Here is a 72,089-nt window from a genome sequence, read left to right as displayed (position 1 = left end):
GCAGGTAACCTTTCAAATACTGGATTATGCCCTTTATTGTGTAGGTAAGGTTCTCAAAAAGTACCTCTCTCAGCATATCCTATTCCATCATGATGCAAGGAGGAGCCTCAGAAGCTCACACCTTCACAGTCAATGAAAATGTAGTTCTTGTTAATGCAAATTGGAAACACTTCTGGCAAGTGGCCAATACAGTCCATCAATCAAAGTGAGGTTGGGTGCTTATTTATTAAACAATTCAAGTGTCAGTTCCAAACCACAGTCCTCTCAGAAATCAGTAATCCACACTTTCCCCTTCGTGTTCAATATTTGGAGCTTCTGTTGTACCGCTATTGCCACTCTGCACCTCTCCAGCTGATTTGAAACAGAAGCAGCCGCCCTGTGTGATGTAAGGCCACTTAATGATTAATTAGTGCCTCTCTCATGCAGCACATTAGGAGGATGCGCTTGCCAGAGTCATATTAACTTAGCTGCAGATGTTGAAACAGTTACTCCGTAGCAATGCTGTGTTGTCAAACGGTATGTTTAGGTATCATCATGTTTGGTGATTTAATTGCATTGCCAGAAAGTGTTTGCTTCCTATTATCCTTAAAACAATATCATTATGGAAATCCTATAGATGCTTATGAAAAAATAGGTGTAAACGCAGGCAACACAAATGTGCCAGTGTTCCAGTGTTATTTATATTCATGTATATGTATATATTCATGCAATTTTCTAGCTTTTGCTAGAAATCCATTTGTTAAATGTATATGAAGAAATGCAAGGCATATGCATATATATTGTATCTCAATTTTTTGTGAAAAGTATATTCCAAAAGTATAGATAAATTAAAAAATCAGAGACAAGGTTAAAATTTTACAACCAAAGTAGCTGAGAACAGCTAAAAAGGAGACTCGTTGCAATATAAATGGTAAAGACCTCTCTTCACTCTTCTTAAATTACTTCCTTCAATGTGCTCTCAAATGTTTGGGTTGTGGCTAACACAAATTCTAATAACTCATATGTTATTGAAAATCTGACATTGTGAAAATATATTACAATGCATATGGCTTCAGGGAGTAGGTTAGTCAGAGGTTCGTTCATATGTATAGACATTAAGAAACATTGTTCTCTATTTTCCACTTAGCTTTAGTCATGGCATTATTTCCCAAGTTTTAACACTTGCTTAGGACAGAATTACTAAATTTGGTGCTTTATGTGTGTAACTTTCTGTTTAAATCAAAGTGCAAAAGATAACTCTTGCTTTTTTAACTTATTGGTGTTTTTCCCTTAGTTGTTGTGCTGTCAGAGAATAAGAGATATTCATAACATTAGTTACATCCTTATTGCTGATATTAATATGTCATGGCTGATGATATGAGATTCTACTAGGTGAAAGACTGCAATGAAAATGAAGCAATGGAGGCAACTTGTTGACTTAGAGTGGAATTTTTTTAAAGCGTAGATGATTCAGATACACAAACAAATCCCCAGAGGTGAGAAGAGTAAATGGGAAAATAAAAATAAAATGACTTCCATAATCATTAAACATTACACAGTTCTACGGTGTGATTATTATTATCATTATTATTATTGTTTGCATTGTTATTATTTTGATTTTACTTTTTAAAATCATGTCTCTAGAACTATAGTTAATATACAGAAATTTCCATTTACCTTTTCCTGTGTGTGACATAAAAGAAATCACAGGGGAAGGGAAGGGATGTATAGGCAAATCACAAAGGATTTTTAGGGCAATGAAAAAACTCTGATACCATAATGATAAATACAAGTAATTAAACGTTTTCAAAACCCATAGAATGTACAACACCAAAAATGAATCCAAATGTAAACTGTGGACTTTGGATGATTATGAGGTGTCGATTAACTGTTACAAATGTGCCACCTTAGTGGGGGATGTGATAGTGCACAGGCTATCCATGTGTGAGGGCAGAGAGGTATATGAGAAATCTCTGCACCTGCCTCTCAATTTTATGTGAACATTAAACTGTTCTAAAAAAATAAATTCTTAATTTAAGAAAATACAGTGAAAGGGATCATAGAATATATATCTTTCTGAGTCTGGCTTCTTTCACTCAGAATGATGCATTTAAGATTCATCCATATTGTTGGTGTGTGAATCACTTTTTCATTTTTAACTGCTGAATAGTATTCCATTGAATACACCACAGTTTATTCATTTGCCAGTTGAAGGATATTTGGATTGTTTTCAGCTCTGGTGTACAAATAAAGCCACTAGATATATTTACATACAGGCCTTTGAGTGTATGTAAGGTTTCATTTTACTTGGAAGATGCCTGAGTCAAATTGTTGAGTTGTATGTTAAATACATGTTTAATTTTATAAAAAAAGAAGACAAAATATTTTCCTAAGTGATAACCATCTTTCATTCCCACTAACAATGTCTGAGATTTCCAGTTACTCCTTATCCTACTCAGCATTTATTTTGGATAGTTTCTTTTATTTTACTTTCTTTGATTCTAATAGCTATGTGGTGATATCTAGTTATGACTTAATTTGCATTAGTCTAATGAAATAAAGATATTAAGGAATTTTCATGTATATATTTGCTATTTTATGTATCTATCTTCTTTGGTGAAGTGTATGTTTAAATATGCCTATTTACTAATTGGATTGATTTTTATCATTGAGTTTCCAGTGTTTTTATATATAGTTTTTGGATATAGGACCTTTACCAGTCTCATTTACAAATATTCTCCAAGTTTGTGGCTTGTATGTTAATTCTCTCACATATCAATGTCTTTCAAAGAACAGAAGTCCTAAATTTTTATGAAGATCCACTAACCTATTTATTCTTGTGTAGACCAGACTTTTGGGGTTGTATCTCAAGATTACCTAAATCATGGTCATGAAGTTTCTTTTTGTTTTCTTCTACAATTTTATAAGCTAGATTTTACACTTAAGTCCAATGTCAATTTTGAGTAAATTTTTGCAAATGGTGTGACAAATGAAGATGGTCCATTTATTTGTACATAAGTTTTCAATTGTTCCATCATCACTGGATGAAGCATCTATGGTTTCTCCATTGAAATATCTTTGTAGCTTTTCAAAAATCAACTGCCTTTATTTATGTATCCACTTCTAGAATCTATGTCCTGTTTTATTGTCTATCTTTTCCCTGGTACCTGACTGTCTTACTACTATAGATTATAATAATTTATATAATAACTATATAAATTATATAATTTTATAATGACATAATAATTACATAATCAGGATGTATATACTAAAACTTTTTCTCACAATTGTTTTAGCTATACCATCTTATCTTTCAATATAACTTTTAGAATGGGCTTATTAATTTCTACAAATAAAGCTGGATTTTTATTGGAATTATATTGAATATAATATATACATATATATCAAAATACAATATATAAATCATTTTTGAGAATTGACATCCTAACAATGTTGAGTATTCTAATTCATGTTTATGATAGACTTTGCTATAGTTTTCTTTATATTTTTTTGTGCTCTGACTTTGATGTGCTTCCTGTATCCATGGAATTATGATTTTTAAAATCTGTTTTGGGCTTTTAAAACATTATTTATTTAAATATTTTAAAATGCCCCCTTTTTTCATACTTCTTCAATAATTCCAGTTACATACATGTTAGTTTGCTGGAACAGTTCACTACTTTTGGGTTCCTTTCTCTTTTTATCTATTTCCTTCTAAAACTCCTTTTGGGTAATTTCTGCTCTATCTTCAAGTTCACTAATCTGTTCTTCTGCAGTGTCTATTCCACTATGAATCTCATCCATGTTTTTTATTTTAAATACTGTATTTTCATATATAGAGATTTTATTTAACTTTTTAAAATATCTTCTATACCTTTTCTCAAATGTGATCATTTCTTTCTCCTTCCTTCTTGAATATATTGAATATAATCATAATAATGATCATTGTTATAATTTTATATGACTTCCTATTTGGTGGAACTAGTATCACTTTTTTACCCTTTATTATGATTTCACTGGTTATTCTTATTTGTTCTATTTTTTAATATATGAAATTTAGTATCAGGTTTTCTATTTCTCAAAAACCTTGTCATTATTTTTATCAAAATCACATGAAGTTATACAAAGTTAGGTATGGTCAATAATTTATGCTGTTGAATTTTCCTATCTAACTATTGGTATCTTTTTTCAGTTGTTCTAGTTTTTTGTGTCTCCAATTGTTTGAAGGCTTTCTTTGTATAGCTCTTTTACATTTGCTTACAAATTTATTCTTATTTTACTCTTTTTGCTACCATTTGTTTAAATTGTTTTCATTTTTGTATGATTCCTGTTTCTTGGCAGTTCTGTTTCTGGGCTTACTGGAAAGTAGGAAAATCTACCTGAGGTAGGAATTTGAGGAGGTGTGAATCACCTGTGTTTACTAGCTAACCTTTATTCAATACCTGATGTGTACTAATAACAATGCTAAATTTTTAGTTTGTAGTATCTCATTTAATCCTCCAAGCAGTCCTTTGAGGGTAAAATTTAGTTTAAAACAGGTTTAGTATCTAGTTTATGGAACCGCACCTGAAAGAAGGTAGAGACAGGGCTTAAGCCCCAGTCACTTTCATTGAGTAGTAATCTATTGAGGGCCTTCTCTATGCTGGAAGTTGATCAATGATATGGGATATAGTCCTATACACCTTTGGATCTTACATTATCGTAGACCTTGGAGCCTGTTTTCTCAACTTACACACAATATTACCCCTACCTTTGAATATCTTTTGTATCACTAGGAGATAAATATAAATTCTTTCATGGTTCTTTTTTGAGTACTACTAGAAAATGTCTCCTTAGCACTAAAAAATGTTTCTTTAGTTATTTCCTATTTCTGCTACCATTGCTCCTTCTAGTGCAATTAAAATATGACTCTGTAAAATAAAATAAATCCTATCTCACCAGAATTTCAGTTTAGTTCTTTAACAGTCCCTGGGTATTACACCCATTTCGACACCAACTGGCGCACTGCAGTTCAATCTGGCACTAACCACCCGTAGTTAGTGCAGACACCTCAAGTTAAAGGGCATGGTCCCCAACACACTTCTCTCACTTTAGATGCCAGACACAACTGGTGTCCTCACCTACACTTTTGACCAACTGTTTACAAACCCTATGTGTTCTTAAGATCCACCTCAGGCTTGAGAGTTTGCTAGGTTGATTCACAGAAATCTGGAAGGCACTATATTCATGATTGCATTTCTTTTATAAAGGATACAGATCAGGAAAAACCAATTGAGAGGACACATTGAGCAAGGTTGGGAGGGTCCTCAATCAGGACATGTCACTCTCCTGGGACATCAGTGTGTTCACCAACTGAGAAGTCCCTTGAGATTTGCTCTCCAGAGTTGTAATTAGGATTTCATCATCTAGGTATGCTTGACTAAATCATTAACTATGTGATTGAACTAAAGCTCCTTTCCTCTCCCTGTAAGTTGGGCTGGCTCAAAATCCCAAAACTCTAATCATGTAGTTGATCTTTCTGGTGATCAGCTCCATCCTAAAGCCATCCAGAGAACCACCACGAGTCACCACATTAACATAAATTTAGGTGTGATCCGAGGGGCTTATGAATATCAAAAACTCCTATCACTCTGAAAATGTCTAGAGGTTTAGAAGTCCCCAAGAAACAGAAACAAAGACCAAATTCTGTACTATATGGTAACAGCCTATAACCAGCATTTATAAAAGGGTTTCTCTGTATAAATATTTACATTATTAGAGAGTTAACAGAATCAATTCCTGAAAGTTTTTCAGGGACATTTATATACACAATGAGATGTAAAGCATTAAAATATTTGTTGTCTCCTTGAACTTTGAAACCACCAGCAATCTCAAAGGAAGGAAGTTGCATAACTATGAAGGAAGTACAGACTTAATTTAGTAGTTTTATTAATTCCATCAAAGTATGATCCAAAGTTACTGGGAAGAATGCTGCAAAGAGATAAGAACAAGTCAAGTTCAGAAACTAGAAACACACTTAGCTTAATATTAATCTTATAGAGGTGTCCTTATTTAAAATGATAATATGTGGAGGCCTTGAGTGTCTTAATTATTTTTTAATGTCTAAAACAAAGAGTAATATTTGGTTTACTTCTTATCTAAGATGTTAACTCCTTTTATTTCCAAATATGTTATTGCAGTCCTTGATAGATTAAATGGCCTATAAGAGTATATGTTGATATATAGTAAGACTTTAATTTCTATGTGTATAAGATAGTTACAGTTCTTCAGAACTTCATATAATTTGCTAGAGCAACAGTCCTACAAATGCCTTTTTGAAGTATCATATATTATAATCAAGAAGAGTGATAATTGAAGAGATATTTTCTAATGTAGTTAAATTGAAATCTAGTCTTTCAGAATTATCATTCCTTATTTAGAAATTCCATCTCTGCAAATTCTATTTTAGGGTTTTTTACAAATAAATTACGATAGCTTAATATGTCTCTTGCTGATATATGCTCATGGGAAATGTTGAAAATAAATGCATCTAACAGTACTGACTCTAAGACTCATCTTAGCATTTCTAAGGTGGTCTCTAAGTACCTGACATGCAAATGCTTATTGAGCATATGTCTTGTTTTCCAAATGCTGTATTAATGGTTTTGCTGTTAGCTTGCACCATATTTTGATTTCCTCTAAATTCACAGGAAAAGCTGCAGTATTCTGAGCATCTATTCCTCCCAGAAAACAAAATCTTCCCAAGACATTCCTGCCTGAATGGTGTTTGATATAGTTACAATGATATGATTTCCCAGGACTTACACTGTCAGAAACAAAAATGTGTGGCTCTAATTCCCAACAAGTCACAGTGAACATGCACTTGAGTGAATCAAATTAATTATGAAAATCAACACACATGGGAAACTGAACAGTGAAAAATGGTTAACTGATTTTTTTAATTAAATGGATTTGTCTGTGAATTATGTGATATCTACTACCATTATTCAGAAGAATCTTCTTTCCTGTTTTTAATGGACACATAATATCTAATGATCAAAAGTCCTACCAGAACTATATTTCATTATTTTTAAAGTGAATTAGTCTTACTCTATTTCTACACATAAAATGGTTTCCATCAATCTATCTGAAAATAAGTTCATGCTAACTTGTCTAATTGTTAATGTACTGCAATACCGCAAATGTTACAGTAAAACACCATGTTCAAAAATAGGAGTATTTTCAGATGCTTCATCATAGGGGCCATGGATATTTCAGTCATTTGCAAAGAGTTCTGCTGCAGTCAACTGGATAAAAAGGATGGTCTTTGCTCTTCAATGTAATTTTGCAGCTCTCATAAAAGAAAATATCTCTATTAAAACTACAAGTAACTATTCATCTTGGATAAGTACAAACTGAAGTAAAATCTACAATATAAAAACATACAAACTTGCATGCATGTGTGTACACATACTCAAACAATTTTGTGAGGGGTATATATAAATATAAAAGTGCATAGATTTTTCCACCCTCAACACTATGCTCATAAACAAATGCTTTGGGAATAGTTTGTCTCTCTTGAACCAAATTTCTATTTTTAAAATCTTCCTTCACATAGATCATATGATGCTTGTGAACTCTAAGAGTGTTCTGACTTATTGCCTCACTGATAATTTAATTGGAGGCACTTCTATTTTTAGGAAATATCTTAGTCACGTATTTGGGATTTTACTATGTTTCAAGAAAGTTTTTGTTTCACAGTAAAGTGATCTGAGCAAAGTAAATCATTTTGATTTTATGTGGGTTTGTTTTCTTTCATACAATCAATATTACCATAGTGAAATTACAGGATTTTCTAAGATTGTTTTTAATGTTGTTTAGAAGTATTTCTGTTTTATCTTAATAATTCCTTGTTATCTAACATATATTACAGTAAATAAAGCAATAGTTAAGGCTAAGTGTTAGAATATAAAATACACATTTTAGCAAATGAATAAGAAAAATTTTTCATTGTTGCAAAGGTTGCAGTGACTATGACTTTTAAAATAGACTAGAAGATATCATTTATGTCATATGTTTACCCCTTTTAACGTTGGTTGTTCTTATGAAGGGAACTAAAGCTATTTCTAACAAATCATGTATTTGGAAAATTTAGCTTTATCTATCTGACATGATCTTTTAAACCCCTGAAAATCAAGTACATTTTGTTTGTCATAGGTAAGAAGCTGATGACTATTGACACTGGTGTTTGGCTAGAGATGGAGGAAGTGCTCAAACTGAGAAACAAAATAATAGCATTCATTGCACCAAGTTACTTCTTGTTCTGAGTTTTCAGTCTATGACATGGGCATATACACTTCCAATTGCAGTGATAACTATCACATGAAACTTTGTAGTAAGCAGATAATAGCACAAAAATTTTTATGGTAGAAGACAGAACCAGAGGTTCTGTCACCCATCTATCCCTATAAATGTGCACATGATGAGTTCAATTTGTATTTAACATGTAACACCCACTGGCCCAATAAGCACACCAGGAAGCAGTGGATGCCAGTATTATCATGCATCTCCTACCTGTATCCTTAGCCCTATACATGCACTTGTTTGCAGAAACAGTTATTTTAATGTTTTATGAGGAAAACATCAGACATTTTAAGATTCATGGATCTTCAGTGTCTATCAGACATCACTATTCTAGAGGAAATGAAGTGATAGCTTTTTGCAGTTTGCCATGGTTTTCATAGATTGACTGTATAGCATAAAACAAGACTGAAAGGGAAGAAACAAATAGAAAGCAATTATTATGATACACATTATTCTTTTCATTCTGAACACTAATCATTGACTTAAATGGTGTAATAAACCTTTTGGTTACTTTGTTTTCCTATATTAAGACTCCTACAAACATTTTGATGTAGTAAACAAATTAACTGAGTGCTATTCAACTTGACTATATATCTGTGACTTCATGTATATCTAAAGACTTTAAAGTTCTTTTGTGTGGGGTCCTCTACTAATTTATTTTATGACTAGAGGTCTTTCAGTCTAATGCTTTCATTCCCTTTAATCAAAATAATATCTTTTAAAATACATGACTATAATTTAATCAATATATTTGAGATGCAATAGGATACATTTTTTTGGAGTTTGAAAATCTCATGAAGAGAATTTTATTTTCATTGCTAGACCATTTGACTCCTTACAATATATCCACATTCTCCAGGTCAAATTTTGTTTCTACCTTGTGAAAACAGAGTAGAAAAGTCTTCCATTTATATTATGTGCAGACTCTGCAGATTACATTTCTAAGGAGCCTGCTCTTATAACTGAATTATAGAATAAGTACATAAATGTGCAGATTGAATAGTAAGGAAGAAAATATGGCCTGATTCAGCACAGCATAGCCTTTGAGTTTCAAAAAGTAAAAGGGTGGGTGTTAGCTTGAGCAGCTATACCAAATTACCGTAACACTAGGTAGTTTATAAACGATGGAAATTTATTTATTTCTCACAGTTCTGTAGGTTAAGAAATCCATGATGCAGGCAGTAGTAGATTCAATGTCTGTTGAGAGCCTGCCTTCTGATTCATAGACAGCCGTCAGCTCTCATGTCTACCTATGGCAGAAGGGGCTAGAGAGGTCTCTTATATAAGGGCACGGGTCCCATTCATGAGGTCTCTACACCCATGAGCTAATCGCCTCCAAAATACCTCATTTTCAAATTCCATCACATTGGAGATCAGGTTTCAGCATATAAATTTGGGGGGACACATCTATAATTTTAGTCTTTTTTATTTGTATATTACTTATAGTTATAATTACGTAAAATGAAAGTACGGGCAAAATTAAAACTCATAACATTTTAATCATTGATAATCTGAGTGGCTAATACAGTGGGCTGTGGCCTATGCTGAAATTTTTTTCTTTTGTTAAGGTTCCATCCCATTTTTTTTTACTCAGGGAAATATATAAAATACGAATAAGGGTGATATTATCTATTATTCTGGAGGTAAGTTCTAATTCATTTTAATTTATATATTTTAAAGTATATATTGCTGTTTTTAATTATATATGTATTTCTTAATCATGACCCATTTCTTCAATAAGGGCTTTTTAAATCTACTCTTCCCAAGTTCTTATGGATCACTTTTAAGGCATAAAAGTAAAACTAAAAATATGAAAGTAATACTACTGTATCCTTTCAAGTTAGAACTTATGGCACAAACTCTAACCTCCCCACATCCAAAAACAATAAAACGAAACATTTTCAAATTCCAAATTCTTTGTTTAACTTTAAAAATTTACGGATATATCATTGACATACAATCTTATATTTGCTTCAAATATATAACACAGTGGGTTCAACAGTTACTCATATTAAATCATCACCCTCTCTAGTGTGGTTACTATCTGTCAGCACAGAAAAATGTTATAAAATTATTGACTATATTCTCAGGCTGTACTACTATCCCTTTGGCCAACTTTTATGATTGAGAATTTTTTGTGCCCCTTTTCCCCCTTGCCCTCCCCACCTTCTCACCCCAACACATCCCACATGGTAACCATTAGTCACTTCTCAGTGTCTGTAAGTTTACTCCTCTTTTGTTCATTTGGTTTGCTTTGTATTTGTATTCCACAAATAAGTGAAATCATATGATATTTGTCTTTCTCCACCTTGCTTATTTCACTGAGCATAATACCCTCTAGATCTATCCATGTTGTTGAAAATAGCAGGAATTTTTTTCTTCTTATGGTTGAATAATATTCCGCTGTGTATATGTACCACATCTTTATCCATTCCTCTATTGATGGGCATTTAGGTTGCTTCCATATCTTGACTATTGTAAATAATGTGGTGACAAACATAGGGGTTCATGTATTTTTTTGAATCAGGGATTTTGTTTTCTTTGAGTTAATTCCCAGGAGTGGAATTAATGGGTCAAAAGGTATTTCTGTTTTTAGCTTTTTTAAGGAGCCTCCATACTGCTTTCCACAGTGGTTGTACCGATTTACATCCCCACTAGCAATGTACGAGTGTTCCCATTTCTCCACATTCTCTCCAACACCTGTCATTTCTTATCTTTTGGTTAGTGGCCATTCTAACTAGTGTGAGGTGATATCTCATTGTGGTTTTGATTTTGTATTTCCCTGATGATTAATGATGCGGAGCATCTTTTCATGTGCCTATTGACCATCTGTATTTCTTCTTTGAAAGAAACCAAACATTTTAATTTCCAAAATTCTTTAAGTCCTTTGAGGAAACATATCAGACTGCATGGGAAAAATAAAATAAAAAAGAACACTGATGATTTCACTCATATGTGGAGTGTAAGAACAAAGAAAAACTGAAGGAACAAAACAGGAGCACAATCAAAGAACCCAAGAATGGATTAACAGTTACCAAAGGGAAAGGGACTGAGGAGAATGGGAGGATAGGGAGGGATAAAGGCGGGGAAAAAGAAAGGAAGCATTACGATTAGCGTGTGTAATGTGGGGGGGGCAAGGGGAGGGCTGTGCAACACAGAGAAGACGAGTAGGGTAGGGATTCTGCAGCATCTTACTATGCTGATGGACAGTGACTGTAATGGGGTTTCTTGGGGAGACTTGGTGAAGGGGGAGTCTAGTAAACATAATGTTCTTCATGTAATTGTGGATTGATGATACCAAAATAAAAAAGTAAAATAAAAAAAAGAATACTGACACAGGTAAGTTACCTCATCAGAATATTTGTATATAAAAAGTAGGGAAATTTTATTGAAGATCAAAATCAAAAGATGGAAGATGTCTTCAGGAAAAGTATCTGGGAGTCAGGAGGAGAGATGAAAATTAGCACAATGGCTGAAGAAAATAATTTTAAAACCTAGGGATCTGACCAAAAAGACTGTCCACAAAGAAGCATAAAGGTGAAACTAAGTGTGTGCTCAGAAGAAATATTCTCTATTTCCATAAGGCAAAGACAGAGACAAAATCCAGTTAAGTGAAGAAAATGTAAAAGGAGGTAAATCTTAATTTGTGATACATTTGTAAACTAGAGTATCTTATTAAAGCAAATATAAAGAGAGCAAAATTGCATAAAAACAAGATAAAAGAAATTATTTGTAGAATATACTTAGGTACACAGGAAGTGATGTTAATTTTGTAATAAGTAAAATAGGATACCCTAACATTTGATTGAAATAATAAACTGACAAAACTGATGGCAAATGACAGAGGTATTATGTAATTTTTAAACTGTATTTTCACATCTTTTTCATATTTTTCTGCTGTCCTTATTATGAAGTTCAACTAAACACTGATGTTAAAGCTTTAGTCTGAGCAAAATAGGATTTGCTCATCATATTACACATTTAAATATTAGATGCTAAATTATTGTTAAAAACAATAGCAATAGCAATGATTATCACAGTATTAATTTTTGTTCATACTTTCATATATAAAAAATACTCTTTTTATTTGAAGCAAACTTTTATATTTCCCTATCCACTTGGACATTTCCATCTTCTCTTTCTATCCAAGCCACTCCCTCCATCCCCATTACCTACATCACTATCCTCATCAGTATGTGTTCATATGTTCTTCTATTTTCATATGGAAACATACAGATATACATAAATATACTTTCATATATATCAAAACATTTTTTCTTCTTTTCTAAAAATAAGATAATTGACGTACTTTTCATCTTGGTTTTCTTACTGAACAAAAATATGTGGAATCACTGAGTCATCTGATATATAAAGCTCCAAATATATTTTAATGGCCACATAATATTCTATTTTACTCATGTTCCACTATTTATTTAGTTTTTGCAGCAAACCTCTAATTTTAAGAGAAAGCTGCATGATTCCCCACTGTCATTTTGTCTTTTCCCTTCCCCCCATGAATAATATTAAGACAGGCATCTTTGAATGCACATTTCTACATATTATGGTTTTATTATGATTGGATGAATCCAGAATTGTACAATTGCTGGGTTGAAGGCATATGGATTAGTTATTTGTAATGGACTCTAAAGGCTTAAATATATCCCATCCCAATACATCATCATGTCCCAACCAGAAACAGGTATTACTGTTCTTTTTTTAAAATATTGCCACTTTAATGGGTATAATTAAAGTAGGTGTTAAACTTTTCAGTTTATATTTATATTGCAAATATAAATCCTTGACCTGTCATCTGTATCATAAATCTTTTTTTTGAATTCCAATTTTATCTATTGATATTAGTTAAGGTAACTTTCGGTATAAAATTTTTAAAAATTGTTTCCCATAATCTTCTAGATTTCCTGGGTTAATTAGAAATACGTAACCTTTGTTTAGTTTGTACATTCTTCTCAAAATGTCTTGTAATCTTTTCTTTTAATTGAAAATTAGATTTTAAGGTTGTTTCCCAAGTTCTTACTTATTATAACAAACATAAATCTGAGTAAATAATTAACATGTTTAATCTTAGTTTTATCATTTGTAAAACAGAAATGATTTTATCTCAGTGTTATTGTAAAAATCAGTTTTATTATTAAGGTCACATCTCACATGAAAGCAAATTACACCACTATATAAATGCCAGTTATTTTAATAAAGTAATAGGAAGATAATCAGGAATCATAAATAAGTAACTCACAAGATGTTTTTTCCATATTTTTTATCAAAAGCTACTGCATTATAGTAAATTTCAGAAGATAATTTAGTATCTGATATATTTGCTGATCAACTTGGATATTGCAGCCTAAGGATTTATGTATTTTTGAGTATTGTTAAAAAGTTATGACTTTAAAACCTAGTTTACTTGATATGAATTTATAACCTCATTCAAAAATATTCTAAGCCACTTCAGTGTACTCGGGTAGTGGTGAATTTCATGAGTTAATGGTACATTGGCTTAAGAAGAATTTCCTGTTTTCTGTTTTGGGTGCTTTGCTGTTTTTGCAGCAAACCTCTAATTTTAAGAGAAAGTTGCAAGAAAAAAAAAAAGACAGTCTGAGGTTATGCACCAAATTACTTTTGGGATAAACTATCTAGCTTGTGAATAATTAATTTTTCTTCAGGAAGCAAATATTTAAGAGGGGAGGCAAGCAAAGACTTGTTTGAATGAATAAATAAAGATCAATGTTTTTAGTCATAAAAAGAGCAACACTCCTCTGCTTTGCCTTCACTTTATTCACGTTTTCTTACTGACTGATCAACATAAGAAGAGGAAATCTATGACAATTATCCTTGTTGTGAAGTTTCAGTCTCCTTAGAATGGTAGTTATAATTTGGCCTCAACCTACTCAATCTTCAACTACTTGACTTCCTGCATGGAGTTCCCAGAGATCAAATTCCAACAAGGACTCTTAAAACCCCTGTATCCAGACACACACCATTCCATGGGCCTGGATTCCCTTTCCTGCCTTTCTTAGCCAGACAATTCCTTTTCTTTTTTCTTCTGACCCCTCATGCAATGTTGGACATCTTCAGAACTTTCCTACTCTTAACTGTGACTCATCCTCTCTTGTCCATGTTTCTTTACCTTTTATATTTAGCTGAGGTATAGCCTTTAGGTATGTCTGGTGAATAATAATATTTTTGTTTAATTATTTTAGAAGCAAAATTTGTGCAGGTTATTTTTCTTCTCAGTGAGTGAACTTTATATGGATGCAGAAACTCATATAAAATGAAATAAAAATGGGAAAATCTTAATACTCTTTTGTTTTCCCTCTGCAAACCAGTGCAATAAAAATGGGAAATTTTTAAGACAGAGAGGTGAGTTAGGATTTCAAGTCCTGACCACTCTGTGCACAGGAGGGAAACAAGAACATCCGAGAAGGGGCAGAAAGTGCTCTTCTGACAGTGACGGTTTTGGAGAAAGAGGGAATCTATTCGTTAAGTGAAAGAAGTGAAGGAACTTCTATCTGTAGGACTCAGAATGCACAATAGCAGCAACATGGCCAAGGATGAGACCTGTTTTTACAGGCTGCCCTGGAAAGAGGCCTTAACTAACCTCTCCCCTTCATAGAGTCTCTTATTGAAAGTGATCAGACTGGCAGAGGCCAGGCTGCCTGCTTGCTTCAAGGGTGGCCCAAGGGGTGCTGAGAAATTTACATGTTGAGACTGTCCAAGTAAAAATGCCAATTCTTTTAAAAGTCAAAACTAAAGCCAAAGCATATTTAAGTTTTAAACCATCAGTGAAGAAATATATATCCATACTCTAATATTAGGAGGAAATTCCATGAGCTATTCAGACTTCATGTACATTAGAAGACATTCCTAGTGATTAAAGAAAATTATTCTATTAAGTGATATTTCTCAGATTTATAATGGTCTCAGGGAGGAGAATATTCCGAGGGACTTAATAGCAAAACACCTTGTGCTGTATTTTAAATTATTTATTTGGTTGTACATTTCCTCCATCCTTGAGGTCAGTGGAATGGAATGAAAAACACATGTACTCTGGAATGACTTGACCATGTGTTTAACTACTGGCTATGTGACCTTGGGCAAGTTACTTAACTTTTCAAGCTTGTTTTTGTTTAATCTGTAAAACCTCCTGGAAATTATTCTGCATAAGTTTGCCTCATATAAGACATATGGTACATATTTGTGGAGTGAATTAATAGAATAATTAATTCATTAATGGTTCTAACATATGAAAGGATTTTCAATGATATTTCTTCGTATTGGTGTGTTGGTGAGTACAAATAGGCTAAATTAAAATGTAAGATGTACTTTAGAATCCTATGATGATAGAACTGAAGATTGTTTAGAAATAAGTCCAGACCAGTAAACCTCAGTGGTGAAGGAGAGGAAATTTCAGAAACACCTAGTTCTGTTCATACTAGGTTTTCTGTGGAGGGGCTCCTTTTAGGATGGAAATTTCTTTACAAGCCCTAGAAATACCATAAGTAATGGTACTTACTGTCTGTTATTATACTGTGCTGAACTATTGTTAATTATTTATTTCAGAGTGTCTATATCCAAGTTAAGAAACAATTTTAAAGCCAAATAACCCCATCTGTAAGCAGAAAACACTAATCCATCATTCTGTGAATTTTTTAGGGTCTGCAGAATCTTACACCACACCTGTAATACACCAACTGTGCTTTACCATTTTATGCTGGAAAATGCCAAAGTTAAAAAGATAGGACATGGTCACAGAAGGAATTAAAGTGGAATTGAGAAACAAAATGAAGAGAATTCATGACCTTTAGAAGTGAATTTTGTCTCATTTGAAATTAATGTCTGTGATTATTCAACGTTTAGTGAGTTAAGGAGACACAAGACAGAGGAATCATGATACACAAGGGTAACTTCAGACCTTCAGTATTGTAGAGTTGCTGGTGTCTGTACAGTGGTTGATTTTTTTTAAAAAAGGAGGACTAACTTCAAGACAGGAAGATATGTTTGCTGACAGAAGCTGTGGAAAGAGACTGTCTTAAAAAGAGCCACTTGTTTGAAGCAAGGAGAAGTAGCTCTGAAGACAAATATTGTCAGAGTTCAAGGGGCCTGTGGTTAAATTCAGATGAATGAAAACATCAATTTGTAATCACAGGAAGAGTAAGCATAGGAAGAGTAAGCAGTGTTGTCTGAGAAGTAGAAAAAGGAATTGTTTGTGGAAGTTTTATGAAATAGAGTGAGCACTTTCAATGAACTTTTCATTGCAAAGATGGGTTTAACATTTAAATTTAAGATATAGAAAATGTCTCCTTCTACCAGTTCCATTCTGCTCTATCAGCAGACCCAGTGAAGCATTTTTTAAAAATTTTGTTATCATTAACCTATAATTACATGCAAAACATTATGTTTACTAGGCTCCCCCCCTCACCAAGTCCCACACACACACTGCACCACAGTCACTGTCCATCAGTGCAGTAAGATGCTGTAGAATCACTACTTGTCTTCACCGTGCTGCACAGCCATCCTGATGCCCACCCACATGCTAATTATACATGCTAATCGTAATACTCCCTTTCTTTTTCCCCGCCCTTATCCCTCCCTTCCCACCCATCCTCCCCAGTCCCTTTCCCTTTGGTAACTGTTAGTCCATTCTTAGGTTCTGTGATTCTGCTGCTGTTTAATTCCTTCAGTTTTTCTTTATTCCTATACTCCACGTATGAGTGAAATCATTTGGCACTTGTCTTTCTCTGCCTGGCTTATTTCACTGAGCATAATACCCTCTAGCTCCTCCATGCTGTTGCAAATGGTAGGATTTGTTTTCTGTTTATGGCTGAATAATATTCCATTGTGTATATGTAACACATCTTCTTTATCCATTCATCTACTGATGGACATTTAGGTTGCATCCATTTCTTAGCTATTGTAAATAGTGCTGCGATAAACATAGGGGTGCATCTGTCTTTTTCAAACTGGAGTGCTGCATCCTTAGGGTAAATTTCTAGAAGTGGAATTCCTGGGTCAAATGGTACATCTATTTTGAGCTTTTTGAGGAACCTCCATATTGCTTTCCACAACGGTTGAACTAATTTACATTCCCACCAGCAGTGTAGGAGGGTTCACTTTCTCTACAACCTCACCAACATGTGTTGTTGTTTGTCTTTTGGACGATGGTGATCCTTACTGGTGTGAGGTGATATCTCATTGTGGTTTTAATTTGCATTTCTCTGATGACTAGCGATGTGGAGCATCTTTTCATGTGTCTGTTGGCCATCTGAATTTCTTCTTTGGAGAACTGTCTGTTCAGCTCCTCTGCCCATTTTTTAATTGGATTATTTGCTTTTTGTTTGTTGAGGTGTGTGAGCTCTTTATATATTTTGGATGTCAACCCTTTATCGGATCTGTCATTTACGAATATATTCTCCCATACTGTGGGATACCTTTTTGTTCTATTGATGGTGTCCTTTGTTGTACAGAAGCTTTTCAGCTTGATATAGTCCCACTTGTTCATTTTTGCTTTTGTTTCCCTTGCCCAGGGAGATATGTTGCTCATGTTTATGTCCAAGAGATTTTTGCCTAGGTTTTTTTCTAGGAGTCTTATGGTTTCATGACTTACATTCAGGTTTTTGATCCATTTCAAATTTATTTTTGTGTATAGGGTTAGACAGTGATCCAGTTTCATTCTCTTGCATGTAGCTGTCCAGTTTTGCCAACACTATCTGTTGAAGAGACTGTCATTTTCCCCATTGAATGTCCATGGCTCCTTTATCATATATTAATTGACCATATATATTTGGGTTAATGTCTGGAGTCTCTATTCTGTTCCACTGGTCTGTGGCTCTGTTCTTGTGCCAGTACAAAATTGTCTTGATTACTATGGATTTATAGTAGAGCTTGAAGTTGGGGAGCAAGATCCCCCCAACCTTATTCTTCTTTTTCAGGATTGCTTTGGCTATTCAGGGTCTTTGGTGTTTCCATATGAATTTTTTAACTATTTGTTCCAGTTCATTGAAGAATGTTGCTGGTAATTTGATAGGGATTGCATCAAATCTGTATATTGCTTTGGGCAGGATGGCCATTTTGATGATATTAATTCTTCCCAGCCAGGAGCATGGGATGAGTTTCCATTTGTTTGTGACCTCTTTAATTTCTCTTAAGAGTGTCTCGTAGTTTTCAGGGTTGAGGTCTTTCACTTCCTTGGTTGGTTTTATTCCTAGGTATTTTATTCTTTTTGATGCAATTGTGAATGGAATTGTTTTCCTGATTTCTCTTTCTATTAGTTAATTGTTAGTGTATAGGAAAGCCACAGATTTCTGTGTGTTAATTTTGTATCATGCAACTTTGCTGTATTCCAATATCAGTTCTAGTAGTTTTGGAGTGGAGTCTTTAGGGTATTTTATGTACAGTATCATGTCATCTGTAAAGAGTGACAGTTTAACTTCTTCTTTACCAATTTGGATTGGTTGTATTTCTTTGTTTTGTCTAATTGCCATTGCTAGGACTTCCAGTACTATGTTGAATAACAGTGGGGAGAGTAGACATCCCTGTCTTGTTCCTGATCTCAGAGGAAAAGCTTTCAGCTTCTTGCTGTTCAGTATGATGTTGGCTGTGGGCTTATCATATATGGCCTTTATTATGTTGAGGTAGTTGCTCTGTATACCCATTTTGCTGAGAGTTTTTATCATGAATGGATGTTGAATTTTGTCGAATGCTTTTTCAGCATCTATGGAGATGATCATGTGGTTTTTGTCTTTTTTTTTGTTTATGTGGTGGATGATGTTGATGGATTTTCGAATGTTGTACCATCCTTTCATCCCTAGGATGAATCCCACTTGGTCATGGTGTACGATCCTTTTGATGTATTTTTTATTTTGGTTTGCTAATATTTTGTTGAGTATTTTTGCATCTACGTTCATCAGGGATATTGGTCTGTAGTTTTCTTTTTTGGTGGGGTCTTTGCCTGGTTTTGGTATTAGGGTAATATTGGCTTCACAGAATGTGTTCGGGAGTATTCCCTCCTCTTCTATTTTTTTGGAAAACTTTAAGGAGAATGGGTATTATGTCTTCTCTGCATGTCTGATAAAATTCCGAGGTAAATCCATCTGGCCCGGAGGTTTTGTTCCTGGGTAGTTTTTTGATTACCACTTCAATTTTGTTGCTGGTAATTGTTTTGTTTAGATTTTGTGTTTCTTCCTTGGTCAGTCTTGGAAAGTTGTAATTTTCTAAGAAGTTGTCCATTTCTTCTAGGTTTTCCAGCTTCTTAGCATATAGGTTTTCATAGTATTCTCTAATAATTCTTTGTATTTCTGTGGGGTCTTTTGTAATTTTTCCTTTCTCGTTTCTGAATCTATTGATGTGTGTTGATTCTCTTTTTCTCTTAATAAGTCTGGCTTGAGGCTTATCTATTTTGTTTATTTTCTCAAAGAACCAGCTCTTGGTTTCATTGATTTTTTCTATTGTTTTATTCTTCTCAATTTTATTTATTTCTTCTCTGATCTTTGTTATGTCCCTCCTTCTGCTGACTTTAGGCCTCATTTGTTCTTCTTTTCCAATTTCGATAATTGTGACATTAGACTATTCATTTGGGATTGTTCCTCCTTGTTTAAATATGCCTGGATTGCTATATACTTTCCTCTTAAGACTGCTTTTGCTGCGTCCCACAGAAGTTGGGGCTTTGTGTTGTTATTGTCATTTCTTTCCATATATTGCTGGATCTCCATTTATTTTGGTCATTGATCCATTGATTATGTAGGAGCATGTTGTTAAGCCTCCATGTGTTTGTGAGCCTTTTTTGCTTTCTTTGTACAATGTATTTCTAGTTTTATATGTTTGTGGTCTGAAAAGTTGGTTGGTAGGATTTCAATCTTTTTGAATTTACTGAGGCTCTTTTTGTGGCCTAGTATGTGGTCTATTCTGGAGAATGTTCCATGTGCATTTGAGAAGAATGTGTATCCTGTTGCTTTTGCATGTAGAGTTTATAGTTGTCTATTAGGTCCATCTGTTCTAGTGTGTTGTTCAGTGCCTCTGTGTCCTTTCTTATTGTCTGTCTGGTGGATCTATCCTTTGGAGTGAGTGGTGTGTTGAAGTCTCCTAAAATGAATGCATTGTATTCTGTTTCCTCCTTTAGTTCTGTATTTGTTTCACATATGTTGGTGCTCCTGTGTTGGGTGCATATATATTTATAAAGGTTACATCCTCTTGTTGGACTGAGCTGTTTATCATTATGTAATGACCTTCCTCATCTCTTGTCACTTTCTTTGTTTTGAAGTCTATTTTGTCTGATACTAGTACTGAAATACCTGCTTTTTTTCTCCTTGTTGTTTGCCTGACATATCTTTTTCTATCCCTTGACTTTTAGTCTGTGCATGTCTTTGGGTTTGAAGTGAGTCTCTTGTAAGCAGCATATAGATGGGTCTTGCTTTTTTATCCATTCTATTACTCTGTGTCTTTTGTTTGGTGCATCCAGTCCATTAACATTTAGGGTGATTATTGAAAGATATGTACTTATTGTCATTGCAGGCTTTAGGTTCATGGTTACCAAAGGTTCAAGGTTAGCTTCTTTACTATCTTACTGTCTAACTTAATTCACTTATTGAACTATTATAAAAACTGTCTGGTGACTCTTTATTTCTCTCCCTTCTTATTCCTCCTTCTCCATTCTTTATATGTTGGTTGTTTTATTCTATACTCTTTTGTGTTTCCTTTAACTGCTTTTGTGGGTAGTTGATTTTAGTTTTTGCCTTTAGTTAGCATTTGGTTGGTCTGCTTTCTTTGCTGTCATTTTATTTTCTCTGGTGACATCTGTTTCGCATTAGGAGTGCTCCCATCTAGGGCAGTCCCTCTAAAATACCCCGTAGAGGTGGTTTGTGGGTGGCAAATTCCCTCAACTTTTTCTTGTCTGGGAATTTTTAAATCCCTCCTTCATATTTAAATGATTATCATGCTGTATACAGTATTCTTTGTTCAAGACTCTTCTGTTTCATTGCATTAAGTATATCTGCCATTCTCTTCTGGCCTGTAAGGTTTTTGTTGAAAAATCTGATGATAACCTGATCGGTTTTCCTTTGTAGGTGACTTTTTCTCTCTCTCTAGCTGCCTTTAAAACTCTGTCCTTGTCCTTGAACTTTGCCATTTTAATTATTGTGTGTCTTGGTTTTGTCCTACTTGGGTCCCTTCTGTTGGGAGTTCTGTGTACTTCCAAGGTCTGAATGATTATTTCCTCCCCCAGTTTGGGGAAGTTTTCAGCAATTATTTCTTCAAATACACTTTCTACCCCTTTTTCTCTCTCTTCTTCTTCTGCTACCCCTATAATGCGGATATTGTTCCGTTTGGATTGGTCACACAGTTTTCTTAATATTTATTCATTCCTGGAGATCCTTTTATCTCTCTCTGCGTCAGCTTCTATGCATTCCTGTTCTTTGGTTTCTATTCCATCAATGGCTTCTTACATCTTATCCATTCTGCTTATAAATCCTTCCAGAGATTGTTTCATTTCTGTAATCTCTTTCTGGATGTCATCCCTTAGCTCTTGCATATTTCTCTGCAGCTCCATCAGCATGGTTATGACCTTTATTTTGAATTCTTTTTCAGGGATATTGGATAGGTCTGTCTCTCCAGATTCCTTCTCAGGGGAGGATGTCTGGGTTAGGCTGGTCTGTATCAAATCCTTCTGCCTTTTCATGGCGATTGAGGTAGTTGTGGGGAGCTGGCGCATGTATTGGCTGGGAGAACGTGCCTTCTTGCTAGTTGTGGCCCTCCTCTCCTGGGAGAACAACGACCCCTGGTGGCTTGTGCTGGGCAGGTGTGCACAGACAGGGTTTCTAATTCTTGCCTGGCAGCTGTGAAAGAAGCTTTGCCCTGCTGCCTCAGGCTGTTGCTCCACTATGGCAGAGCGGTTTTGGAGGGGAAACGGGTGGGAGGCTGCTTATCTCTGTGAGGGGCCTCCAAGCTGCGCTGCCGCCCTGGGGGTTAGGGCGCCCAGAGTTCCCCAGGATTCCCAGCTGTTGGATTAAGTGTCCCGGGATGCTTCCATCCAGCTGTGGGGTCTCTGTCCCTGTAAGTCTTTCAAAAAGCACTTGCTTTTCTTTGTCCCAGGGGTGCCGGCTGTGGGGACTCACTCACGGGTTTTACTGTCCCGTTTCCCTAGTATCCAGGACCCCCTGCACACAGTGTGTGTCTGCGCTCTGGTGCGGATGGCTAGGGCTGGGTGTTTAGCAGTCCTGGGCTCCCTCCCCCTCCTGGCTCCGGCTCCTCTCCTCCCACCAGGTGCTGGGGTGTGGAGCGCTCAGGTCCCGCTGGGCTGCGGCTTGTATCTTACCCCCTTTGTGAGGCACTGGGTTCTCACAGGTGTAGGTGTAGCCTGGCTGTTGTCCTGTATCTTTTGGTCTCTCTTTTAGGGATAGTTGTATTTGTTGAATTTTCAAAAATATATATGGTTTTGGGAGGAGATTTCCGCTGCTCTACTCACACTGCCAACTTGGTTCCGCCCCCAGTGAAGCATTTTAACTGTCAGGAAGTTGTTGTTTATCCCCAAACTCCATGAAGTAGGATGGCTGCAGAGAGAAACCAATACTTAACACAGATTGTGTTATTTTAATGCAAAGTATCATAGTTTGTTACCGGTTCTAATACATACATAAATTTTCCTTTTTTGTTGAAGTACAGTTGAAACACAATAATATATTGGTGTTAGGTGTTCAACACAGTGATTTAACAATTAAATTCAGTATAAAATGCTCACTGTGATAAATGTAGCTACCATCTATCACCATACAAAAATTCTGCAATATTGACAATACTCTGTTTGTTGAATATTTCATCCTAATAATTTAGTAATTTTATAGTTGGAATTTTGCATCTCTTTATTCCCTTTACCTATTTTGTCCAACTCCTCTTATGTTGGGGTATTTTACTAACAACCCCCCACCTTAATGGCCTCTACCAGTTAGTTTGTTTTCTATATTTATGAGACTCTGTTTTATTTTTTTAGATTCCACATGTAAATGAAATCATATGATACTTGTCCTTCTCTGTCTGACATAGCATAATACCCTCTAGGTCCATCCATATTGCTGGAAATGGCAAGATTTCATTATTTTTTATGGCTGAATAATTCAATTGTATTTTTGTACCACATCTTTATTAATTGATCTATTTGGTAGACACTTAGGTTGCTTCCCTATCTTCATATTGTCAACAATGCTGCAATAAACATTGGGAAGCATATATATATTTTTGAATTAGTGATTTTTTTTTTCATTTGGGTAGATACCCAGAAGTGAAATTACTGGGTTGTATGGTGTTTCTATTTTAAATGTTTTTGAGGAACCTCCATACTGTTTTCCACAATCACTATACCAATTTACATTCCCATCAACAATGTACAAGTGCTCCCTTTCTCCAGTTCCTGGCTGATATTTGCTATTTCTTGTCTTGCTTATACTAGCCAATCTGACTGGTATGAGGTAATAGCTCACTGTAGTTTTGATTTGCATTTTCTTGGTGATATTGATACTGAGCATCTTTTCATATATCTGCTGGCCATCTGTATGTCTACTTTAGAAAAGTGTCAATTCATTTTTAGGAATGTCAAACATTTACAAATGTCTGCCCATTTTTTAATGGGATTATTTGGGGGCTTTTTTGGTGTTGAATTGTATGAGTTCTTTATATATTTTGGATATTAACCTCTTATTGGATATACCATTTGTAAATATATTCTCCTACTTGGTAGGTTGCCTTTTTGTTTCATTAATAGTTTCTTTTGTTGTGCAAAAGTTTCTTAGTTTAATGAAGTCCCACTTTCTTATTTTTGCTTTTGTTTCCCCTGCCTGGGGAGACATATCCCTAAAAAAACTTATTAAAGCTGATGTTCAGGAGTTTGTTGTCTATGTTTTCTTTTAGTAGTTTTAAGGTTTCAGATATTATAGCTAGGTCTTTAATTCATTTTGAGTTTATTTTTATGTGTGGTGTAAGGCAGTGGTCCAGTTTCATTCTTTTAAATGTAGCTGTCAAGTTTCCCAGCACCATTTATTGAAGAGACTGCTTTTTTCCTGATTTTATATAGCTTTGTGGTACAACTTTAAATCAGGGAGTGTTACACCTTTGGTTTTGTTCTTCTTTATCAAGATAGTTTTGGCTATTTGGGGTGTTTTGTGGTTCCATACAAATCTTAGGATTATTTGTTATAGTTCTTTGAAAAATGACATTGGTATTTTGATAGGGATTCCATTGAATCTCTAGATTGCTTTGGGTAGTTTGGTCATTTTAACAGTGTTAATGCTTCTTGTCAATGAACATGAAATATCTTCCCATTTATTTGTGCTGTCTTCAGTTTCTTTCATTAACATCTTATAGTTTTAAGAGTACAAGTCTTTCATCTCCTTGGTTAAATTTATTCCTAGGTATTTTATTCTTTTAGGTGCAATTATAAATTGGATTGTTTCCCTAATTTCTATTTCTGGTAGTTCATTATTAGTATAGGAAACACAATAGATTTCTGTATATTGATTTTGTATCCTGCAACTTTACTGAATTCTTTATTTCTAATAATTTTTTGGAGGAATCTTTAGGGTTTTCTGTATATAGTATAATGTCATCTGCAAATTTTCTTGTGTTTAGTTTTGTGGTCTGTAAAATTCTCTTGGGGCAGAAAAAAATGAAACACACACACAGTTGGATATCTATCTGGCTGTTCTCCAAAATTCCTACATTGAACCCTCTTGCTCTTTTAAAACTTGACCCATAGTCATTTTGGTATATGCAAAGTTATGAAGGCAATTAACTGAAACCAATTTGATTTTTATCTGACATTATACAAGAAGAGCTGCCTTATTATTAAACATAAAACTTCACTATTTCTTTACATCTTATGATAGAGGATATATCACTGAGGGAATGTGTCATGATATTTTTTACATTACAAAATTGGATAAAATTTGAAGTTTTATTCCTAAAAATAAAATGATTAGATTATAATAATTGTCTCATAAATTTTAGATAACATCCTCAAATGACAAAACTGTCACTGTCTGATACATAGACCCCAAATCCTTTTATGGAACAATTAGGAAGCTGGAAATTCATCTATTTTTTTTCCATTATGTCATCTTGCCTGGCATGAAAATTGAAAGATCACTAACTAACTGAATATAGTGTTCTATGTTGGAAAGAGTGATGAAATGAAAATTAGGAGAGTCATGTTCTAGTCCTTCCAGGGCTAAACAAAGAGATGCAAGAACCTGGGCAAATCACCTAACATCTATGTATGTACTTTTATCACTTATAAAAGAAAGATGCTTTCCTAAGTGATCCATTTTAGATCTAAAACCAAGTCATCCTTTATCACTTAGGCCACATCCTGAGGTATCAAACTCAAGAACCTGCAAGTCATTCCAGATGCCACATCTAATGTATCATTATGATCTACTGATGCTTTTCCCTTTAGTGATTTCCTACATGTAATCATCTCTCTGTTTCCAGTTAAAATTGATGCAATACTGGAACATTTCTTGCCTGCACTACTGGAACAATCCTCCACCTGCTTTTCCTCTGCTTCCTTTGTGTTGCCGACCTCCAGTATCTCTTTGGCCTTGCAGCTGGGGAGAACTACCTAAAACAGAAAGTGAATGATGACACGACTCTATTTAAAGTAAATTTAGCAGTTCCACTTAAATCTTTAGCATTCCATTCAAGACTCTTCATAATTAATCTTCCCTCTGCCTCTGCCTCTGTTTCAAGCCTCAGTTCTCATTGCAGTATTAACCTACCACTCAATCATCTTGACCTCCTTTTCCCTGAATGCACATTTTACACTCTTCTCAAGGTACCACGGAGGGCAAACATTGGCATTGTCCGTGTTGCTCTCACTCTGACTCCTCTGCTTCCTGTGGTAAACCCTAATAAACAATTACCCTTCAGAGTTCCACTTAAGGGATGTCCTTGTTCCTTCCCTCTGCATCACCTCATCAAAGTGGAAGTGATTACTCTGTGGTGCCCCCTGCCTTGTCCCGATATCACAGCACTGATGTCATTGTATTGCTGTGTGGTTATGTATACCTATAAATGGATTTATCCCAGTTTTACTTGCATTCTCAATTCTGATTATTGCAACTTATATGTTTGACATTTACATCAAAATTCATGAGAACTTCCTTTGTAAAGGTAAACCACTGTTGAAGTCATAGTCTCTGAAGGCACCATGAATTTATTGAAATTTTATTGACTGCACTTTATTGTGCATTTAAAGAAAATAGTTATGTGATTTTAATATCAGATTATGAAAGTGTTGGTTAACATGTGCATGGAGATATGTACCCAATGATTTGAAAATTACTGTACTTGATTTATCTCAATAATCTTGTATTGTAAAACTTGGAAAAAAGTTGGAGTTGTATTAGCACAGGTTAAGAAAAGGGCTTATTTTTCATGTGAAACTTTTTGAAATTCTTTTATTAGATTTTAATATAGTAAGATATCTAATGTCTCCTTGACTCTACAATGTGCTTGCAAGAACCAATTTTGTATGTACTAATTTACAATAAAATTAATTTCTCACATGTTCTTTTTATTATCATAGACTCAAACTATCTTCCTGCATTCTTTCTTTCATTTTTTTTCTTTAAATATTTTGTAAGCAACATCTAAGCCACTTAGTATTTAGGAACCTGATAATCAAGCATAAACATACACACACACACACACACACACACACACACACACACACACACACATGACCTTAACTTCTGAGTTTTGCAGGATTTTTAAGACTAATGTAATTCACCAAAGATGAAAAGAAGGCGGCATTTCTGATAAAGGGTGGAGTAGCTACAAAGACTCCCTTCAGCTTGTCGAAAGTGCAGAGCTGGTGTTGGGGAGTGGTACGACATGAAGTGTGAAACCTGGTTACAAGTGAGTTTATGAAGACATGGCTGCCATGTTAAGAAGGATTAGAGCCTTATGCAGTTTACAGAAAAGGGAGTCATTGAAAGCACATTAACAGGGAAGGGACCTATCAACATGCATTTTACAACAGTTACTTTGTCTATAGCATGGAATGGAAACTGAAGAATTGAAGGACAGTTAAAGGACTCTTGCAGTAATTCAAGTGAAGTTTGATGAAGATTTACATTAAAACAGTAGTGATGGGAGATAAGGGGACCCCAGAGATATTTTTTAGAAGGAAAAAAGATTTAATAAGTCATTAGATGTAAGAGATGGACAAGTATAAGACAATATATTCAGTTTGGGTTAGGGAGGCTCTGGGGATGTTGAATACTTCAAGGAAGCAATAGTGAAAAAAAAAAAACAATTGAAGGGAGAAGTGTTTGGGTTCTTTCATGCCAAGTTTGGAAAGGCTTTAACAGATGTAAGTTATAAAGAAAATCAGAAACAAGGATTTTATATAAGTTATTATCCTATTTGTCTTACTTTTGCAGAAAACCCACAGTGTATGGTTTACGCAGACAGTGGTTTATTTTTCTTACACAACAGTGAATCCTAAGATGAGACGTGGCTGGTATTACTCTGTCTAATAGTGTTAGGACCTGTATTTCTTTCATTATCTTGTTTATTTTTGTTCATTCCAATCACCCAATGATTGCAAGATGGCTGCTCCACCTCTGTTCTGCACTCTCACATTGTAAGCAAGATGAAGAGGGAAAATCATAAAATCAGAAACAAAATTATTTTCAAAAGCTCCCTGGAAAGGGAACAATTTTTGTACTAGTAGCCTAGAGAGCTCTTCAGGGGCCCTCTCCAGCAAAATGACCAAATCTGATGGTATTTTTTAGCTTCAACCATTTAAAGTCTTTGGAAATGTCTTAAAGGTAGGCTGCAAATGAATTTTCTTGAATTGTTTATTCAATAATATTAAATAAACCTGTAAGAAGAGCAAGAGTCTGTGGCACTTGAGCCACTGTCTGCTCCCCCCTTCCTAAACACCCCCCCTACCTGATATCCAGTGTTCATGATGGCTGTGTGTGACTCTGAGTGCATGTGACCAAAAACAGTGGGCTCCCTCTCCCTCAGTTCCAGTCAAGGGCAACAGTATCTCCCCTGGAGAGGCAGGTCATGAACATTTCTCATCCTTCCCAGTACTGTGTTGCAGGAGCTAAATTCTGGGCAAATATATTGGGCCCTTTCCTCCATTCAACCCTGAGACTTTACCCCAGGGTAAATAGACTGAGAATTGTGAGGCCCTAGTCACCTTTGCCTCTGTTTATATTAGGTTCTGTGTTGGGAAATGCAAGCTAAAGTTAATAGAAAAATCAGGTTTACGTGAAATAGGAATCAATAACGGAAATAAATTTGGGAAATTCACCAAAATGTAAAAAATGAAACACACTTCTAAATGACCAATGAGTCAAAGATGAGATCAAAAGAGAAATCAGAAAAATACATTGAGATGAATAAAAATGAAAGCAACATACATGTTTTGGATGTAGCTAAAGCAATTGTTAGAGGGAAATATGAACTATACATGCCTAAATTGATAGAAATAATTTCAAATCAATAATCTAATCTCTACCTTTAGACATTAGAAAAAGAAATGGAAACACTAAATCTAAAGGAAGCACATCATGTAAATTACAGTGGAAATAATTGGATTGTAGAATAGAAAATTAAAAGAGAATATCAGCAAAAAACAGTTGGTCCAACAAAACCGATAAATCTATCATACTTTTATATCCTGGTATTTGTTAACAGGGATATTATTCTATTTATTTAAAGCATACTGTTATTTTAGACAGCATGGACAATCCATGCATATGCATTCATGAATAATATTATATAATATATAACATATAATATATATATTACAATGCATATATATAATATGTACATATAAAAGTTTTCAGTTTCATTTATATAGGGGGCAGTGTAGAAAATATATCTTTTGAAAAAGTCTAGAAACTTGTCATGAATATTACTAGTTTTTGTACCGAGTTGATAATGATTGACATGTTGCCTCTTTATCACCATCATGCAACTGGTTAACAATGTAATCTAACATTGGAAAAACTGTCATTATTCTTTAGATTAAAGTGGTTTTTAAAACTCAGTTGTCTGACGAGAGAAACACTTGCTGACCTTTTATGTCAGATTATACTTCTTAAAGTCCATATGGAATCATATTCATCCCCACCTTAAAATCTTCATTCAAACTTGATTGGTTACTTAAATAATTCTAAATAATAAGTAACTCTGTTGCCTGCCTTTCTTCTACCTTAGTGTTGTTCTAACATTCCTTCCCAAATTTATCTCCTGCTGCTTGCTGTTGTCTCACCCATGTTTCAAAATTATATTGCTTTTTCTGCCTCCGTGGTACTGATGATACTGATGACTCCTGTGCCTTTTGTTCTCTCTGCCTGGAATTCCCTCTCTGATTCCCAATTTGCCATATCAAAATCAGCTCACACTTCAAGGCACACTATTGATTATATTTCTGTCACGCTGAGTTTTCTTAACTTGTCAACGTTCCTCCTTTCAATCTTGTTTTATTTGCATTTTTACATGGAATTTATGTTAATTTGCCTCAGTAATGAATATTTGAGTAACTTCTCTATGTAACTAAAGATTACAAGTCTTTTAATTGAAATAATGGTGTCCTTGTTTATATCTCCACAACCTAAAATTGTACAAGGAAGGGGCTTAAGACATCAAATTAAGAGTCTCAGCGAGCTAGGCTTGAGAGAGAGTATACACAGTTCTCTTAGGCATTAATACCTTGAGCTATATCAAAATCCAGCAATAAAACATGTTTAAATACAAAAGAGAACAAAACATTTAGAAAGAGAAGGCTGGGAATATAAGGATACCAGGGGGGGCCAGATAGGCACCAAGAAAATAAATGTCATTCAGTGAACTGGTACAATATGTAAAAGTGATCTCTTGAGAAAAAGATTCAAAGTCTGATTACCCTATTTGAACTCATGAGGGTTTTTAAAGCTCTGTTCATTTTCAAAATGAAAGAGTTCCAAACATAGACTGCTGCCACCTTTAGGGATTAAAATATTCATCCTAGTGAGAGGATAGAGCGGCTTTGAACAAAATCAACCACTTGTGGTTAGCAGAGAGGATACTGAGGTCTCACCTTGTTTGCTTCGAGTACCATGTTCATTCAGCCTTCCAAATATGAAAAACAGGAAAATTGTCACCTATATGTACATTTCAAAAATTGATTGCTATTTGCCTCCTAAGACAAAATATTACTTCCAGTATTTTTCCAGTTATTCAGTGTTTGAAAAGTTATCTGCAATGGACTATTTCTTAAGTTCTTTTAAGCCTAGCAGTTTTCCTTGCTCACAACAGTGCTAGAAATCACATCTGGAGAACTATAGGGTGATGGAAATCTTCAAAAATGAGTCGTTCTTAAAAAAATCAAACCATACAGCTGTGATACTTATAGCATTATATTGTTCTTTTGAGACATGGGAAAAAGAAACTGTTCAAAGTTATATGACAGGTTATTATTTGGTTAATGTGAAATGTTCATCTGACAAGCCTATTGAGCTTGATTTGTGTGCATAACCCCACAGCAAATCTACACTCTATCTGATCTACTTTCTCCCTCCCAAACTGACAAAAGAGAATGTGCCATCTGAAAAACAAAAAACAAAACAAAAAAAACAAAAATAAGAAACACCTGGAGTATAAAATGTTTTAACCAGTATGATTTATGTTAATAGCACAGAAGAGAATATTTTTTGGTTCTCAAAAACATAACAGGCAATTGATGTACCATATTGCAGTATGGTCGTAGCTATCAACATGTCAAGATTTAGTTTTGCTGCTAACATTTTACGATTTAGAAGGCTATAAGAATATGTGCAGTGTAGCAATAACATTCATTCCCTCAGCTATATTTATTGGGTTCTCCCTTTTATAGAAGAAATTGAAAAAGAAAGAGATCAGGAGAGACAGACAGGCATCCACTCAATATATTTCATTTTCTTTATTACGTCAAGTAGTGAGAAATAAAGAGACAGAAAACTGAGTTCTTAATAGCTTGTGCTCCGACCAAAGACTATTCCAGACAGAGGAATCACAGTATATTTTTATTGGTTTATTATCTCCAACAGATAACTTAACCATGTCAAAGAATGTACCACTTGATCCCAGACCTTCATCAATTACAAGAGCCCCGAGGTTAAGGATGTATTGGACTTGCTACTGGACTGGGAGTTTCCGGGGATCTTACCATATATACAAGTAACGGTGAATGAGAGGCGAATTCCTTCTGGGAACATTACCAGAAGCTTCTAAAATTGTTCTTCAAATTTAATTCTACCAGACAAAAGCTTCAAATGAAAGGACAAGGACGCAAGTCTGTAGCAATAAGGCCTGATTTTATGTATAAAGAATAAATTAGTGCAAAATATTAAATTATTATATTATCTGGACTTAATCAAAGACAAGGCAACCTTTGTTCATTATTTTCCAGCTCTACAATGATGATGTATATCCAATAGTGGTGCTCCTGAGAGCACTGGCAATATCAATATTTATGTACTCATCAAATTTCAAACTCAGTACCAGACAGAAAGGCTTAAATTAATGAGATATGTAGTATATGTACTTGTATTTGTTTCATGACCAAGGAAAAAACTTTAGACTCAGCATACATTTTTAAATGATAATCCTGATGGAGTTATTTTTTAAATAATTCTATTTTACAGCTTTTTGAAAGGAAGGATTTTCTTTTTAAAATGGAATCAGCTATTCATCAACAAGACAGAACATTTTGTTCTTGGCTTAGTTTTCCCATAAAGAACATAAACAGAAGAAAAAATTCTCAAATGTGTGTTCTATTTCCCATTTATACTATATTGGAATCACATAGACTTCAGAAAGAATACTTCTAGAAAAATGAATATGTGTGTATGTATGTGTCTGTACATGTATATATGCCATTACATTCTATTAAGTCAATTCTCACATATAAAATTAATACCTTTCTTATCAGCATAAAAAACATGTTTTTGGTTTTTTACATTTTACTCTTTTTCAACAGATGCAAAAATAGATTATAGAGCATTTATATTATGGTAATTTAATGGTGGCTACATCAGTAATCATCATGTTAGTCTCAAAAATGACCTAACAATAAATAGGAAATGTGGGTTTGTGCTTTTCAGATGGAGGGTAGGCAAATAATATGAAAAGAAGGAAGGGAGACAGTGAGGGGATGAGAGGAGAAGGGAGAAGAAAGTGAATATTTAGGATCAGGGACAAATATTTTTAAATATGTTAACAGCATAGATCTCATGTTAAATATTCTTAACAAAAACAAACCAAAACAAAAATGCCCACGCCCCCCCCAAAACCACAAAATAACACAAGGAAATGTTTGGAAGTGATGGATACGTTGTATCTTGGATATGATAATGGTACCACAGGTGTGTGCATATGTCCAAACTCATCAAGATGTTAACATTAAGTATGTGTAACATTTTGTATATCAATTATACTTCAGTAAAGCCAGAAAAAAAAAATGAATGAAATTTTTTCTCCCACTCAGGGAGTAGAATAAACAAGAGAAAGGGTCAGCCTTCTCTTGGCAAGCCATTCAGCTGAGAATGCCACTGAATTGGGGCATATTTGCTCCAAAATAAATTTAAAATTTCCATAGTTCATTAAGCAATTCCAAGCATTGGCATGTTAAATATTCTTCACTCAGTCATCTCTCTTATTGAGTGAAAAATTCAAAATAGTTTTTTAAGAAAGTGAAGAGCATCATCATTATGTTTTCAATTGTCGGTACCTGGCTGACAATGTCTGTCATCTCAAATATAGTCCATTCAGTGGCCATTATCACTTAAGTCAGAGATGTTCATATAGTCCCTAGGGCAGTGATGGTATTTTTCCTAAGATGTTTGGAGTGTGTGTTTCCTTTGTGTTAAAGCAGAAAAATTAATTTTTTGTTTCAAATACCACAGATAGTACCATTATTTGCTATTCAAGTTAGTTTATGAGTTTCTGGAACATTGAGACTAGGAACTTTGGAACCATGTTTTTCATCTTCGTATGAATGAGATAATAAATTTGAAAATGCCTGGTACATACCAAGCAAATATTCTACTTCAAAACCTTAGTGCAAACAAGTGAGGTATAAATAATAAATAAAATAAAACACTGATACTTTATGTTGGGTTTAGTTCAAATTGAGACCAAATGATAGAAAATCCCAAAGTAGTGACTCCTGGTTTTGAGACCATATACATGTATATATGCACAAGCTATCTTCAAGTATACAGAAATTAAATATATGAATGGATCTGGTATATTTTGCCAAGTGCCCCATACTACAGCACATAAAACAGGTCATTGTTAAATTATTTACAACTGATAAGCCATTAGAAAACCAATGTGGTGTAAGAAAATATTATTCTATCGTGAAACAAAATTGTTCAAAGTGGTTATAATGAAAAGCCTAGCAATAGCCATTAATAAAATGAATTCTATCTAACAGCATAGCAGCCCATAAAATGAAATTATGTTCTCTCTGTATATGTCAGCAGTGATGATATCTAATCAATAACTTAGCTGCTGTCAAGCTCAGGTTGTATTTGTAGGGAGGAAAAACATACAGTACACCTATACTATTTCATAAAGAAAAATTCATTTATTTAACCAAAATATCCTTTCAGAGAAGGTAAAGAAAGACAGGCTTTTCGGTGGGTGATATTTTTAGTAACTTGAAATATTTTGAATGTCTGTTGAAATGGGTTGACGGGAAGATTACAATATTTGCACTTGTGTCTCAACAGTTTAACAGCCTTTTATTTACCTGGTTTGTAGCATTTACATAATATGAAAGAAAAAGTTGGGGGCATTTCCATGAAATGTATAGCCATTATAATAAATTAAAAATATCAATTCTAGTATTTCTTGAAATGAGAGAAAAACATTTTTAAAAATTTATAGCTTTTTTTACTAGAACCAAATATTTTTAATGTGTTAATGTTGTTACTTGTTTAGAGCTTTCCAATTTATAGTGTATTTGTAATAATTAAGGTATTTATGCAGTCCTTACTATGTACTATGTACAAGATATGCATTTTTATGCATAAGAGATGCACTGCGAATGTATTAGGAAACTGAGATTTTGAGGCTTTAAGAATTTTTGTTCAAATTAAAAAACAAAGAATAGGAAGAGAGATTCCTAATTTCTACCTCATTCTGTCTTACTCCAAAGCCTTAAGCTCTGTAACCTTAAGGTATATCTGCTCCATGAATATGATTTCATTAAGTGTTATGAGAATGATTTGTTATTACCTTGACATATATCCTAGTGCTTGGTCTCGATGCACATTTGACTATCTTCCATTGACCCTAAAATCTCACTTGACCTTTGAAGACCTAACAAAAATAATCTTTTTTGTTAAGAAAATGATATTCAGTCCCCTCAAGTGGAAAATTCCTTCTAACTCATTTTCTCTTTTGTCATAATATTTTAATTACTTATGAGGAACTCTCTCTTAAAAAATCTATTGTGTCTTGAATTTGAGATACTTTGTGTTCACATCTGCCTAATAAGGAGCATAGGAAACATAATATATTTGACACATTAAATGCCATATTTTTTGTTATCGTAGTTTCTTACACCACTCTTAATTGAAAGCCTTCCTCAACCACATAACACACATCCAAATAATTCAAGATATGAAAACACTACTCTAGAATATCTCTTGGATATTCCTTCAGTTTTTCACTTCTCACTACTTTAATTATATCAAATTTGTCAACCCCTTTTCTACTACTGAAATGCTGCAAGGAGATTGCCTCTAGGCTCATTTTACCCTCCAATATATTGTCCAAATTGATGTCAGACCTACCATTGCAAAATATCACCATCTAGCAACAAACCTTCAGTAGCTCTCTGCTATTCTCAGAAAAACTCAAGATCTCTATTTAATAGGAATACAAAGTCCTCCATAATTTGGCTCCTGCATCGTTGATAATACCCCTTGCCACCTCTCTATTCCTTTTTCTTTGCAGTCTCCTCAGAAAATAAGTCAAAATATTTGTGACTTTGAAAAATGAATAGTCATTTTCCAGAAAAGCCAGGGAAGATTAAACATTCCCGGCAGAAGAAACAGCTCAAGCAAAGACAATGATTTGAAGTGGCACAGTGTTGTGGGACTGTAAGATGTGACAGTTGCTGTTATACTAAGCCTTCCCTGATCATGGTTTAATAAAATTAATTATTCCTTCCTTTATATCATTAAATGTGTCATCTCATGATGTATTTATTTCTGCAGTAAAAATGTACTTCCAGGAGGATCAGTTTTATATTTGTCTTTGTAAAACTAGAACCAAGCACAGTGTGTGACTCATAGTAGGCACTTACATGTTTTGTTAAACTACTGACCTCTTGAGAAGTGATTCAAGAATTTATTAATCAATTTCAGAATCTCAGATCACTGAAAATTTTAGGAAAAGCTGTCATAAGATTTGAAAAATCACGAAGTGGTACACACTGGTATTTCAGAAATTGTGTTCTATCTATAAAATATTTACTCTGGACTTTATGACCACAGTGGCTACAGGGACAGGGTTTTCAATAAATATTAACTTTAAAATTAATCCCTGGCATCCACTGGCAAGTTGTGTGTAGTAGAGCTAGAGAAGGAATGAGACCCACTGGTAGTCACAAAGGGCAGTGGCCCAAATCTTGGTCCAATAACATTTGAAGCAGGGAACAATTGATTTTCTTATTGGAATGGATGGGGGAGAGCTTTTTCATACCAAATGGGAAGTTCTTTTTTTTTCCTGGAATTCCTCTGCTTTTAGCTTTTTTTGCATTTGCATGAAACTTGAAGCTTGATTAATGGTCAACTGATAAACAGGACATTAAAATTCAAGATTGTTATAAAACAAAAGCAAAAACAAAATCCAAAAACATGTGCTAGGCATAAGAGGGCCTCCTGGGAAAATCCAGTTAGACAGTGGTGAAGCACAACTAGGCATCAATCATAATTAGGCAGATTGCCAAAATCAAGAAATAGGCAAGAGTCAGGAAATACACAGATAGTGGATACCAGATGAGCTGTATTTTTATAATTATGGTGTAATCAAAAAGTATATCTTGAAACAGTTTGTCAATGTCAAAATTTATACTTACAAAGGATAAGAAAAGCAGAAGTCACAGAATTAGAACAGAACAAAGTGGATTCACATGTACTTATAGGACATATATCAAATTTATTAAATGAAAAATGTCAATTTGTTGAACAATATCTAATGATCATTTTTAGCAGTAATAATATCTTACTTTTCTTGGATCTCACCAAATTATGGCAGCTATCTCAAATTATTCACCTTATCATATGATGTACTTTCCTTCCCACCAAGTATCAAATTATATTTCACCATCATAACAATTATAATTGTATTAATACATTCTATGTGAGTAGGTGAAATGTCTATTGCTTCTCAATGTTTGATGTCAAGTGTCCAGTACAGTGTCTGGGAAAACAAAGCTCAATATTTTCTAAATGAATAAAGTATAGACATGGAAAAAATTTGAATGAATTAATATTGACAAAATTATATTAATATGTTGACTTTACTAGGAACTCTTTTCTATAGTATGTACTTCATTATTGTAAAATTTCAACATGCAATGTATTAATGTTTTGCAGTAAACTAATTTGTTAGTTAGACATGTTAATCATGACCTGCATACTGTTATTCCATGGTGAAAAAATGTTGCATGTGACTGAAGATTCATTTTGTTCAAACAGGGAATCCTTATGAAAAAACTGTAATAGCATGAAATAATAATGTCAGAGGAGAATGAAACCTGTTTAAGAATTTTAATCTAGTAAATTTTTAGAACGTTAGTCTTTGAATAGCTAAGTTAAATAAAGTAAATCCAAGAGTTAAGCTTATGCTTTATTCTTAGGTGATATTTAATGCCAATGAGGATTTAAAGCTTTAAAATCAAGAAGTGAGCCTCTTAGGAAATTATAAACATTCTATGTTTCTGTCTACTTTCTTTTTTATGCTGTATTTTTATATATCTAATTACAAAAAGATAATATAATTTTCAAATATTGTACTTTGAAATTCAATAATTTCAAAAAATTGTAAAATTTGTGAAGATCAGTTTAGTGATTTATTTGCTTACTTACATATCTATTCATTTATATATAAGTAGACTTTTTTGTGCACTTTTAAGTTCACAGCAAAATCGAGCAGAAAGTACAGAGTTCCCATGTACCTCCTGTCCCCAAACATGCCTAGCCTTCCCCATTATCAATCATCCCCTACCAGAGTAGTATATTTGCTACAATTGATTCATTTATATTTACACATCATCACTAGAGCTTATATTACAGGTTCATCTTAGAATTGTACATTCAATGGATTTGGGAAAATACTTAGTAACATGTATCCATCATAATATTATATACAGGGTATTTTCACTGCCCTAAAAATGATCTGTGCTCTTCCTATTCATGCTTCCCTTGTCCCTAACCTATGGCAGTTGCTCATGTTATCATTGTCTCCATAGTTTTGCCTTTTCCAGAATATTATATAGATCGACTTGTACAGTTTGTAGCATTTTCAGATTGGCTTCTTTAACTCAGTATTATGCATTTAAATTCCCTCCATGTATTTTCATTTCTTTTTAGCGTCCAATAATATTCCATTATATGTATCTACCACCATCATTTGGGTAAATACCAGGAAACACAATTGATGAATTATATGGTAAGAGTATGTTTAGTTTTGTAAAAAGCAGCCAAACTGTCTTCCAAGACAGGGGTACCCTTTTGAATTTCCACCAGCAATGAATGAAAGTTCTTTTCATTCAACATCTTCAACAGCATTTGGTGAAGGAAGCATTTGTTGTCAGTGTTCCAAATTTTGGCTATTATAGTAGTTATATAGTGGTATCTCATTATTTTTTGGCTTTCTCTGATGACATATGATGTGGAGCATCTTGTCATATGCTTGTTTTCCATCTGTATATCTTCCTTGGTAAGATGTCTGCTAGCCTTTGGACTATTTTTCTAAATGGGTTATTCATTTTCTTATTGTTGAGTTTAAAAAATTCTTTGTATATTTTGGTGAACTGTCCTCAATAAGAAGTCTTTTGCAAATATTTATAGCAGTCTGTGAATTATCTTTTCATTGTCTTATTATGCCTTTTGCAGAGCAAAAAAGTTTTAATTTTAATGACGTCCAGTTTATCAACTCCTTCTTTCACAAACTGTGCCTTTGGTGTTGTATCTAAAAGATATCACCAGACTCAAAGCCATCTAGATTTTCTCCTGTTATCTTCTAGGAGTTTTATAGTCGTGTGTTTAACATTATGGTCTGTGAACCATTCTGATCTATGTGTTGCTAAGGGTGTAAGGTCTATGTCTGCATGAATGTCCAGCTGTTCTAGGACCATTAGTGAGAGAAAATACCACCTTTTCACCATTGTATTCAGTTTATTTTCAGAAATTTTTGCTTTTAAGAAAATTACAATAATCTAATAGCTATATAATGTTAAATCAATTTCTGCTCCAAATCTTCACATTCCCAGTTTTATTCCCTGAAGGATTTTAACTGACCTCTTTCTTTTGCAAGTTACCTCTGTGTTTCTAAAGTAATGGGTTTATAACACACTATTTCAATTTTTGAAATTATATTTCTTATTTTGATACATTCTCTACTATTTGATACAACATTCTCTACCCTCAACCCAGTTACCAAATACAGATGCTTCTGTTTCTTTCTAGAGAGTTTGGTGCCAACACGGCTCTTCTAAGCACTGTATACTTACCAATTACATGTAACAGCCTCATGAGGTGGGCACCCTTACTATCCCATTGAAGTGAGTAAGGTGCAGAGAGGTTAATGATCTGCCAGTTGTCAACAGCCAGAAGATTGAAGAATCGGGGATATTGATTACTAGTGTCCTCTCTTCTTATCATTATCTTTTAATCTTTATCTCTTCATTTCTTACTTGATAAAATGAGAATTTTTATTCATTCTGCAAATATTCATCTCCAAATTTAACATTTGCCTAGTATTGCTCTGAAATATAGTGGCCAAAACACTTACAATCAGGGAGTTTTTATTCCAGTAGAGGACTGAAGATAAATAAAGGATCCAGGGTATTAAGGGGCGTACAATAGAGAGTAACTGAGCAGCTGCTGTAAGAAGGCCTCTCTCAGAACTAGACAGAGATCTACACAAAGAGAAGAGAAAGTCTTTTAGGCTTATGCTTAAGCTGCAAAGCAGAAAACAGCTTAATTTTTTTATGAATAGAAAGAAGCCTGGGTGACAGGGAGAGAAGGGCCATGAAGGAAACGTTAAGGTCGATGAGAGGCAGATCATGCTGTTCTTTCTAAGTCACGTGTACAGAGCCTACCAAATGTCATGTCTCTCTTATACTCACAGTCCCCATATAGGTATGGAGTCACCTACAAAGAAGATTCTTCTTTGCTTAAGGGTTTTCCTCTGGAGAGCTGGGCAGTCTGGAAGCAGCTGAGGACAGCCTTGGCTAATGAGTGATGGGAATGTCTGAGTCAGTTGGGCTGCTAGAACAAGCTATCACAGACTGGATGCTTAAACAACAGACATTTATTTCTCACAGTTCTGGAAGGTAGGAGGTCCAAAAACAAGAGGTTTGCAGATTCAGTGTCTCATGAGAGCCCTCTTCCTGGTGTGCAGAAGACTGTCCTCTTGCTGTGTCCTCACATGTCAGAGAGAAGGATCATCTCTCTTGTGTCTCTTCTTCTAAGGACATGAATCCCACATGAAGGCTCCACTCTTATGACCTAATTATTTCCTGAAGCCTTATCTCCAAATACCATTACATCGGGACTAGTATTTCAACATTTAAATTTTCGTGGGATACAAGCATTCAGGCCACTACATTGTTTTGCTTTTTCCTCTCCTCCCTGAAAGCCTTTAGTATCTTTTATTTATTGCTATTCTTTTTTTATTTATATATATTTTTATAGAACAATTTTGGATTTACAGAAAAAATAACCATCTAGTACAGTTTTTATATACTCCTTTAGCACACAGTTTCCTACATATTTAATAACTTGCATTAGTGTGGGACATGTGTTACAATTTAATTAACCAATATTTATTCATTATTATTAACTAAAGTCCATGGTACATTGAGGTTTATTCTTTGTGTTCTACATTTTTATGGGTTATGAAAAATGTATTGTGTCATGTAGCCACCATTACGGTATCATATAGAAGTGTATCACTGTCCCCCAAGTCCCTTGTGCTTGGTCTATTCATTCCTATGCCACCCCACTCACCCATGCCCCTGGCCCCAGAATGCCTGGAAGCCATTTTACTATCACAATAGTTTTGCCCTTTCCAGAATGTCATGTAATCGAGGTCATATACTATATACCCTTTTCAGGATGGCTTTTTTACCTTAAAAGTGTGCATTTATGGTTTGTTCATGCCTTTTCACGGCTCGAAGGATTGATGATTCTTTTTATTGTTGAATAAATATTGTATGGATATACCACAGTTTATCCATTCATTTCTTGAAGGCCATCTTGGTTGCTTCCAGCCTTTGATGGCTAGAATAAAACTGCCATGAACATTCATGTACATGCTTTGTATGGACACCAGCTTTTAACTCAGTTGACAAATACTTTTGATGTGATTGCTTATGGTAGGGTAAGAAAATATTTAGCTTTGTAAGAAACTGCCAAACGGTCTTCAAAGTGACTGTTCCATTTTGTATTCCCACCAGGAATGAATGAAGATTCCTGCTGCTCCACACTCCCTCCAGCAGTGGGTGTTTGTCAGTTTTAAGGATTTGGGGAATTCTAATAGATACATAGAATCATCTCATTGTTGTCTTAATCTGAAATTCCTTAATGACATATGATATTGAACATCTTTTCATATGCTTGGAGAGCTATCTTCTTAGTTTTTGCCCATTTTAATTGTCACGTTACAACCTAAACTGGAAATTTAAAGCATTATTTAATGACTTTTTTAGAAGTCTTGTTATTCTCTTAAAATTGACAGTAGTGTGACTAGGTTCCTTAAAATTCATTTTTCTATACACTCAGTGGGTCCCATAATTATACATACACATGTCCTTGATGAGAAACTGTATTCTATTAGTTTTGTTTAGGAAATATTCCCCAACACTTCTTCATTTTCTCTGTTCTGCTTAAAGTCATGTTAGTTGAGTATCGGCAGTTCTGAATTAATCATTTATGTCTTTTATCAAACCTCTCATACTTCTTGTTCTACTCTGAGAAGGATTTATTTGAATTTATCTTCCTGTCATATTTTTCTGGCAATTATTTTGTTTCCTTAGTATAACTTTTTCACACCACTTTGTTCTTGTTTGGTGAGTATAGTATTTTCTCAAATATCTCTTAGATACTCTATTTAGATTGTGGTCTTGTAAATATGGATTATGGTTGTTTACTCCAGAACAATTTTTCTCCTTCTTTATCTTGGTTTCTTTTCTTCTTGTTATAGGATTTCCTGAAATGCTTGGTAACGATGCTTTTCTATCTGTATTGGAAAAAAACGAGGCTGTAAAAAGCGGACGGAATCTCTTTGTGAGAGAATTGTTCTGCTGGCAGAATTAGGTTCAGATTAGTCAGAAAGTCAATCATTTCTCATAATTATTAACTTTCTAATACCCGAATCTGAAGACTTTTCATTGGATGTTCTTTATTTTTAGTAGTAATAGTTGTGGAAGGGAGTTTCTGTGAATTTCTCTCAGGAATTCAGTTTCTTCCTGTTTTCAGCCCTCATCTTGCTGTTGTCCCCCAGGTGGAATTTGCAAATCTTGAGCATCTCCAAGAGCCAAAAGGCAAATTCTCCAGCCCGCATCTCCTTCCATCCTGCTCTTTGTCCCTCCATACTTCATTCCATACTTCATTAAATGTATCGATCTATGTCTATATCTGTATCTATACTTAGGTTTATGTTTATACCTATAGCTGTATCCATTTGTCTATCACCTATCAGGGAATGAAAATTAGTAATCTGAGAATTAAATAAATTTGAAGAAATACAGTCTAATAAAATTCTTATTTGTGTGTGAAAACTTCTAAAAGGAGTAAGTAGAAAGGAAATCAAACTAGTTGCCAGGAAAAAAAGAAAGTTAGTATTAAACAAGGGTTTATTGAATCTGAAGAAAACTACACCCTCTCATCATGAGTATTCAAGTCAAGTCTGCTCCATGAGTTACTAAGGAGACACAAAGCGTCCTAGGAGAAGTTTCTTATTGTGAGATACGGAAGTAAAGAAAAATGGCATCCACTACTTGAGGGAGACTTGGTACATTCAGTTGTTTGCCAGAAAGCTACATTGCTTCCTAAAGACTATAAAATGTTCTTAAGTCAGAAAGAAAACATCTAAATGTGGGAGACCAATCTAGCAGGTGACACAGTGAACTTACTGACAATTTTTTCATGACATAATTTTGCTTTGCTGGCCTTGATTATATAAATATTGCCATGAACTCACTCCTCCACACCCCAGACTCCCAATGCCACCAAGACTGTTCTTTCTCTTCAACTCTGCAGTAGCGTATTGGCATACTTCATTTGAGTAAAGTGAGTAAAGTGAAGATACTACGTAGGTTTAGGAGGAACAATCTAACGTACGTTAAAACAAATATTCCCCTTGCCATTTTGGTAGTTGAAGATAAAGCTTCACCATACCTTACTTACCAAGGAGGAACAGAAGTTTATCTGGAGAAGTTTAATATCTATAAGCCATAGAAATCTAAGCTGTTACCACCTCCAGTGGTCAACGGGATCCACTTCCTGGGCAGTGACCAATGTCGCACCTCAATACATTTCTCCTCCCCTCCATTAACATTCCTCTGCTATGATTCAGTTCTTCTCTGCCTAGCTTTCAGCTTTTCAAAGTAAAACTATTAATTTGTGAAATGAATATCCACTGAGGAGGCATCAGCTTCCAGTGTGAGTACTGCCAGCATAGTTGGCACTTTGTCAAGGGTTTTCAGGAACCGCAGATCTTTAACAAAAAGGAGGCATTGCTAATGATAATGAGAAAAGACATTGTTACAGACTGGCAGGAGATATATTATAGCTCCTCTGAAAATATTTTCTAAGGACCTGGGAGCTGGTTTGGGAAGACTTCCTAGCTGTAACTTGAAAAGTGTATCACATAGTAATTAACATCACATATAAGGCTGGCCTTGACTAAAGTAGCTACAAGTTGAACACTGCTGATTCATGTCTTACTTTCTTGGGACACCTGCCCTCCTCCTTCAATCTTTAAAAATAACAGCAAGGACAGTAAGACTAAAAAGGTATAGTAGACCTAGCAACCATTAATAGAGGTACTAGATGCTAATAAAAAATATTAATACTAGGGGTTATACTTCAGGTGACTTGTGGACACCCTGTGTGTACTTTGTGAGACAGTATACTCAATAGACTGAATTATAGTCAATATGTTGGGTTTGAATTTCACCTCTGATTTAGACTATTAATATTAAGAAACTAGGTCAAAATGAATGTCAATTCAAAGTAATTAGAAACAGCGTATTTATCAGGGCCACAGAGCATTTCTGGCCTAGGAATTGAAGGAGGTAGAGAAGGAGATTCAGGTGAATTTCAGGAGCTCCCAGTCACCTACAAATAAGCCAGCAGACCAGTGCACGGTGTGTGAGCTGCGGTGACCAAGGCACTTGTCAGGACCTTCAGAGTATAATGACTGCTGGTTTACTTCTATTTCTACATCCCAAACCTTGCACAGATACTTCTTGTGGCTAATCCTAACCAAGAATCATGCAGGGAAGGCAATTCTGGGGAAGTGCAGTTGCAGCTTATCTAAGCTGAAATAGCACAAAACCACCGCAACTGGTAATCATGAAAGTTCACAAAATTGCCCAAGACATGCATTCCCCCCGATTTATGCAGTTGCTATATTGAGCAGTAGCTAAGTAATTAAAAACTCACCATCAGAGGTGTCGTTATTAGAACCCTGTTGGTGCTTTCAGATGTGAAGTCAAGCATGGTACTTTATTGCATAGCACCCTGTGAATTCCTGCACCTTATCAGCAGCTAGAGATTCTTTTCACGGCACAGCAATAAAAATATACATTTTATAATTATAAAATGAATATACGCCTATATTTATAAAAGCTAGTAAGTCCTCCTTTCTTCTCTACTGCAGTTGTGCATACAAATACACACACAGACTGACGTAATACCAGAAATTACCACAACATTAAATAAAAAACTTGTTCTAGGTGAGTGTATTTAAGAAAAGTACTGTGAAGGTGCACAGAGATGACCCATGTGCAAATACAATGAGAGGAATTTGGTTTTGATCTAATAGTTTCATTGATTTTCCCTGAGCAGGATTGTAATTACCTGCACAGGAGCTTAAAATAATGCGTGTAGTAAGTTTCAGGAGTTATCTTATTAAATGAATATGTTATTTGTATTCTATATGGAAATGTGCTTGTGTGTTTTGACTTTATGCATGAGGCTTGGACCCCTGGGTATCCTATGGAGACCAGGCACAGCTGATTTCTTCATCTGCAAGGCAGAAGCCTGACAGCCACAGATGTGAGCTGCTCCAGCTTTAGGTGTGAGAGCTGTTTTGTGAAGCCAGAATTCAGGCAATTAAGCAAGTTCCCCTCCTGGTAAGCTGGTAGTTAGCCAGACCACTGTCAGTGCTGCCCACACCGCTTCAGGCAGAGGGCTTGGTGAGACGGAACACCTGAAGCTGCTCGCTGGAAAAGAACGAAGACCCAAAACCTGAAATGTTAAAGACCTCATTTATAAAATCACTTTAGCCTTTAGCTCTGCATTCTATAGACAGAGTCAAATAAAATATAAAGAACCCAAAACAGTATCATCAATAATCATGTATAACTCCTTAGAGTTATTACCAAGCACGCACATTATGCATTGCATATGATGGGTTGTATACTAATTATACATTATATTGTATCTAATTTAGCTTTTAAAACAACCCTGTAGAGTCTCTATCAATATTACTATTTAGAGATTATGAAACTGGCTCAGCGTGGTTCAGTGCCTTATTGTAGGTTATACAAACTATAAGTGGTCAAGCCAGGACTAAACACAGATTCCTCAACTGTCAACTCCAGGGTTCACTTTAAATCCTTTCTAAGCTGGCTGGACACACATGAGTTAGAAACAAAAATAACTATTTCTACTGGGCTCTCCAGTACAAGCTGTCCTGTATTATGCCATGTTTTTAATGCATGACTATAAAAGTAGTTCTACTTTGTCTTTATCCATTACTTTCAGAGTTACTAGTAATTTTGAATTGGCAAATACCACTTTGCCAAGTTTTTAAAATTAAAGTTAAAGTGGTGAATAGTCGCTAGATACAAATACTAAATTGTGTTCTAAATGAGGAGAAAGTAAAGAGAAAATGAAATCTTAAGCAGTCACATTATCAGGACTTTTGCCAAGAGCTTACACATTTTGTCACCCACAATGAGATTGTTGTCTCCGACAATGAGAGTTAGGTAGTGCATTATTCTCTTTCAAAAGAGGAGACTGAAGTCAATGTTAAGGAATTTTTCCCAAGGTCAAGGAGAAACTAAAGGGTTCAGCTGGGATTTGAACACTGGCCTGTCTGGTTCTCAAGATGAAGGGAGAAAGTAAAAAAAAAAAAAAAAGTAGTGTTGAGTGGCTCTTCTATGGCAGGCACTCCAATCAGTACTTTTCAAGTACTTTTCAACAACCCTATAAAGTAGTAACTGTTCACCTTATTTTACAAATGAGGGAAAGGATGCAAATTAAGTTAAATTGCCTAAAATTCCAAGGCTAGTAATTGGCAGAGAAGAAAATCGAATGTCTCACTTTAATGCTTGTGCTCCTTCCGCTAACAGATCCCCCAGATTGCTGGAGATATATATACATATATATGGAATTGTGAACAGCACATAGGAAATAGATGACTTTGTTAAGCCAATAGAATAAAAGCAATTCATAGAACAGTTAAAGATTGCTGAGCCCTCCAATACCTACTACTCAAATAAAATACAGCTTAGTGTGTTCTTTTTCCAGTAAGCTTGTGAAGAAGACAGTATTTTGAGTTTTCATCTATTTTTTCAGTAGTCTCATAAACACAAGCTTTGTGAAATACTCATCATAAAGAAAAAGTCTTGTAGGAAATAAGAAATGTAGGTACAGTGCATTGTGAAATGCATGCTGGGTTACTCTTAAATGGAAGGAAAAAAGAAAAACTCCAGGAGAACCAAATAAAATATACACATTATTATTTTTAGAATTACATGGAATAGTAATAGGCTGATTTAAACATGATTTTCATTCAAAAAAGTCTACACTGACAAAAATCAATTATCCTTACCTAGGGTTATGTAAATTAATATTTAACACTTTACTACTTCAATTGCTCCAAAGGACTCAAAGTTGAATAAATAATATTAATTTAATTCATTAATACTATTACTGATGATCAAAAAGTTTAATTAATGGAAATAAACTATTCAATCCCATCCTGTGAAAACTGCATTGCTTTCATTTTAATTGTCTCTCGAAATGAATTATGCAGACATAGATACTCCCTTCTGCAGGAAGTAGAATCCCATTTCCTACACAGACAAGCCCCTTCCCCTAGCCCACCATCACAAAAATGTGTAACTCTGCAGACTTGAGGGTGGACTAGATTTATTGACCCCTCACATCCGAAGAACAGAGTAGGGGAAGGAAAAAAATGTAACTGTGCAGTGGAAAAGCCTGTGGCAATTACCCTATCCAAATGAAATGACTTACGTGCATGAGTGATGTCAGTGAATATCACGCGATCCTGATACACTGTGAGGAGAAGTGCACTGCACCTCTAGGTACTTTTTACAAAAACTCACTGCAGGGCACTGCAGAGGCTGCCTGGTGAGTAGTCCTCTAGACTGACAAGGGCATGAAATCTAAGGAAAACTAACAACCGAGGAGACTAAGGAGAGATGGAAAGAAAATAGTATGAAGCATTTGGATGGGATCTTCGAACAGAATGAGACCATTTTGAAAAAACATGTGAAATTAAAAATAAAGTCTTGGGTTTAGTTAACAGTAATGTGCCAATGTCAGATGGTCAGTCTTCAGAAATGTGCAGTGGCTTTGTATATCACAGGTAAAGTGGAAGCACCAAATTGAGTTCTCCTCAATTGCATCTTTCTTCATTTCATAGCAGTAAATGTTCATATTAAGTTTCTTTAATGTTTCCATGCATATATTTATGCCTTCATTGAAAGCACATGTGTGTTTTCAAATAGTTTTATATTATGTATTTTTTAATTCATATAAACTGTAAACTATTTCTTCTTTATTTTGCACAATGTATAGTATTTGAATTAATTTATGTTTATGTATGAGACTTTAGTCCATTTATTTCACTGCTTGCAGTACTTCAATATAATAATGCATTTTACTTTTCACTTACCTATTACTGGACATTTCAGGGGCCTCTAATTTTCCACTATTTATAAACAATAATGTCTATGTACAATCCTGTACACATTTCCTTGGTATGAGAATTTCTCTAGAACAGGGGTCAGTCAAATATTTCTTAAAGGGTTAAAGAGTAGGTTTTAAATTTTTGTAGCCAGGATACAATGTGAAGGGTATTACATAGGTACTTGAATATGAATTAAAATATTGACATTTAAAATTGTTCTAAAAACCATTCTTAGATCACAGGCCACAAACAAATAGGCCACAGGTCACATTTGGGCTCTTTACATATTCTAGAATAGGAAACTTTATTCTAGAATATATATGGGCATGGAATTTCTGGATCATAAATTATGTACATATTCAACCACTCAAGATATTACTCCGAAATGGATGAACCAATTTACCATCCCAATAGCATTAGATACAATAGTCTTGAAATAAGGTCTTTGTAATGTAATCAAGTGAAGATGAGATCATACTGGATTAGGGTGGGCCCTAAATCCAATGACCATTAGTGTCCTTATGAGAAGGCCACACGAAGACAGAGTCACAGACCCAGGGGAGAAAACATCATGTAAAGATGGAGGCAGAGACTGGAGTGATGCCTCACAAGCCAAAGAGCACCATGAAGGTCAGAATCACCAGAAGCTGGGAAGAGACAAGGAAGAATTTTTCCCTAGAACCTTCAGAGGAATATGGTTCTATTGACTCCTTGACTTTGGACATGTAGTCTCTTGAAACATGAGAATAAATGTTGTTGTTTAAGCCACCTAGTATGCGGCATTTAAATATTACCTCATCCCTGAAAAACTAATATACCCAGTTGCCTGTAGTAATGTCTTGCGTTAATATATTTGTCACAATTAATGAACTGATATTGATACATTGGTTTTACCAAACCTCCATGCTTTATTTTCTCTGTTTTTATCCAATGCTGTTTTTCTATCCCAGAATTCCATTCACAATAGCACAGTACATTTAACAGTCGTGTCTCCTTAGGCAACTCTTGGTTGTGACCGTTTCTCAGACTTTCCTTGTTTCTGAGGACCATATCAGTTTTGAGCATTTTTGGTCAAATATTTTGTAAAATAAATCTCAATCATTTGTCTCTTTTAATTTAGCTGTGTCTTCACAAAGCAGATGTTCTTAATTTTACTGAAGACCAAATTATCTTTTTTTTTCCCTCTCATGGATCATGCTTTTGGTTTTATATTTACAAACAATCACCAATCCCAGGGTAACATAGATTTTCTCCTGTTTGTTTCTAGAAGTTTTATAGTTCATAAATTTAGTCCTATGATCCATTTCAGTCAGCTTTTGTAAAAAGCATAAGGTCTGTGTTAAGATTCATTTATTTCGCATATGAATATTCAAGTTTTCAAACACCATTTGTTGAAAGGACTATTGTTTATACATTGAATGGCCTTTGCTCCTTTGTGAAAGGTCAATTGACTATGTATGTATTAATCTATTTCTGGGTTCCCTATTCCATTATCTATGTGTATATTCTTTTGCCAGTATTACATTCTCTTAGTTAATATAGATTTACTTTAAGTCTTGAAATGAAGTATTGTGAGTCCTCCAAATTTGTTCTTCTTCAATATTGTGTTCTCAATTTCTATTTCCTTTGACTTTCCATATTAAATTTAGAATAAGTATGTCATAGCCACAAAATAATTTGCTGGGATTTTTATAGGATTGCACTGAAAGCATTGAATATGTAGGCCAAATTGGGAAGATCTGACATCTTGATAATACTGAATCTTCAATCAGTGAATGCAGTACATATCTTGATTTACGTAGATATTTAAGTTTTTTATTATTTGTGTTTTATCAGTGTTTGTGGTTTTCTACATGCATGTCATAGAAAGATTTTGTTAGCTGTATACCTTCTATTTGATTTTGGGGGTGTGCTACAATAAATTATATATGTTATATATGTTGTTATATAATAAATGATAGTAAATAATATGTTTTTCAAATTCCAATTGTTGCTTGTATAAGTAAAATCAATTGAATCTTATGTATTAACTTACATTTTGTGAATCCGGTCTACTTAGGCCTACTTTGGAGGGATATTTGGGGATTTTCCATGTGAACATTCATGTCATCTGCTAATTGAGATAGTTTTCTTTCTTTCTTTCCAATCTGAATAGTTTTATTTCCTCTTTTTGTCTTATTGCACTAATAAGAAATTCTGGTACAATGTTGAATATGAGTAGCAAAAGAGGCAATTCTTGTCTTGTTCCTGATCTTTTGAAGAAAGAGATCAGTTTCTCAGTCATATGTATGAGGTAGGCATTGTTGCAGATGTTCTTTATAATACTGAAGCCGTTTTCCTCCCTTCCTAGTTTACTGAAAACTTTTATCACGAATGTTTGTCACATGTATTTTTTGCATCAGTGAAATGATCATTGGATTTTTCTTCTTTAGTCTATTGTTTTTTTCTTCAAATGTAAAACCGGCTTTTCATGGCTGGAATAAATCTTAGTTATAATGTATAATTCTTTTATACATTTGGGGTTACTCTTTTAATATTCTGTTGAAAATTTTTGTCTTTGAAAATTGTGTGATCACAAATGATAACAATCTCTAGTTTTCCTTTCTTGTGATATTTTTATCTGGTTTGATACTAGGGTAATGTTAGACTCATAGAATGAGTAAGTAAGTATTCCTTTGCCTTTTAATTTCTGGGAGATATTGTGAAGATTTTGTATCATTTCTAACCTTAAATTCTTGGTAGAATTTACTGTATTTTTATGTGCATTTGATGCCTTTTATTGGAAAGTATTTATAATTTAATTTCTGTAACAAGTAGAAAGCTATTCAAATTCTCTTTTTCTCCTTGTTTGAATTTTGGTAGTTTATCTTTCAAGGAATGGTCATTTCATCTAAATTACTAAATTTGTTGATACAGAGTTGTTCATGGTATGTGTTGATTTTCCTTTAAATGTCCATGGACTAAGTATTGACAACTTCTCTTTCATTTGTGATATTAATAATTTGTGTCTTCTTTTCCCTCTCTGTTTATCTTGGCTAGAGTTTTTATCAATGTTGACCTTTCTTTTCAGAGATCCATTTTAGGGCTTTGCTAATTTTGCTTTTCTGTTTCAATTTCATTGTTTTTATTAACATTTTAATTTTGTTATTTACTTTTTTCAGTTAACATTAGCCTCAAATTTCTCTTCATCAGTTTCTTAAGTTGGAGTTGAGGTTACTAATATTAGATCCTTCTAGTTTCCTAATACATGCATTTAATCCTATAAATTTCTCTCTAAAAAGTGCTTTGCTGCATCTCACAAATTCTGATGTTTTATTTCCATTTTCATTTAGTTAAAAATATTTTAGTTCCCCTTGAAATTTCTCTGACCCATGTGTGACTGAGAAGTATGTTGATTATTTTCCATGTGGTTGGGATTTTCTATGTAATTTTTATTTATTGACTTCCAATTTAATTTCACGGTGCTATCAGAATATGATTGTATGATTTTTATACATTTAATTTGTTAAGACATGTTTCATATCCAGAATACAGTCTATCTTGGTGAATGTTTCACATGAGTTTGAGAAGAATGTGCCTTTTACTGTTTTTGGTTGGAGTCTGCTATAAATATTAATTAGGTAACACTGATTGACAATTTTGTTCAGTTCAACTATATCCTTATTGATTTTCTGCCTGTTCGATCTATTAGTTATTGATGGTAGTGATTACTGATGGTAACTAATATAATAGATTTATGTATTTTTCCTTTCAGTTTCATCCATTGTTGTTTCATGTATTTAGATGGGTAGGGGAAATACTTTTAGTCTTATTATACCTAATGGCTCTATTTACTCTGAAGTGTGCTTTGTCTGAAATTAATATAGTTATTGCAACTTTCTATTGATTTGTGTTAGCATGGTATATCTTTTTCCATCTTATTCTCTTCTCTACTTGTAATCTATCAGATTCTATATTTAACTATGTTTTCTTTAATAGACAACATACAATCTGAGCTTGGTATTTTACTTACTGTAACCCATCTCTGTTTTTGAATTGGTGTTTTTAGACCATTCACATTTAAAATGATTATTGATATATTTGGATTAATACCAACAATATTTGTAACTATTATATTCATTGTTAGAGACTCCTTTCGCTGTCTACTCTGGTTTTAATTGAGGAGTTTTTATTATTCCATTTCATCTCCTCTCTTAGCATATTGATTTTTACCCCTTAAAATTTAGTAGTTTTGCTAGAGTTTACAATATAGATTTACCAATAAACATTTTGACCATCAACCTTATAAATAAAATAGCCAATTATTTAACCAACAAAAATGAGCTTCTTTGGGAATAGCAAAGGAATTGCAATTTGGGACATGCAAATTATGGTGAACCATAGGCAATCTGAGAAGAGAGTCCTTCCATAGAGGAAAGGAGAAAGTTGGGAGGTGTTGTTGTGCACAAAGTCCATTGGAGGAGAGCAAGAGTTCAGGGTTGTGGTGGCTTTTCATTGGCTGAGTTGTGACAGTTTCTCATTATTGCTGGGAAGGGAGAAAATTTTCTTCCTGCTGGGGTATGTAAAGTAAGCTTTGATGAGTGGTTCATGAGAATCCCCCCTTCATTTCTTGCCACCTCCATTTTGAATTAGTTTTCCTTTCTTCATTTTCTCATTACTAATATAAGTCCATTTTTAAATAATTTTTTTCTGCTTCATATGTAGTGCAAAGTACTCTTAATTTCTCTTTCCTATCCTTGCAACATTTCTATCATTCATTTCAAATGTCCATATGTTATAATCACCCAATAAATTATTACTGTTATTACTTTAAATGAACAGTTATATTTTAGCTCAATTAACAATTAGAAAAACAGAACATTTTATTTTAACTGTATTTTTCTGAAGCTCTTCTTTTTTATGTAGATATGAGTTTATGACCTATTTTTCTTTTGCCTGAAGAATTTCTTGTAACATTTCTTATAGAATAGGTCTTCTGGTGATGCATTGATTCAGTTTTTGTTTGAGAAAGTCTATTTCTCCTTCAATTTTGAAGGATAATTGTGTTGGATGTAGACATGGATAGAGAAAAGAAAAGTCTCTAGAATGTGTTCTATATTTAAAATTTTTAGCTTTTCTTAGAACTTAATTTTTCCCCATAGAATGTGGAACATGCACAGTTGAAAAATTTGCTATATAAAACACAGAAAAAATATCAAGAAAGGCAGTAAAAATAAGGAATTGTAAAAAAGCTTAAAATAATCCCTTTCATAGTGATTAAAGATGGCAGCATGAGAGGAGAGACAGAGGCTTCCTCCTAAAACTGGATACAATTAGAAAATTTAGTTGGCGCAACTTATCCTGAGAGAGCAACAGGAAAGAGGACGTGTCAGACTGCACACAACTGGAGAAAAGAGCAGACCTCAGCGAAAGGGGTAATGTACCAGAGCTGTGGTTCCATGGGACCTGAGCCACACCCCCACCCCAGCTCACCAGAGGGAGGAAGAGAAATGGAGCAGGGAGGGAGTGGAAGGCCTGGGACTGCTGAATACCTAGCTCCAGAGATCTGGGCTGGGAGGACAAACCTACATTTCATGGTGCTTTCATGAGACTCGCATGATTACCGGGTTGGAAAGTTAATACAGGCAGAGTTCCTGGGGAGACAGGGATTCTGGCTGCTTGTGGAAAGCAGGGATCCATATCTGGCTGCTCTGGGACAAAAACTTATACCTGTGTGCCCAGCCCACTGGCTCAGGCAGTGGGGACAGGCACAGGAGCCGGGAGGCAGGGAACAGCTCTTTCCTACCCCCAGTACCGCTCCCCTGCAACCCCCGACATGGCTTCAGGGGCTCAGCAGCTCCAGAGTAGAGCTTCTGGACACTAGAGGTCGTCATATACAAACATGAAATGCCAAAGGAACCAACCTTGTCCTGAGTAAAATTGTTAATACAACTCTCAAGAAAGATTTAAATGATATGGACCTAGTGACTCTTCTGGAAAGGGAGTTCAAAATAAAAATCATCAACATCCTAATGGAGGTACAGAAAGACATCCAAGAACTCAGGAATGACTTCAGGTCAGAGACCCAATCCTTAAAGAGGGTATTAAAAGCAGGTTGGACACGGTGGAGGAGACAATAAATGAAATAGAAACTAGAGAAGAGGAATACAAAGAAGCTGAGGCACACAGAGAAAAAAGGATCTCTAAAAATGAAAGAATATTGAGAGAACTGTGTGACCAATCCAAGTGGAACAATATTCTCATTATAGGGATACCAGAAGAAGAAGAGAGAGTAAAAGGGATAGAAAGTGTCTTTGAGGAGGTAGTTGCTGAAAACTTCCCCAATCTGGGGAAGGAGATAGTCTCTCAGGCCATGGACATCCACAGATCCCCCTACACAAGGGACCCAAGGAAGACAACACCAAGACACATAGTAATTAAAATGGGAAAGATCAAAGATAAGGACAGACTGTTAAAAGAGGCCAGAGGCAGAAATAAGATCACATACAAAGGAAAGCCCATCAGGCTAACATCAGACTTCTCAGCAGAAACCTTACAGGCCAGAAGGGAGTGGCATGATGTGTTTAATGCAATGAAGCAGAAGGGCCTCTAACCAAGATTACTTTATCTGGCAAGATTACCATTTAAATTTGAAGGAGGGATTAAACAATTTCCAGATAAGCAAAAGCTGAGAGAGTTTACCTACCACAAACCATCTCTGCAGTCTATTTTGGAGGGACTGCTATAGATGGAAGTGATCCTAGGGTTGGATAGCTCTCATCAGAGGTAGTAAAATTATGGTAGGGAGGGTGGAGCAGCTGATTGTGAGGCAAATGCAAAATTACATTGACTATCCCCAAACCCAATCAAGGGATAGAGAAAAAGTATAGAATCTGATACCTAATATATAAAGAATGAAGGAGGAAGAAAAAGGAGGGGAAATAGAAAAAAACCTTTAGATTGTGTTTGTAACAGCATACTAAGTGAGTTAAGTTAGACTCTTAGTAAGGAAAGTAACCTGGAACCTTTGGTAACCACGAATCTAAAGCCTGAAATGGCAGTAAATACATACCTATCGATAGTCACCCTAAATGTAAATGGACTGAATGCACCAATCAAAAGACATAGAGTCACTGAATGGATAAAAAAACAAGACCCATCTATATGCTGCTTACAAGAGACTCACCTCAAACGCAAAGACATGCACAGACTGAAAGTCAAGCGATGGAAAAAGATATTTCATGCAAACAATAGGGAGAAAAAAGCAGGAGTTGCAGTACTAGTATCAGACAAAATAGACTTCAAAACAAAGAAAGTAACAAGAGATAAAGAAGGACATTACATAATGATAAAGGGCTCAGTCCAAAAAGAGGATTTAAGCATTATAAATATATATAAATATATATGTACCAGCATATGTGAAACAAATACTAACAGAACTAAAGGAGGAAATAGACTGCAATGCATTCATTTTAGGAGACTTCAACACACCAAGAAATACAAGGAATCCAAACTCCAAAGGACAGATACACCAGATAGAAAATAAGTAAGGACACAAAGGCACTGAAAAACACACTAGAAAAGATGGACCTAATAGACATCTATAGAATTCTACACCCAAAAGCAACAGGATACACATTCTTCTCAAGTGCACATGGAACATTCTCCAGAATAGACCACATACTAGGCCACAAAAAGAGCCTCAGTAAATTCAAAAAGATTTAAATCCTACCAACCAACATTTCAGACCACAAAGGTATAAAACTAGAAATAAATTGTGCCAAGAAAGCAAAAAGGCTCACAAACACATGGAGGCTTAACAACACGCTTCTAAATAGTCAATGGATGAACGACCAAATTAAAATGGAGATCCAGCAATATATGGAAGGAAATAAATGACAACAACAACACAAAGCCCCAAATTCTGTGGGACGCAGCGAAAGCAGTCTTAAGAGGAAAGTATATAGCAATCCAGGCATAGTTAAAGAAGGAAGAACAAACCCAAATGAATAGTCTAATGTCACAGTTATCAAAATTGGAAAAAGAGCAAGTGAGGCCTAAAGTCAGCAGAAGGAGGGACATAATAAAGATCAGAGAAGAAATAAACAAAATTGAGAGCAATAAAACAATAGAAAAAAATCAATGAAACCAAGAGTTGGATCTTTGAGAAAATAAACAAAATAGATAAGCCTCTAGCCAGACTTTTTTTTCTGTAGATAATTATTTTTTATTGAAGGGTAGTTGACACACAGTATTACATTACATTAGTTTCAGGTGTACAACATAGTGATTCAACATTTATATACATGATAATTCTAGGTACCAGCTATCACCATACCAAGTTGTTACAATATTTTGACTATATTCCTTATGCTATACATTACATCCCGGTTACTTATTTATTTTACCATCGGAAGTGTGTATTTTTTTAAAGAGAAAAAGAGAATCAACACACATCAACAGAATCAGAAATGAGAAAGGAAACATCACGAGGGACCCAACAGAAATACAAAGAATTATTAGAGGCTACTATGAAAACCTATATGCTAAGAAACTGGAAAACCTAGAAGAAATGGACAACTTCCTAGAAAAATACAACCTTCCAAGACTGACCCAGAAAGAAACACAAAACCTAAACAAACCAATTACCAGCAAAGAAAATAAAGCGGTAATCAAAAAACTACCCAAGAAAAAAAACCCCGGGCCAGATGGATTTACCTCGGATTTTTATCAGACATACAGAGAAGACATAATACCCATTCTCCTTAAAATTTTCCAAAAAATAGAAGAGGAGGGAATACTCCCAAACTCATTCTATGAAGCCAACATCACCCTAATACCAAAACCAGGCAAAGACCCCACCAAAAAAGAAAACTACAGACCAATATCCCTGATGAATGTAGATGCAAAAATACTCAACAAAATATTAGCAAACTGAATTCAAAAATACATCAAAAGGATCGTACACCATGACCAAGTGGGATTCATCCCAGGGAGGCAAGGATGGTACAACATTTGAAAATCCATCAACATCATCCACCACATCAAGAAAAAGAAAGACAAACACCACATGTTCATCTCCATAGATGCTGAAAAAGCATTCAACAAAATTCAACATTCATTCATGATAAAAACTCTCAACAAAATGGGCATAGAGGGCAAGTACCTCAACATAATAAAGGCCACAGCCAACATCATACTGAACAGCGAGAAGCTGAAAGCTTTTCCTCTGAGATCGGGAACAAGACGGATGCCCACTCTCCCCACTGTTATTTAACATAGTACTGGAGGTCCTAGCCACGGCAATCAGACAAAACAAAGAAATACAAGGAATCCAGATTGGTAAAGAAGAAGTTAACTGTCACTATTCACAGATGCATGATATTGTACATAAAAAACCCTAAAGACTCCACTCCAAAACTACTAGAACTAATATCGGAATACAGCAAAGTTGCAGGATACAAAATTAACACACAGAAATCTGTGGCTTTCCTATACACTAACAATGAACCAATAGAGAAATCAGGAAAACAATTCCATTCACAATTGCATCAAAAAGAATAAAATACCTAGGAATAAACCTAACCAAAGAAGTGAAAGACCTATACCCTGAAAACTATAAGACACTCGTAAGAGAAGTTAAAGAGGACACTAACAAATGGAAACTCATCCCATGCCCTTGGCTAGGAAGAATTGATATCATCAAAATGGCCATCCTGCCCAATGCAATATACAGATTTGATGCAATCCCTATCAAATTACCAACAACATTCTTCAACGAACTGGAACAAATAGTTCAAACATTCATGTGGAAACACCAAAGACCCCGAATAGTCAAAGCAATCCTGAGAAAGAAAAATAAAGTGGGGGGGATCTCATTCCCCAACTTCAAGCTCTACTACAAAGCCATAGTAATCAAGACAATTTGGTACTGGCACTAGAACAGAGCCACAGACCAGTGGAACAGAATAGAGACTCCAGACATTAACCCAAACATATATGGTCAACTAATACTCGATAAAGGAACCATGGACATACAATGGGGAAATGAGAGTCACTTCAACAGATGGTGCTGGCAGAACTGGACAGCTATATATAAGAGAATGAAACTGGTCACTGTCTAACCCAATACACAAAAGTAAATTCCAAATGGATCAAAGATCTGAATGTAAGTCATGAAACCATAAAACTCTTAGAAAAAAACATAGGCTAAAATCTCTTGGATGTAAACATTAGTGACTTCTTCATGAATATATCTCCCTGGGCAAGGAAAACAAAAGCAAAAATGAACAAGTGGGACTATATCAAGCTGAAAATCTTCTGTACAGCAAAGGACACCATCAATAGAAAAAAAATGTACCCTACAGTATGGGAGAATATATTCATAAATGACAGATCCGATAAAGGCTTGACATCCAAAACATATAAAGAGCTCACCCTCCTCAACAAACAAAAAGCAAATAATCCAATTAAAAAATGGGCAGAGGAGCTGAACAGACAGTTCTCCAAAGAAGAAATTCAGATGGCCAACAGACACATGAAAAGATGCTCCACATCACTAGTCATCAGAGAAATGCAAATTAAAACCACAATGAGATATCACCTCACACCATTAAGGATGGCTACCATCCAAAAGACAAACAACAACAAATGTTGGTGAGGTTGTGGAGAAAGTGAACCCTCCTACACTGCTGGTGGGAATGTAAATTAGTTCAACCATTATGGAAAGCAATATGGAGGTTCCTCAAAATGCTCAAAATATACTTACCATTTGACCCAGGAATTCCACTTCTAGGAATTTACCCTAAGGATGCAGCACTCCAGTTTGAAAAAGACAGATGCACCCCTATGTTTATCACAGCACTACTTACAATAGCCAAGAAATGGATGTAAGTGTCCATCAGTAGATGAATGGATCAAGAAGATGTGGTACATATACACAATGGAATATTATTCAGCCATAAGAAGAAAACAAATCCTACCATTTGCAACAACATGGATGGAGCTAGAGGGTATTATGCTCAGCGAAATAAGCCAAGCAGAGAAAAACAAATACGAAATGATTTCACTCATTTGTGGAGTATAAGAACAAAAGAAAAACTGAAGGAACAAAACAGCAGCAGAATCACAGAACCCAGGAATGGACTAACAGTTACCAAAGGTAAAGAGACTGGGGAGAATGGGAGGGTAGGGAGGGATAAGGGTGGAGAAGAAGAAAGGGGGTATTATGATTAGCATGTATAATGTGGGGGGCTGGGAAAAGGGGAGGGCTTTGCAACACAGAGAAGACAAGTAGTAATTCTACAACATCTTACTATGCTGACAGACAGTGACTGTAATGGGGTTTGTGGGGGGGACTTGGGGTAGGGGAGAGCCTAGTAAACATAATGTTCTTCAAAAAAAAAAATTTAAAAAAAGAGAAGTATATAAGCATTTTAAAGTTGTTCCAGTAAATACCCTTACCAAAAGCATATAAAACCACCAGTTATACTAAGGTTTTTATATTCAACTCTATGGATGTGATGGATGAAAAAGTATACCAATGAAATTGTTGCTTTAACTTACATTTCCTTTGTTTCCACTGAGCTTTACGTGTGTATTATTTGTTTCTACATAAATTCTCAGTTAACCAAAAAAAAAATAATCCCTTTCAATATTTCAAAGAAGCATTTTTAATGTAATCAATTGCATTTCTGAGTAGTATTTTTTTGGCTTTTTAACTTTTGAAATAATATCATATACCTATATTCCTCAACTATTAACATTTTACTGTTTGTTTAATTATACTGCCTCTTTATATAAATATTATTTTTCAGAATAATTTGATAATATGGTGCAGACCTGACACCCTATATCCCTAGATACTTCAGTATGTATTTACTAAAAGCAAGAATAATACCATATACCTCCACAACACAAGTATCACTATAGGAAAATGGATATAATATTATTGTGTAATTAATAGGCCTTAGTCAAATGTCATCACCCAAAGAATAGCCCGTGACCCGTGACTGTGTTGCATTTTGTTTCCAGGTCTTTAATCTGCAACAGTCCCTCAGTCTTTGTCTTTTGTGATCTTGGAAGTTTAAAGGTTACAATCTACCTATTTTGTAGAATGCCTCTCAATTTGTGCCCTTTCCAGCATATCCTATCAATTGGCACATGGTATTGGTTTTTCTATTTTTGCAGATGTTAACATTGATCTCTTGGTTAAGACTGTCTGCAGAGTTTCTCCAATGTAATTTTCCTTTGTGAAAATAATAAGCACCTGTGGCCAAGATACCCTGTAATGTTTAATTCTTCAGCACCTCCCCCCATTCCACTCTTCTCCCCACTCCCTACTCCTACCCCAACAAAGTTTTAACATCTTTGCCTGGCTTTGGCTTCATCTTTCTTTAAAGTATAAAAATGACTTTTTTAACCCTTTGCCTAAGTTGTACTCCACTGTTAATAATAGCTTACAGCTTCATCTCGAGAGTTTAGTGTCAGCCTTGCTGATTTTGCAGGAGCAATAGAGAGATAAATCTCCACCTTCAAAGTATGTGGAAGGGGAATCCATGAGAATGTTCTGACTTTTATAACATATTCTTCCTAGTTATATACTTCAGAGGTATCATTTATTAATGTCAAAAAACAAAAAAGTGCAGAGGAGCCATGGCCGTTTAAGTAGAGAAAAACAAAAGCTACCCTAAAAGTTGAAGAGCCTGAAAGTGAAGCTATAGATTTAGGAGGAACAACATGCTATGTGGTATGAGACTCAATTTGCAATCATGTTTCAGCCACTTGATGAACAGCATCTGGTACATGACCCCTAATAAGCCTTGACAGGGTCAGGGCTCCAGGGTTGAGTGCAGAGAGTTACACCCATACAAGGCATACATTGTAGAGATTCTAGAATTTCTGGGGGAGGTTGGAGATTGACAGTGTTAGTAAACACTGGGATATTATTTGTGCTTGGACCCCCTGAGTTCAACCAAAATTAGATAGAATCAGACTCTATCAGAACCAAATTCACCTTTTTCACAGTCATCTGGGAAATGTGCATTGTTAAGCTCTTATCTTCAGAAGCACATTCTATGCTAATGGATATATTCAGAGAGAAGATTGGAAGCAAAGGGGGAATAAATTCTGGAAACAACATCTGACCTCTGATCCTCCACACCTACCAGGCAAATAAAGGCTTAGTTAAGAAGAGAGGAGGTGGAGATTATTCTACCCGCTGAGGTTAAGTGATGTTCCCGTTTTCATGACACCAAAGTCAGAGTTTTCAATCTCAGGAAATACATCCTTACTAGAGTTCAGAGCCATAATGCAGTGTTAAGGGCATGGTGGGAGCCTAAGTAATATATAATAATCAAAGAGAGTGATATATCAGAACACAGGGAAAAGGTATAATGAAGCCTTCATATTCTAAGATAAAAACATCATATATAACAAAATCATCAAAGAATGTGTCCCCCCCTATGAAAATTCAAAAATCTTTTTCTCAAACCTTGGTTTATCTTTCAAGAATTATGAATCCAGGGCTATATTTCCATCTACGTTTTCTTGATTTAGAATTTAGAACCCCATTTAAGGCTTATCCCATGTGAATACTAATACATAGGGTAGTAATTCTCTGTTAAAGTTTGCCCCTGGTTCCATTATTTCTCTCCTCATATTCTTCCATTTACATGGCTCTCAATTTGTCTAAATAAATATATATATGTGAGATATATATATAGTGTGTATATGCATATATATGTATAAATATGTGTATATATGTGTATATATATATAGACTTAAGAAATTTTCATTTTTGCAAAGGCTTGTTTCAGAAAAGAATAACTTGACCTTAATTTGAGTCCAAATAAAATTTCAAATCAGTCAACTCTCCTATTTTGACTTTTAAAATAATTTAATGTGTGTGGAAACAGAAATTAATTCAAAGATAGTTGTGTATGCCTCTACCAATAGTTGGGAGAATCATAAAAAAGAGAGAAACGTTAGAAACTTAGCAAAGATATCCAATTGCTAGTGTTCAATACAATAAAAATGGAAACATGTTATTATAATGAGGAAATCATCAATGGAAAACCTATATAATAAATGTTTTAAAATTTGTTTAATGCTCATAACCATGTACTTGTGGTTTAGGATAAAATTTCTAGAGGAACATCATACTTTTGAACTCAGAAAGCATTGTATCTTAAATAGCATGACAGTGAACATGGTATGTTCTCTATTCGATGAATCCATAGATGTTTGGGGTAATGGTGACTGTGCAAATTAAAAAACATGTTTGAAATGTGAAGGGTGGAAAATGTACATCTGAATTTACTAGGTTATAAAAGATGAAGGTACCTCAATTAATAAATTTAGCATCTATAAAATAGTTCATTATTCTATCTGTACCCTAAAAATTTACATATTGAAATTGGCCTAAAATTGTGTTGATCATCCCATTGGAAAAAGAATAAAAATCTTATAGTCATATATTTAGGAATATATTTTTGATTTTTTGTACTACATATGTTTTTATATTCTACTTTAAATTGGTTGTGGAGTATAATAAATAAAGATATCAAAATAAATATTAAAATTTAAGTATAGACTTACAGTATATAGTTTCATAATGGATGTTACAGTTTAATGGAATATCACAAGTTATTTAAATATTTAATGTGCTAATGTATTTTTCTTGAAAAATAAATTATGTTAAGTTTATGTAAATAATGCCATGTTCCACTATGACATGTTGAGAAATCTAGTTCAAAGGACCCATATTTCTCTTCAGTAAATAGAGTGAGGATTTTATTTTTGGTGTATGACAGTGAAATAAAGATGGGGCCAGCATGTAAAAGATTTGGTTCCCATGCATTTGTAAGGAGGTTTGATCTTTAAATAATATGAAACACCTACATTTTGTATTTATTACACATTTGTTTCAACATATCCTATAAAACATTTTTACAGTCACTGTTACAGACTGGGATCAGGATTGTGTTTCTTTTTCCTCCCTTCCTTTCTCCTCCCATTCCCTGTTCTTTCCTTTTTCTTTTTTTTTTTTATGTCCATGTGACTTTTGCCAATATTGTTACTAGAACCTTATTTCCAGTGACTCAATAGTTAAGTCTCTTTCTCCTCATTTCATCCTTCTTTGCAGCAGTAACATCAGGCCAGTGAAAATGATATGTTACAGTTGACAGTGTTTTGTATTATTTGTTCCTCTCACTGTTAACACTTCTATTATTATCAAAACGTTTAGATCAGCACTGTCAGTTCCAAAGGACCTGCTGACATACCAAGGGAAACTTTGATACACAGTTCTGCTGGATTTTCTCTATATTCTTCATAGTCCTTGTCTGAAAATCTTTTCTTATTCCTCAGGATATTTATATTGCAAAAGGAAAAAAAATAGAGTTTTTAAGAGCTCATCAATTCCTTCTTCTTATTTCTCACTTGAAGTTTTAATCCTCTGATTCTAACCTCACAATTGGTTGCTGTGGAGATGATTAAGATGTCACAAATATAGGATTATTGTAATTCTGGGCAGAGAATAAGCCATAGATGATTTTCTAAGGAACAAAGATGACATTTTCATGTAAATAGATCAACTATCTCAAAGAGAGAAAAGGGAAGACATAAATATGAGATCTGATAGTACCGATTATAAAAGAAATGGCTAAAGATCAAAATTTCACATGAAACATTAATAGCTCTGAACTATTTATATATGCCCGTCATGTTTTTAAAATTCTCTTTCTTTGAATTAAATGTGTGTGGGTCTACAACTTTAAAGCATGTGTGTACCATATACCATCCCAATTGAATGTTGTATGTGATCTTGAACAAAGAAAATAGATTTCTTGTTTAGACTGTAGAAACCAATGTCATTTTTTATTGTACTCTCTATCCTCCATTGTATTTTAAAGAATGATAGTTCAAAACAGAAATTCTTGTGAAGTTGTATATTCTGCATTGATTTCATGTCAGATAGGAGATTATGTTCATTGTTTTTTCTAAATAGTTTAAATCTGGGGAATTACTGAGCAGCTTATTAATACCTTCTGAGAACCTTCTTCTTCCTCTTACAGTGAGTACTGGAAGGTGTTTCCCAGTATAGGGCACACAGTAGGTTTCCACTTAATACTTGTCAAGTTATAATAGGGAACAGGAGCTTTTACTTCTGAAGAAAAATGATGCCTTGACAAATTTTTGAATGGTCTTAGTTAAGAGAAACTTTCCTTTGCCACTCCATGCCACACCACTTTACAGCTCTACTGATGAGCACACAGCTCCATCTGGGGGCAAGGCCAGAAGGGCACATTGCCAGAGAGCCTCTTGGTATCTTTGCCACATAGCTGTCATCTTTGTGCCTCAGCCAGCCATGTTCCTGCAACAGCACTGAGCTTCTGAGCACAGAAACTTCAGAAGCTCATGACTAGAAGTATCTCCAGCTCTCGTGCATTACAAGTGATTCCTTAAGGTCACTGGTGACATCATCATTGCCAGTTCTGAAGGACACGGTTCAGGAATCCTAGAACCTTCAACCTCACAATCAGCCCATCTTTTCCTACTACTGTCCTGTTTATGGATGAGTCTCCTGTGGCTTTCTTTCTAATTCTTGTTTTTTCTTGCAAGTTTAATTCATGCCTCATTTTATCAGCTTTCACCCAAATGATCTGTATTGAGCTCTTTCTCTTTTCATTATTTACTCTTGTTTATAAAATTATGACCACACTCCTATCTTCGGATAGCTGTTCTACACTGATGACTACGGACTCTCCATACAAAGCCCTGTCCGCTCTCTTGTGATTCCTCTTGCAAGTAAAATTGTGACCTACTCAGTTTTGCTTGGGATCTTATAGGCTTCTTTCAGGTAACACTGCCTAAGTTCTTCATCTGCTCCTACTAAACCATATCAAGATATCTTTTTCCTACTTTGAAACCTAAATATCACCCTTTCTTTCCTTTGGGCTGAAACCCTAGTAACTCCAATCCATCAACAAGTTCTGTCAGTTCTAGTCCCTCCAACAGTTTCAAATCTGTCCGTTATCCTTACTGCCATAGCCAGAGTTGTGTTCTTATATTTGGCTGCCGGGAACGCTGCAACAGCTTTCTAATAACCAGTTCCTGATATTTAATCCATCTTTTTAATTGCAGAGATACTGTTCCAAATAGGCAAGTCAATTTAATTATTTTCCTGCTTAAAATCCATAGTCTTCCCCAACTCTGTCAAGCCCAGTCTGACTGAGTGGCTGTTACAGAGGAAGACCACATGGCTACAAATGCTGGCTTTTCCACTTATTGGCTGGTGAATTTGGTCAATTTGTTTAACTTCTCTGGGCCTGTTTTCCTAATCTATAAAATGGTGTTAATAACAGACATTTAGGCCAACTGGGAAAAAGAAGTGGATTAATTTCTATGAATCTGTAGCACAACTGTGCACATGGTAAGTACAAGATAAATATTAATTGTAGTCATATCAATTGTCATCACCATCAGTATCATCATTATAATTATCATGGGAAAAGAAATTGGTATGCCATCCACGACTTTCCCTTCTTACCCTTTCAGCTTCACACTCTGATATTCCCCCATAATTATACCCTCCAGAAGCTTGCTAACTCTCTCTTGCCTTTGAAGGTATTTTTCTGTTCAAATGAGATATCTGCTGTTCTGTTACTCTTCTCATACTTTTCTTTTATCTGCCTATAAAACTGCCTACAGTTTATCCTCTGAGCTGTCCTTCAAATTCATCTTCGTGGAACCTTTCCTCATGCACGTGAGCAGTGAAGCAACCCCTTTTCACTCTCACATGACTATGTAGATAGTTCTAATATTCCTTCGTTTGTTCTTATTTATTTCTTGCCTTTCCTACAAGGCTATGAATATGTTGTGCAGCAGAAATGGACCTTTAGTTGTATTTCTAGAGCTTTGTAGAGTACCTGGAATACTGTGGACATTTAAAGTGATGTCTAAATAAATGGTACATACTCACTAATTTTACCTTATAAATTGACTGTTTAAAATAAGCATATGTTTATTTGAGCAGAGAATCCAGGTGGGCTTTACAGAGAGTTTTGATTTAATATATACCTTCCCAAATGTTCTTTCTTCTGTTATAGTTATGCTCTACGGATCCTTTTCTTTACATCTCATGTTTGTTCAGTTATCAAATGTAGATTCTACCTCAAAAATGTCATGGATTTTTTGTTCTCCATCCCAAACTTACCAGTTTTTGTTCTCCATCCCAACTTACCAGTTTTTGCCTGGATACTAGCACTAAGTTCCTTAAAAGAAATCTGACACAGTCTCTCCTCTGCTTAAAGATTATTTAAAAAAGGTGAATCTAGTTCTGAATGCAAAGCAATCTACCTCTAGAAACCCTAATACTTATCTCTAGAAACTTTTTTCAGTCTTATTTTCCTTCATTACCCAAAATACACTCAACTCTTTGCACCTCACACCACAGAATAGAAATAGGGAAAGTCTATTGCTCATCTGTATCTTTGCATACACCCTTATATTTGCCTAAATTGTCCTTCATTCACTTGCAGGATACTAGTTGTTCCCAAATCTCCAGTTCAATATAGCACTTCATGCCTACTTTCATTCATTCACTCATCAAATTCATTAATTGAACAAGAACTATCTTTTGTTCCCTGTGTTGGTATACCTTTCCATTTCTCCACATTTTTACCAAGTCCATCTCATTGAAATACCCTCCCCACCGCTATACAGGACCAGCTCACTCAGTATACCTTATATCCATCACTATTTTCCATCCTTAATTATTCCCCACAATCACTCATTTTAAAGTTCATTTTCTCCTGCTTCATCTTGGACTTCACTCTATAAGCTATACTTCTTCTTTCCCATATTTCCAGTCATACTTTTTCCTATTAGATCTTTCTAGGTAGCATAAAGGTTTACTTATCTCCCAATTTATAAGCAAACAAAGACCCTAAACCAAAATCTTTCTACCTCACACCTTCAAACCATCACCATCCATGTCTTCCTTTTTACTGCTATATTTCTTGAACTATTGTTCTATGCTTGAAGTCTCCATCCATTCCCTTCATTGAAACTGTAGTTCTCAATCTAGTGAAAAAAAAAATCTCTTCTCTACAATTCCTTCCATCAAGACTTCTGAAAGTTTCTTTATTGCAAATAGAATGATTACTTGTTTATCTTTTTTAAAAATGCTACTGCATTTAATAGTATTGATTATTTGCTCCTTGAACCATTCTTTCTTCCCCTTGACATCTAAGAATCAAGGTTCTTTTGGTGCTGTGACTATATGGTTTTATTCTCCTTCTTGGAATCAACTTTCTTAACTTCTCACATTTTATATTACATACTTGCTCCATTTTAACTCATCTTTATGAATAGCTATTTCCAGCTGATGGGTAAAGGATTTCAAAACCTCATATGATAACAACTTTTTTAAAGTTACCTATTGGGTCTCTACTTGCATAAGCCAAAGCATTTAAAATTTGACGTGATTGAAGCAGAGCTCAGTATCTTTTTCACCCAAGCTTGCTCCTTTTCTTATACTTCTCATCTTGGTGATTGAGCTCATTATTCACTCTTCTTTTCAAGAAACAGCCTGAAATTCAGCTTGTATTCCTATACTTCTCAATTCCCATATCCTGCTAATTTTCTGTGATATTGGCCATTTCTCACTTTTCTTCCCTTTCTTTTGATTTGAGTTTTAACTCTCTTCCTTCTTTCCTAGATGATATCAACAGCACCTTAACTCATTTACTTGTCTTCAATTTTCTTTCACTTCATTCATTCTGTAGTCAAAGAACAATGCTCATTCAAAAATAACTTGGTCACTGCCATGCCAAAAATTCTTCTGCACCATATGGTGCCTTTTCTAACATTTACAGAGAAAAACAGTTATCTCTTGCAGCCTTCTAGAGTTGTCCATCTATCTACACCTTTTCTATGCCAAGTACTGCTTTTGTGTTCCTCTCACCCATACTCTGGACCACTCCATCTCTTGGTTTTACTTTCCTTCATTTGACCTTCAGTAGCAAGTTTCATGTGGTAGCTAATAGTCTATAATATAATGGATTCAAATCCAATTTCTTCTTGGTAACATCTGTGCAAACCTTGAGGATCACTCTGTATGAATTAATTTCGTTCCTTTGTTCATCCCTGAACCAATTAGTATATGGGCTACTGGAATTACAGGCCTGGATAATATGTTTGCTGTTGAAGAGTCACTGTAGCAAGGAAAATACCATGCAGTGACTGGACTGGCCAAATGCATTACATCTACCTGTGGAGCTTAGGGTGGAACACTTCTTGGACCATGGATTGGTATGGCTGAAGAGGTGGTCTCCAGGGGAAGTTGAGATGTTATGATGGGAAGTAGAAACCTCTATATTTAATCCTTATCTTGACTGTTCAAACACAAATAACACGTGATTGTGAAGACTTTTCTGACCTCTGACTCCTAGTTTGAGTTAGATGATCCAATCCTATGTCAACAGTAGTCCGTGTTCAAATATACATCGTGTTAATTATAGCCCATTAACTTCTAATGGAAGAAGTAATTTTTTGTATCCTGAGCACATGGCTCAGTGCCTGTCATAAATTTGGCACTCAACAATTGCTTGCTTTACCCATGGAATTTAATAAATGAATACCATATTCCAGATCTTGGGCTAAGCTTCAAAGTAGAAACTTTCTATAATTGCTTCAGAGTTGGTTGTTTGATTCTTTGCACAGATTTTTAGTGGGATTTATTTATTTCCATAGATGTCACTGGAAAGTATCTTGTTAATCTTTGAGCGAATATGCTTTGTTCAATAATGTTTTGTGAACAAGTGAATATGTGAGCAAGTGAATAAATGAATGATGGATAGGAAGTAATTTACTTCCATAGCTCTCTTGTGCTTCATTAAACTCTATAGATTCAGACAAGAAAGATTAAGTAAGAATTCCATCATTGCACAATTGAGAAACTAGATGCTCTGGAAAATTACATTTACCATGGAATTTTCTTTGTGACCTTGGGAATGGCAGAATAGAATTTAGATCTCTGACTTTTATGTTCAGAGTTCCTTTTACTTAGTTGCATTGTCTGAAGTAATATTCAATCATCTCAGTTTTTACTCAGGCACTGAAAAATTTAGGCTGTTTTAAGTAAGATAATCAGGATACATAGTTGATTTCATCAAAGAACATAACAGTTAAGTCTAATACAAATCCTTTTAACTTCCTGATATCTACTTTCATTTTACCGGTAGAAAGAGAATTTCAGTTGCTAGAATCCAAATGGGGTACACTTAATTTTTAATTAGTTAGGTTTTAAGTTATCTAAAACCTATTCTCTGTATGTTGCACTCTAATTTATAAAAGAGAGATAAAGCCATTGGCAGAATTTTTCTTTTTCTTTGCAGAAATAGGAGATATATAAGAAATACACAAGCATTTGTTTTCACTTAAATGTCAACTCCAAAACCACCCCTTTTCTTCAAGTTTTTACATAGTGAGAAATCATGACTGTTTCTGGTTCTGGTATGGTTCCTGCCAAGTAATATTCTAATATTCCTAAATTCAAAAGAACCAAGCAGCACACACATTGACTTGCACATAACATACATTCAATAAAGATTTGCTAGATGGAGTTAAATATAAAAAATCTTCCCCCTTTTGCTTTTTTTTTTTCTTCTCAGCCTCTTTTTTTAAAATTTAGTATCATTAATCTACAATTACATGAGGAACATTATGGTTATAGACTCCCTCCATCATCAAGTCCCCCCACATACCGCATTACAGTTACTGTCCATCAGCATAGTAAGATGCTACAGAATCACTACTTGTCTTCTCTGTGTTGTACAGCCCTCCCTGTGCCACCCCTTACATTATGTGTGCTAATAGTAATACCCCTTTTTCCCCTTTCCCTCCCTTCCCACCCATCCTCCCCAGTCCCTTTCCCTTTGGTAACTGTTAGTCCATTCTTGGGTTCTGTGAGTCTGCTGCTGTTTTGTTCCTTCAGTTTTTTTCATTGTTCTTATACTCCACATATGAGTGAAATCATTTGATACTTGTCTTTTTCCGCCTGGCTTACTTCACTGAGCATATTACCCTCTAACTCCATCCATGTTGTTACAAATGGTAAGGCTTGTTTTCTTCTTATACCTGAATAATATTCCATTGTGTATATGTACCACATTTTCTTTATCCATTCATCTACCGAAGTGTCCTACCTAAGGATGGACACTTAGGTTGCTTCCATTTCTTGTTTAGCCTCTTGTTTTTATCTTCACTTTTTAGTTTCTTCTACTATTTACTACTTGGTATCTTTTGGTAAGACCTTTAATTAATGAGTTTCACACATACTGAGCATATATGCTATACAATTCAGTGTGCTAGGTATAGTATAGCAGTTAATGACACAGATATATATATATTGCTCAATCTATAGATCAACCAATATGTAGAGATCTATTTGGAGCATACCTCAGAGATAATGCAGGTTCAGTTCCAGACCACCACAATAGAGTGAATATCTACAACAAAGTGAATCAAATGAATTTTTTGGTTTCCCAGTGCATATAAAAATGTTTATAATATACTTTAGTTTATTATGTACAATGGCATTGTCTAAAAACATGTACATTAATCACAAAATATTTTGTTGCTAAAACATGCTAACCATCATCTAAGCTTTCAGCAAATCATGATCACTGATCACAGGTCACTATGATATAATGATAATGAAAAAGTTTGAACTATTACCAGAACTACCAAAATGTGACACAGAGACACAAAGGGAGCAAATGTTGTTGGAAAAAATGGTACTCACAGACTTACTAGTCAAAGGGTCTGCACAAACCTTCAGTTTGTAAAAAAAATGAAAATCTGTGAAGCATAAGAGAGTGAAGCACAATAAAAATGAGGTGTGCCCATATTTGTCCCTCCCCTAAGAAACTTAAAGCCCATTGAGAAAGATAGCCATGTTACTTTATAAGTTTAATGAGTTTAAGAGACATGTGAATGCAGATATTTAAGGCATGAACACTCTAGACTGTAAGTAAGGGAAACTTCCCTAAATGTTGGTGAAAATGATTAGTTTTTCATTTTTTCTGGACAAGATACCTTAGTATAACACTGTTACATTTTCTACTAAGGCTGAAAATTTGGAGACTAGTTCTCTAAATGTGTCTGGATTTGACCAAGAATTTTTTTTTTTAGCTTTATTTGAATCTCAAAGTGTCTTCTGCTTTTCATCAGTGTACATCTACTCCAGCAAAACATATTTACACTTTCATTTAGTTACTTATAGTGCTTATCTAAGGCAGATAGTTAAATGATACTTCACATTACATTACTTAATTTTATATTACCTAATTTCTGCTAATTTACAATTCAGTTTCCTGGGAAAATATAATTGTAATGATGTGGAGTGTACAAAGGAACACCTGTGCCTTCCATCTTTCTTGGGGAGAAGTCCTACATTTAAAATCTACATATCTTATGTATATCTTACATCCTAGAGGTCTCTGAGATAACCTACCTTCACCACATTGTTGATATTATTCCTAATATTTTTTAAATATTAAGGTCACAAATTTTTGTGATTTTTTTTCAAACTCTCAAATGAACTTTTCCTGAGTTTGCGATATGTAGCCTTTAAAAAAAACTTTTTTTATTTTTAATGTAGATTCACAAGAATTTGTAAAATATAGTTATAGTGGGGTTGTGTGTACCCTTCATCCAGTTTCCCCCAATCATTATATCTTACATAACTATGATAAAATAGCAAAACCAGGTAATTGGTATTAGCAAAATAGGTATGTATGTTTGTATGCTATGTTATTTTATCTCATGTGTATGTTTATGTAACCACCACCCCAAAGTACAGAAATATTCTATCACCACAAAGATCTTTGTCATGCTGCCCCTTTCTAGGCATAGCTTCTATCCTTCCCTCTGCCACCCCCAGATTCTGGAAGCCACAAATCTGTTTTCCATATCTTTAATTTTGTCAACTCAAAAATGTTATATAAATGGAATCACATTGTCTGATCCTTTGAGATTGACTTTTTTCATTCCATAAAATGTCCCTGAAATTCATCTAAATTGTTGCCATGTATCAATAATTTGTTTTCCTTTTTAATGCTGATCAGTGACCCATGGTGTATTTGCCACAGTTTGTCTAACTATTCATCAACTGAAGGCCATATTGGTTGTTTCTGATTTTTGGGTATTAAAAATAAAACTGCTATGAACAGGCATACACAGATGTTTTTGTGGTCATAAATTTTCATTTTACTGGGATAAATGCAAAGGGAAGCAATTGCTGGCTCATATGGTAACTAAAATTTATTTTT

Source organism: Manis pentadactyla, chromosome 12 (assembly GCF_030020395.1).
Source record: "Manis pentadactyla isolate mManPen7 chromosome 12, mManPen7.hap1, whole genome shotgun sequence".
In the NCBI taxonomy this organism is placed as follows: domain Eukaryota; kingdom Metazoa; phylum Chordata; class Mammalia; order Pholidota; family Manidae; genus Manis; species Manis pentadactyla.
The sequence above is the reverse complement of the archived record's forward strand: the minus strand, read 5'-3'. Positions refer to the sequence as shown.